Genomic DNA, 72089 nt, shown 5'->3' on the forward strand with positions numbered 1-72089 from the left:
CCATAATTTTTTCCTCAGAGTTGAGTGATTCCATAATGTATTCCCTGTGCTTGTTCTATAAATCTAACTGTTACTGGCCACCACAATTATTTTTCTTGATTTCTTTTAGTGTTTCTTAACCACTTAAGGACCGGACCATTATGCTGCTTAAGGACCAGAGGACTTTTTCCAATTTGGCACTGCGACGCTTTAACTGCTAATTGCGCGGTCATGCAATGCTGTACCCAAACAAAATTTGCGTCCTTTTCTTCCCACAAATAGAGCTTTCTTTTGATGGTATTTGATCACCTCTGCCATTTTTATTTTTTGCGCTATAAAGGAAAAAGACAGAAAATTTTGAAAAAAAAAAGATATTTTCTACTGTTTGTTGTAAAAAAAAATCCAATAAACTCAATTTTAGTCATACATTTAGGCCAAAATGTATTCGGCAAACCCCCCCCCCAAATGACCCCATTTTGGAAAGTAGACACCCCAAGGAAATTGCTGAGAGGCATGTTGAACCCATTGAATATTTATTTTTTTTGTCCGAAGTGATTGAATAATGACAAAAAAAAAAAATATTTACAAAAAGTTGTCATTAAATGATATATTGCTCACACAGGCCATGGGCCTATGTGGAATTGCGCCCCAAAATACATTCAGCTGCTTCTCCTGAGTACGGGGAAACCACATGCGTGGGACTTTTTGGGAGCCTAGCCGCGTACGGGGCCCCGAAAACCAATCACCGCCTTCAGGATTTCTAAGGGTGTAAATTTTTGATTTCACTCTTCACTGCCTATCACAGTTTCGGAGGCCATAAAATGCCCAGGTGGCACAAAACCCCCCCAAATGACTCCATTTTGGAAAGTACACACCCCAAGAGCTATTTGCTTAGAGGCATGGTGAGTATTTTGCAGCTCTCATTTGTTTCTGAAAATGAAGAAAGACAAGAAAAAACATTTTTTTTTCTTTTTTCAATTTTCAAAACTTTGTGACAAAAAGTGAGGTCTGCAAAATACTCACTATACCTCTCAGCAAATAGCTTGGGGTGTCTACTTTCCAAAATGGGGTCATTTGGGGGGGGGGGGTTGTGCCACCTGGGCATTCCATGGCCTCTGAAACTGTGATAGGCAGTGAAGAGTGAAATCAAAAATTTACGCCCTTAGAAAGCCTGAAGGCGGTGCTTGGTTTTCGGGGTCCCGTACGTGGCTAGGCTCCCAAAAAGTCTCACACATGTGGTATCCCATACTCAGGAGAAGCAACAGAATGTATTTTGGGGTGTAATTTCATATATTCCCATGGCATGTTTGAGCAATATATCATTTAGTGACAACTTTGTGCAAAAAAAAAAAATTTGTCTCTTTCCCGCAACTTGTGTCACAATATAAAATATTCCATGGACTCGACATGACTCTCAGCAAATAGCTTGGGGTGTCTACTTTCCAAAATGGGGTCATTTGGGGGGTTTTGAACTGTCCTGGCATTTTATGCACAACATTTAGAAGCTTATGTCACACATCACCCACTCCTCTAACCACTTGAAGACAAAGCCCTTTCTGACACTTTTTTTGTTTACATGAAAAAACTATTTTTTTTTGCAAGAAAATTACTTTGAACCCCCAAACATTATATATTTTTTTAAAGCAAATGCCCTACAGATTAAAATGGTGGGTGTTTCATATTTTTTTTTCACACAGTATTTGCGCAGCGATTTTTCAAACGCATTTTTTGGGGAAAAAACACACTTTTTTAAATTTTAATGCACTAAAGCACACTATATTGCCCAAATGTTTGATGAAATAAAAAAGATGATCTTAGGCCGAGTACATGGATACCAAACATGACATGCTTTAAAATTGCCCACAAACGTGCAGTGGTGACAAACTAAATACATTTTTAAAAGCCTTTAAAAGCCTTTACAGGTTACCACTTTAGATTTACAGAGGAGGTCTACTGCTAAAATTACTGCCCTCGATCTGACGTTCGCGGTGATACCTCACATGCATGGTGCAATTGCTGTTTACATTTGACGCCAGACCGACGCTTGCGTTCGCCTTTGCGCGAGAGCAGGGGGGGACAGGGGTGCTTTTTTTTTTCTTTATTATTTTTTTGCTTTTTTATCTTATTTTTAAACTGTTCCTTTCATTTTTTTTAATCATTTTTATTGTTATCTCAGGGAATGTAAATATCCCCTATGATAGCAATAGGTAGTGACAGGTACTCTTTTTTGAAAAAATTGGGGTCTATTAGACCCTAGATCTCTCCTCTGCCCTCAAAGCATCTGACCACACCAAGATCAGTGTGATAAAATGCTTTCCCAATTTCCCAATGGCGCTGTTTACATCCGGGGAAATCTAAGTCATGAAATGCTCATAGCTTCCGGTTTCTTAGGCCATAGAGATGTTTGGAGCCACTCTGGTCTCTGATCAGCTCTATGGTCAGCTGGCTGAATCACCGGCTGCATTCTCAGGTTCCCTGTTGAGACAGGAGAGCCAGAGAAAAACACGGAAGACGGTGGGGGGGGCATTCCCTCCCACTGCTTGTAAAAGCAGTCTAGAGGCTAATTAGCCGCTAGGATTGCTTTTACATGAAAGCCGACCGCTGGCTGAAAAGAATGATACCAAGATGATACCTAAACCTGCAGGCATCATTCTGGTATAACCACTCAAAGTCGTGAATGGCGTACCTGAAGACAAAAAAATGGTTAACAATAAAACACAGTAAACGGTAAAGTATAAAAAATTGCATACCTGAAAAGCAAACATGATAAAACATAATAACAATAAAACACTGCAGAATAGAATACAGTAAAAAAGAGCAGAACAATAGAGAGAGAATAGAGAGAGAGAGAACAATAAAACGACAACTAATTTTTTTTAATTTTATATATATATATATATATATATATATATATATATATATATATATATATATATATATATTTTTTTTTTTACACTTTTTTTGTAACTAACTTTTATAACTGTAACCGGTTCCAGGTTCGGGTCTCTCAAAATGCGATGGCATCTTGGGAGACCCTGTGAAAGTGTGCCTAGTCTGTGCAATGCTGTACCCTACGCTAATACTCAGCTAGTGAATGGTAGCGTTCAAAACATTCACCAATGCAAAGACCAGGATTGTCAGGACAGGAGGGACAATAATAGTGGGTGTCATGCCTATATCCGCGCTTGCTGCAGACACAACATCTTTTTTGGGGGGGTTCGTTGGGTAGGGGTACTCGGTAGGACATAAAGAAAATGCCTCTCATGCAGCCGACTGCATTTGGTTGGGGATGTGAATGGGGGAAGTACGGGCGCTGCAGAAGTGGTGGGTTCCAAATTAGGATTGGCGAATGCAGCAGGAAGGGCACTACGGGCACGACGGGCCTGTGTTTGTCTTCTTCTTGGTGGCAGCGGGACACTACTTGTGCTTGCCACCTCACCAGCTTGAACTGCACTTATGGGACTCGCCACATCACCAAGTGTTACTGCAGTGCTGGTTTGACTATGACCGGGGTGTACTAGGCCACTGGTGCTTGCCAGTTCACCAAAACACTACCAAAAAAACTGTTAGCGATCACAGGGATCAGGCCTGACTCTGCGAATGCTGCAGTTATGCGTTTAGTGTTTTGTAAGTGACAGTGATCGATCGATACTGCACTTGGGTGGGCTGGGCCGGGTGGAGGGGCGAAACGCAGGTGCTAGCAGGTATCTGGGCTGATCCCGCTAACACTGCGTTTTTGGGAACCCTAAACTGCTGGGGACACTAGTATAGATCTGATCGGATCAGATATTGATCCGTTCAGATACTATACCACTAAGGGAGGTGTACGGTGCGTGCGTGGGTGTTAGCGCTACTGGCGCTAACCTGATGCTGCTTGGGGCTGGTGCTTACCAGTTCACCAAAATGCTACCAAAAAACTGTTAGCGATCGCAGGGATCAGGCCTGACTCTGCAAACGCTGCAGTTATGCGTTTAGTGTTTTGTAAGTGACAGTGATCGATCGATACTGCACTTGAGTGGGCTGGGCTGGGCAGGGCGGAGGGGGCAAAACGCAGGTGCTAGCAGGTATCTGGGCTGATCCCGCTAACACTGCATTTTTGGGAACCCTAAACTGCTGGGGACGCTAGTATAGATCTGATCGGATCAGATATTGATCCGTTCAGATACTATACCACTAAGGGAGGTGTATGCTGCGTGCGTGGGTGTTAGCGGTACTGGCGCTAATCTGACGCTGCCTGGGGCAACGCATATCACCGCTGGGCGATCAGGGGGCTAAACCTTTATTCGGTAATAAACGGCGGGTTCCCTGACACTATAAAAAATAAACGAACTAACCAGAGTCACCCGTAACGGTTATACGGTGATCAATGATGAAAGGGTTAACTAGGAAGCAATCAAGGGGTTAAAACATTTATTAGATAGTATATGGGGGTCCCTGTCGCTATAAAACGCTGACGGCAAACCTAAATATTTACGTCCCTAACTAGCGTCACCAGTGACACTAATACAGCGATCAGAAAAATGATCGCTTAGTGACACTGGCGACAGGGTGTGATCAAGGGGTTAAAACTTTATTAAGGGGGATTAGGGGGGTACCCTAGACCTAAAGGGGGCTAATTCTAACTGCCCTAACACAGTAACTGTCACAAACTGACACCATGCAGTAATCAAAAAAAAAAAAAAAACTGCTTGGTGTCAGTGTGACGGGGGGGGGAGGGGTGATCGGGGGAGATCGGGGGGTAAAGGGGGGTGTAATGTGTGCCTGGCATGTTCTACTGTGTGTGTGTGTTTGGTGCACTCACATTACAGGAGAGATGACGTCACATCCCCTGCCTCTGTGTACTACACAGAGGCAGGGGAAGAATCTCATTGGCTGGGAGCGATCGTGAGGGGGGGGCCACGATTGGATGGCCTCCCCCTCATCTCTGATCGCTGCCAGACCAAAGGCGACCGCCGCTGGCACCGGAGGGGATCCGATCCCACCCGCGGGAAGGCAAGGATGTAAATGTATGCCCTTTTGCCTGCCGATGCCGCTCTGCCGACGTATATCGTCGTGCGGCGGTCGTCAAGTGGTTAAAGCCAGAAAGTTGCCATTTGAAATGCCTTTAATTTTTGGCCATGTCTGTGATCTGCTTTTTTCTACAACAATAAACTACTGAAGGAACGTCCTCAGGGACTGGTGATTCCATCATTTTTGCCAGGGGTTGTATGCACCACTGAGTCAGTGTAAAAAATGTGTAAAAGAACTATTGTTTGTGTAGCTGCGCTGGCCCTTTAAATCAAAAGGTGTATTGTTTAGACTAATGGTTTACCATCAAATATAATATACCATATATATAATATATGGTATAAAAAAAATAGTCCAAGTGGACAAATCCTCCGTGCTGAACAAATGGTGACTTCCAAAACAAACGTGCTGTGACTGACCACCACCATCCAGTCTATATGATTACCAAAAAGCAGTGATAAACAAGCCCATATGTAGCCATTCCTCAATCTTCTATGTGGGTAAATAGATATGTCTCCACCAAATCCCAGATCACTCTCTCAATCCTCCAGTTTTGTCTCAAAAGACAAAAATGGCCATCATTGCGCAAAATTCCATACTTTAGCTGTTTAAAAGGTCATATAAAAGATTTGCACTAACATGTATGTGTGCCTCAGACTGGCACTGAGTCTCTCCAGCTTTCCAGTATTAGCCAGTGATGGCTGTGTGCTACTAGGAGCCGGCGTATGGTTCAAGCCTCGTTTTTGATCCAGTACATTCATCAGGAGATTATTTTTCATTGCGGTACATTCAACAGTAAATCATGTCAGCGTCGCCCAACAAGCCTCTTTTTTGATGGGAAACTATTAGTCTAAACAATACACCTTTTGATTTAAAGGGCCAGCGCAGCTACACAAACAATAGGTTTTTTTACACCGGAAAACATCAGTGGCAAGCTGTGCATCAGGAACCGGTTTAGCAGGCACCGTGTCAGCAGGCTGGGCAATGGGCACGGTCCAGCAAGCTGGGTGACAGGTAGCAGTCCAGCAGGCCGGGTAACAGGCACCGGTCCAGCAGGCTGGGCAACGGGCACCAGCTTATCAAGCTGGGTAGCGGGCAGAGGCGCATTAAGCTGGGCAGCGGGCAGAGGCACATCTAGCTGGGCAGCGGGCAAAAGCACATCAAGCTGGGCAGCGGGTAGAGACACATCAAGCTGGGCAGCAAGCAGAGGCACATCAGGCTGGGCAGCAGGAAAGGAACCACTAGGTAGGGCATCAGGAACCGGACCACCAGGAACTGGATCATCAGGCTGGGTATCAGGCACTGGATCACTAAGCAGATCATCGGGCATCGGATCATCAAGCTGGACATCAGGCACCAGAACAACAGACTGGACAGCGGGCACCAGAACATCAGGCTGGACAGCAGGTAGAAGCACCGGAACAGCAGGCTGGACAGCAGGCACTGGAAAAACAGGCTGGATAGCGGACACTAGAACAACAGGATGAACAGTGGTCAGAGGCACCAGAATATCAGGCTGGACAGTGAGCACCGGAACGTCAGACTGGAAAGTGGGCACCAGATCATCAGGCTGGACAGCAGGCAGGGGCACCAGAACATCAGGCAGGAAAAAGGGCACCAGAACATCAGACTGGAAAGCGGGCACTGGACCATAAGACTGGAAAACAGGCATCAGACCATCAGACTGGTCAGCGGGCAGAGGCACTGGCACAACAGGCTGGACAGCGGGTCCTGGAACAGGCTGGACGGTGGGCACTGGCACATCAGGCTGGACAGTGGGCACTGGAAAATCAGGCTAGAAAGCAGGCGCCGGAACATTAGGGTGGAAGCGAGCACTGGAACATCAGAATGGAAAGCGGGCACCGGATCATCAGACTGGACAGCGGGCACTGGAACATCATGCTGGAAAGTGGGTGCCGGAACATCAGACTGGAAGGCGGGCACTAGATCATCAAACTGGACAGCGGGCACCAGAACATCAGGCTGGAAAGTGGGCACCAGAACAGCAAACTGGAAAGTGGGTACTGGAACATCAGACTGGAAAGCAGGCACTAGATCATCAGACTGGACAGCGGGCACCATATCAGACTGGAGAGCAGGCAGAGGCACTGGAACAGCTGGCTGGCCAGCGGGCTCCAGAACATCAGACTGGGCAGCAGGCACTGGAACATCAGAGTGGACAGCCGGTGCCGGAACGTCAGGCTGGACAGTGGGCACTGGAACAGCAGGCTGGACAGTGGGCAGAGGCACCGGAAAGGCCGGCTGGACAGCGGGCACCGGAACATCAGACTGGACAACAGGCACCAAATCATCAGGCTGGGCAGCAGGCACTGGAACAGCAGGCTGGACAGCTGGCACCGGAACATCAGACTGGGCAGCGGGCGCTGGGACATTGGCCTGGACAGCGGGCACGGGGACATCAAACTGGAGAGCAGGCACATCAGACTGGACAGCGGGCACCGGAACATCAGACTGGGCAATGGGCACTGGAACAGCAGGCTGGGCAGTGGGCACCAGAACATCAGACTGGGCAGCGGGCGCTGGGACATCAGACTGGACAGTGGGCATGGGAACATCAGACTGGACAGCGGGCAAGGGAACATCAGGCTGAACAGCGGGCACTGGCACAGCAGGCTGGAGTAGATCGGCTGGTGTGGAGGCAGGATTGGATAATGGCAGGATTGATTGGGTTGGGGAAAACAGTTTCTTTTTGAGTTTAGACATTGAATTGAAGCGAAGGGCAGAAGGATGGTAAAATAGAGGGAACAATTGTTGAGGGGAGATTTAGTGGAACTGTTGCAGGTGGCAGAGTAGAAGTAGAAGGGTTAAAGTCAGGGTAGGTGCAGCAGGTGGAAACAGGGTACTGGTACTTGGTAGCAGGGTATATTGGGGGCAAAATTTCTTCAATATGCATCTTGCAACAATCGAGCAAGTGCTCAGACTTAATTCCCAGGTGCAGCTGATCTGATTATGTGGCTTCAGTATTCTGTCAGAGATGCTATATACAGGCATTCAGCACAGGGTGATCAGTAGGCTGCACCCTAAAGGAATCAGGAACGGATGGGTAAGTGAAATAAATGTATTTATTAAGGAAAAAGACACGCTTAAACAACCAACACCTATAAACATGGCCAAACAAGTGAAAAAGGACAAGAACACGGCAACCCTATACACAACTGACTAAGTATATACAAATGCAAGGAACAAAACAGGGATAACAGGTAAAGGGGAACAGGAAACAGGTACCAGAGGACAGGTCTCAGGGTATGGATACGAGATACAGGGTCCAGAACAGACGATAGGTACAATATACAAAAGAGAGAACAAAGGTTCTCCCAAGAGAGCTAATTAGGACACTAAGATTGAATTAATGTTTTATTGTAGAAAAAACACACAACAACAATTAAATGAAACAGTGATAGATCTATAGTGTACCTCCTAGATTATTAAAAAAGACAACGTTGTCATATTAAAACTGGGGACAAAGCTGCGCATGCACCATACACTCACTCACACACACTATCATACACACAAGTTGATCATCAAAGATTTTATCCCCAAAGATGAATTAGACAGGAATACAGTCTTCTGGGTGGTTTGATAATTCCTTAACACTGAACAGCTTTGGTTTCTGATGGGTATAGATAATCAGATGGCGATATTCGGTGCTTGTGGTGTCTAGAGGTAGGCAATCAACACTTGGCTGCCCTGAAATCTTTTAAAGGGTAAACTAGCATATAGTCCAAAACATAATATAAGTATAAGTTCCTTTTATGTAGGTTTGTGACTGACCTGGTTTGTCAACTGATATACGGAGAATAGGGTTTGGATATTGATATACCCTGGGAACAGACTAGCACACTACTATTACTTCCAATAAAAAAATGCATACCGATCTCCATAGCAAAGCGAGAGGGGGGAGGGATGGGGAGGGAAAACAGGAGCAAGGCGTCACAGCTGATCAATGTGCTAGGTCAAACACACTCTCACCATATACTGTGCTCCGGCCACTTTCCTCTGCCTCTACCCATCCATTCAATTCCAATCTCAATCAGTAGATACCGGTATCTGGTTGCTGGGAATGTAGTTTTGCTGTGCTGGTCTTACGGTAGCAGTGTAATCACTGTGCAAACACATGCTGTAACAAGAGCGCTCCATCAAAGTTCCAAACACGCTAGGTATCCAGTCCCATTCAAACTCCGTCTTTCATATATATATATATATATATATATATATATATATATATATATATATATATATATATCCACTGTATCCAGTTTAGCTATATCTGACTGCAGGTCGTTCCTGGTGTACTTTTTCTAATATACTTCTCTCAGGCAGGTTATTCAGATAGCTGCAGTGTATTTAGTATATATATACAGACAGTCTCGTGTATATATATATATATATATATATATATATATATATATATATATATATATATATATATATATCCACTGCATACAGTTTAGCTATAGCTGACTGCAGGCTGTTCCTGGTGTACTTTTTCTAATATACTTCTGGCAGGCAGGTTATTCAGTTAGCTGCAGTGTATTTAATATATATATATATATATAGATATATATATAGAGATATATATCTCTATATATATATCTATATATAGATATATATATATAAAGATATATATATCTATATATATATATATATACAGACAGTCTTGTCTGTATATATATATATATATATATAAATGAATGATTTGTAAAGCACTGCAAATGCGAACTGAATCGCCTTAAGGTGCTAAATGCGTTTTGTGTTGAACAGCTTCTTAGAAGAGGAAGGTTTTGAGTTTTTTCCTGAAGGCCAGATGGTTTTCTTCCATGCGGATGTGAGTCGGAAGAGTGTTCCATAGCCAAGGTCCCTGGACTGCGAATCTGCGTTCTCCTCTTGCTTTGTAGCGGTATTTGGGAACGAGGAGAAGGTTTTGGTTGGATGATTGCGATTGGGTGTGTAGTGTTTTATTTTCTCTCGGAGGTATTGAGGGGCGTTACCTTGTATGCATTTGTGGGTGAGGCAGAGGGTCTTGAATGTAATCCAATTCTTTACCGTTAGCCAATGTAGGCTCCTCAGGGATGGGGAGATGGACTCCCAGGGTTTTTTTCCTGTTAGCAGTCTTGCCGCCGTGTTTTGAATGGCCTGTAGGCACGCAAGCTGATATTGGGGTAAACCTATGTAGAGTGAGTTTGCGTAGTCGAGACGGGAATTGATGATTGTTCCAACTACTGCTGCTTTGTCCTCTTCTGGGATAAAGGGAATGAGTCTGCATAGCAGGCGGAGGAGATGGTGAGATCCGCTAACTACTGATCCTATTTGTGCATCCATTGTAATTTCTGAGTCAAAGATAACTCCGAGACTCTTGGCTTTGGTGCTCGGAGAGATGATCTGTCCAAAGATGGTGGGAGGTGTCCATGGAGTCTTGGTTTTGGGATTTTGGTTAGCGTGTAGGAAGAGAAGTTCTGTTTTTGACCCGTTGAATTTGAGGGAACTAATGGTCATCCAGTCATCTATCAAACTGAGGCATTTCTCTAGTTGCTGATGGTGGTCTTTTTGTCCGGTGATGCGAAAGTAGATTTGGGTATCGTCAGCGTATGAGTGGAAGCAGAGGTCTGATTTTTTTGATGATTTTGAGGAGTGGGCGGATGTAGATGTTGAATAGCACTGGCGACAAGGGTGAACGCTGAGGGACTCCACAGGAGATTGTCAGAGGTGAATGCTCCAAGTTTCACTGTCTGAGAGCGATTCTCTAAGAAGGATGCAAACCATTTTAGACTAGAATCTGTGGCTCCTGCAACTTCTGTGAGGCGGACAAGTAGAGCATTGTGGTCCACTGTATCAAATGCTGCATTAAGGTCTAGCAGTACCAGGAGACATGATTCTCCGTCATCTGCTGCTTCGAGGGCATCATCCCATATTTTTAGAAGTGCCGTTTCTGTGCCATGGCCAGGGCGGAAGCCTGATTGTAGAGTGTCCAGAAGTTGATGTGTGTCCAGGTGGCGTTGTAGCTGTTGTACTACCGCTTTCTCCATAATCTTGGAGATGGTGTTAAGGCTTGTTATCGGTCTGCAGTGGTTAGAGTCCTTAGGGTCGAGATTGGGTTTCTTTAGCAGGGGTTTGGGGGTGCCTTGCTTGAGGGTGGTTGGCACAATCCCTTCATTGAATGACTGATTTATGAGGTGTGTTATAGTGGGAGCCAGGATGTCGGAGCATTCTTTCAGGAGTTACGTGGGAATGATGTAATTTGGTGATGTGCTGTCTCGAAGGCTTCTCATAATGTTTTTAGTTGTGTCAGTGGTGATCGGGGTCAAGAAGAAGTACGGCGGTTGTGTGATGTTCGTGTTGATGTCCTCTTTTTGCTTTGCTTGGGTAAGGTTGGTTGTTTTTTTCTGTTGGATTGACTCCCGGATGTTGTCGATTTTTTCGATGAAGAAATTTTATAACTCATTGCAGAATTCTTGAGTATCGTTTGCTGGGGGCTCTAAGCAGGTCGGGTTCATTGATTGGGCGACTATTTTGAAAAGTTCCCGAGGCCGGTTTAAGGCAGTTGAGATGGTATTCGAGAAATGTTCTTTTTTGGCTGTGAAGATTGCTTTGTGGTATTTCACAGTGAGTACTTTGTAGTTTGTATGGTGTTCCTTGGTAGGATTTCTTCTCCATGCTCTTTCAGCTCTTCTACGTTCCTGCTTGAGTAGGGTGAGAGTGCCATTAACCATCTTGAGTTTTTTTTGTGGATGAGTGTTCTGCGTTTTGGCGCTACTGAGTCTGCTGTTTGTAGTAATGCCTTGTTTAGGGAGTTGAGTGTTTGTTCCGTTGAGAGGTTTAAGTTTAGCGATTGTATTTTGTTTGATAATGTGGTTTTGAAGAGTTCAGAGTGCAGTCTCTTCTGAGATCTGTTCCAGTGTGTTGTTATTGCATGTTTCTGTTTTTGGAGGGTGGTGTTAAAGATGATTTTAAATTTGATAGCATGGTGGTCCGTCCATGGTAGTGGTGTGTTGTGGAATATGTTGATGTCCCTATTCTGTTCGAAGATGAGGTCTAGAGTGTGTCCTGAAACATGCGTGGGAGTATTTATCAGCTGTTGAAGACCTAGTTTTTCCAGTTGGTTGATGCAGGCGGTTGCAATAGGGGTGAGTAGAGGGTAGAGTTTGAAGTCTCCAAGTACCAGAAGGTTTTTGGTTTTCAGGGTGTGCATTGAAATGAGTTCAGTGAGTGGTGTAAGGAGATTGGTCTTTGGTCCTGGTGGTCTGTAGCATAGTAATATGTGAATGGTGTCTTGGGGTGTTGTTTGAAGATGCAGGGGCAGCGTCTCCATGAAAGGCACTGAGTTCTTTGAAGTTGGTTTGGTGAAGGCAAGGTATGATTTGAAGATCACTGCTAGGCCTCCTCCTTTTTTTCCTATTCTATGCTCGGTTAGGATGCTGTAGTTCTAAGGCACCAATTCAGTTAGGATGGTATTGCAGTCGGATGTTAGCCAACTTTCCGTAATGAAGAGGCAATCTATGTTGTTTTCAATGATGAAGTTGTGGATTTCCAGTCTGTGCTTGACTGCAGATCTGGTGTTGATCAGGGCGCATGCTAGTTGTTGTAGTTGAATTGGTGTCTCCCTGTATTTGATGGTTGCTTGTAGGTTGGTCCTTAGTAATTTTTCTTTTTTTAGTCTTTTTTGAGTGGCGGTTGGTAGAGTTGAACCGATGTTTCTTAGCCTATGGAGGGCGTCCGCTGTGTACTTGAAATTGCACATGGTGAGAGCAAAAAGTTGCTGAAGGAAAATGATGGAGGAGATAGAGGGCTACCTGGAGGGCTACCTACCACCCTCCCGTTGATCCAGAGGAAGGCGAAAAAAACCCTAGCTGAGCTGACCAATTGCTCCAGCAGAGGAAAAATTCCTTCCTGACACCCCGAGGGGCGATAGTATCCGAGGACCCTGGATCAACAACTAGGGTACCCTGGTGGCTTACCTGTACAGGATGGTCCGGGGGATGACGGTGGGGGGTGGGGGGGGGTGAGGGGTATGGGGGATCTGGCCGCTACTTACTGGTTGGAATGGTGATGCGGCTGGGTCTCGGAGGATCTAAGATGGGCGCTGGTCAGGTCCAAAGTCTCTGGTGGTAGCCTGTGCCCACGCAGTGAGGTCCAGTGTAGAGGAGGGGGTGTTCCAGGTGTAGGGGCACGGGGGCCCGCTGGACAGGAGTGGGTGCTGGGTGGCTGGAGCTAGGCCGCAGCCGTGGTCTGTCCCCTGAGTCTAACAGCTAGAGAGTGGGGTGATTGGACGGCGGCTGCGGTAGTACTGTTTGGAGGTGGGCCGGTGCAGGCCTGGGGGGGCCGGGTCCCGACACTAACCTGCTGGGGGGTTCCGGGATGAGCTTCGGGTGGAGGTAGTGGTTGCGGCCGCACTGGGTGGACCAAGATGGCCGACAGGCTAAGCCCGAGTCGCAGGCTGTCCTGATGCTCGACCTCGGAGGTGGCTAGGTCTTGTTGGTGGATAGTGGGGTAGGTCCCGGTACTACCTGCTGGGGGGGTCCGGGGATGAGCTCCGGGTGGTGGTGGTGGTAGCTGCTGAAGTGGGTGGACCAAGATGGCCGACGGGCTAGGCCCGAGCCGCGGTGGGTGTACTGTGGCGTTGGGTGTACTGGTGAGCTGGGCTAGGGGGGGTCAGCTGGGAGCGAGGTTCCGATGGGTCCTGCTAGGAAGTGTGGGAATGGTCTCCGGGTGGCCGGCGGAGTGTTGTGGCCTTGGGAGGGAGGACCAAGATGGCCGCCAGCTAGGCCCGAGCCGCGGGGTGCCCGGCTGCTCGGATCCCGGTGCGGCTACCGGTCTGTCCGAGGATGGTGATGGAGGAGGATGGATCCGGTAGGAGGTGGTGCGCGGGCCTGCCAGTCGCACTGCCGATCGGGCTGTGGGAAGAGAAGCGGCAGGTCAGCACTGGCCAGAGCTAGGCCGAAGCCGCGGAGTGTCCTGAAGGTGCAGGCCGAAGCCACGGAGTGTCCTGTGGGGAGGGCCTATGGAGCTGGCGGGCTGGAACGCGGCTTCCAGATGGCAGTGGCCGCTCGGTGCACAGGTGGGGGTCCCTGTGCAGTTCCGCTGGGGAGTCCGGGATGAGTCCTGGATGGCTGGGAGGCCGGATGGCTGGAGCTGCTAACACAGACGTCTGCTCTCTCTGACAGCTCAGTGGAGATATATATATAAAAAAACCCTATATATATATATATCTCCACTGCATACAGTTTAGCTATATCTGACTGCAGGCTGTTCCTGGTGTACTTTTTCTGATATACTTCAGACGGGGTACACAGTACCGTGCACCCCTAGTGCAGTAGCTACTACTTTTCTGGTGGTGTACACAATACAGTACCCACCCATAGTTGTTATTACACTTCTGTTGGTGTACACAGTACCGTGCACCCATAGTGCAGTTGCTACTACTTTTCTGGTGGTGTACACAGTACACAATACAAACAGTGCACCCATAGTTGCTATTAGACTTCTGGTGGTGTACACAATACCGTGCACCCCTAGTGTAGTTGCTACTACTTTTCTGGTGGTGTACACAATACAGTACACCCATAGTTGTTATTACACTTCTGTTGGTGTACACAGTACCGTGCACCCATAGTGCAGTTGCTACTACTTTTCTGGTGGTGTACACAGTACACAATACAGTGTAGTGTGGTGTTGCAAAATAAAATCCCCATCATGTCCGGAAGGCCACCAAGGAGAGGCAGACGCTCACAGGCCACTAAAAAAGGGCAAGCAGGCTCTGTGTCTACAGTCCACAGTTCTGGTCATGGATATGGTGCATCTTCTGCAGGTGGCTGTGGGGCATGTTTGTCCTTTTTTTCTGCTGCTGGGACAGGGGCAGAAAAATTGGACCTTTGGTGGTGGTGGTGCCACAGCACTGTAACACTGTAACCCCTCACAGATACTCTTGTTGGGCGCAGGAACGGGCCCTGCTGTGAAATATTAGATCAAAAATTGTTAAACAGGGACAGAAAAATCGGGCCTTAGGCAGTGGTGGTGGTGCCCTAAACCAAAAATATTGTTGGAAGCCAGTATCATCAAGATTGAGGAGGAATAGGATAGTCACTCAGCATAGGCAGTCTTCAAGGGATCCCACATCCATAGAAAAATCAATCAGTTACATCAGCATCAGGTGCTTGATAGCTGCTGCTGATCCAAGACTGATTGATTTTTATAAATGTGAGCCTGTCAACGGAGTCTTTGGACAGGCGCACTCTATGATCCGTTACAAACCCTCCAGCAGCACTGAAAGTGCGTTCAGAAAGAACGCTGGATGCAGGACAGGCCAGTGGCTGAATTGCATATTGAGCTAGTTCTGGCCAGTGGTCCATCCTCAAGACTCAGTAACCCAGTGGATGCTCTGTTGGAAAGGTCTCCAAGTCTGCTCTTGCCCCTAGATATTCCTGCACCATGTAATGCAGATGCTGGCGATGGTTGCTTTAACCGATCAGACCTTGGCTCTGAGGACTGAAAAATTGTCTAAAGGCATCGGTCAGCCGGCCGCCTTCTTCACTGCTCTTCCTCTGACTGAATGAAACCTCAGCAACACATTGTCCAGCACCGGGAAATTGTAACCTCACAGGGTCTGAAAATGCATTGCACAAACCTTTCTTCAAGGCCTCCTGAAGATGTTTCATCCTCTGCTCCCTCTGCGAAGGCAGGATGAGTTCTGCAACCTTACCCTTGTAACGTGGATCCAGAAGGATTGCCAGCCAGTAATGATCCCTCTCTTTGATACCACGAATCCGTGGGTCCTTACGCTGCATGGCCTCCATGATTCTGCAAAGCCTGCGAAAGGCATTTGATTCTGAGTCCTCTGGGTCACTAAGGATCACATGATCCATAACAACCTCCTCCCAGCCACGTACAACTCCTTGAGTTTCTGGGGACTGAATACCATCCCTTGAAGATTGCTGCTGAGTGTTATCCTCCACATCAATGCTGACACAATCTTCATCCTCCTCTTCTTCCTGTGTGTTTGGCAGACCTGCAGGAATAATATCTGGATAAAGGGGCCTTGAGAGCTAAAGAAGTCCTCCTCTTCCTCCCGCTGTCCTGCCTCAAGTGCCCTCTCCATTATTCCATGAAGCGTGTGCTCCAACAGGAAGACAAGAGGGACAGTATCATTGATGCATTGTTGCTACTCACCATCCTCGTGGCCTTATCAAATGGTGAGAGGACAGTGCATGCATCCTTGATCAGTAGCCACTGGCGTGGTGAAAAGAAGCCAAGCTCCCCTGACCCTGCCCTAGTGCCATACTCACACAGGTACCCATTGGTCCTCTGCTGCGTGTGCAGCCGCTGCAGCATTGCCAATGTTGAGTTCCACCTGGTGGACATGTCACAAATGAAGCGGATTGTGGGCAGGTTGCATTCCCTTTCAATGTCAGCCAGCAGAGCAATGGCATTGTATGACCGTTGGAAATGACCACAGAGTTTTCTGGCCTGCTTCAGGAGATCTTGTAAGCCTGGGTACCTGCTCAAAAACCGCTGCACCACCAAATTCAGGATGTGTGCCAAACATGGAACATGGGTCAAGTGTCCCTGTGGGAGGGCGTAGAGAAGGTTGGTGCCATTGTTGCATACAACCATTCCTGGCTAAAGCTGGCGTGGTGTCAACCACCTCTGAGCCTGCCCCTGCAAAGCTGACAGAATCTCTGCCCCAGTGTGGCTCCTGTCCCCTAAGCAGTGGTTTAACCTTAAACTACGTAGAGGGTTCTTTACTGTAAGAGTGGCAAGGATGTCCCTTCCACAGGCGGTGGTCTTGCCAACGGACTTGTTGCCTTATGAGTGTAGCACTAACTCTCAGTGGAGCTGCTGGTTTAAAGCGGGCTTGTTACCTTCACTCTCGATACCTCTGTTTCACCGGCACCGGGCCTAGGGTTCCGTTGAGTTTACCTCTGGACGATATAAGCACCAAACACTTGGCAGAAGGAAAGCTGCAGGGAAGCTCGAATACCTTTCCTTAGTATTCTCCAGAAAATTCTTAGTAATTGAACACTTGTAGTTGAATGCGCTCCCCTTGTGGGATTCAATCTTTGCCCGCCTGGATAGACCTCTCTCACTTGTCTAGCAGCCAGTACGTAGCACGAACAAAAGTCTCTGCCACAGACTTGTTTGGAATAAAACCCGTATGATCCTCTGCCACAGGATGTATTGGTTTGCGATGAATGTCAGACACAGTACTTGAACCTTTAAGCCAACCCGGCAGTACTGTGCGGTAAAACTACTTTAGGATACGAGTCACCAGGCCCCTCTCCAGACCAGCACTCTGCATGATCCTTCCATGACGGGTCCTCCCCTGGGATCTCCTCGGTTGTCCAGCTTCTTCACTCAGGATAGACAGCTCAGGACCGTTCCTCTGCTGCTGTGGTAGGCCCCAGACAGGCTTCTGGGCCCACCCACACGCCGCAGCAACGTGGGCCTCCGGACCAGAGGACCACGAGGTGGTACTCTTAACGCATACCTTTCGGCCAGGAGGGCCAGCAGGTGGCTGGAAACGAACCCCAGAACATGGCGTCTGTCCCATACATACCCTCTTCCAGAATGCAACTCGGAGGACCACCTCCACCGAGTTATCTCCGGGAAAGAGGAGCACTCATACGCTTCAACACGTTGCTTTTCCAACACTGGCCCATGGTGACAATGACACCCACCGGCACAGTGTGGAACTACACGCAACATCAGCCAAGCTGGAACAGAGGCAAATATAATTTCCTATAACAAGCGACCCATTAGATTTACCTATCAGCGGTAGTTAAAACTCTACCAGCGCTACATGAGTTTATGTGAAATCTCCATTAATAGCTGTAAAATATTGTAATTATGAATATATTTAATTTAACTTGTATCTATGTAGGGCGGAACATATTATCTTCACAGAAATCTCTGGTAGACCAGACAAGTCGATGCCTAGGCTTGTGTATACAAACAATGGGATCCAAACCTCATTGTTTTACACATACTCACATCAAAGTGTCCCATGCTAGGATATGCAATGAAGGGAGGCCAACCCGTAATCAATACTTAACTTCCCGGGAAAATTCAAGTTAATCTCATGCTCAGAATAGTCACAAGGATTTGCATTAAAGGGGGCTGACTTATGCAAAGTATAGGGATTGGAGATGTAGCCAGTCCTTAACCAGGAATAGGGAAGCTCACCAATCAGAGCCACGCTATGCCAACCAATGAGGCATCAGCATGTAATGATATACACAGACTAGATGGGAGGGAAATACACACTTTTATGGGAGAGTAACCATCAGAATGGAACCTTGGTGCAAAGGGTAATTATGGGAAAGGTCTGCATTTTACTTGTAACTAAATATTTTTGCAGATTAATGTTTTCAGGAATATACTCTGTATTCCTTCATGTAATTCTCTTATTTTAACCTAATATTTTCTACTTGGTGTAGACTATAGATAGATGGTTGTGTATTAGATAGACTTTCACTTACTCACCAATAAATGTTGTTATTGTGTTAAAGCTTTCACTCATGGTGGAACAACTCTCATTTAACCCAAATCATATCTGAGAGATATTAAATCTCAAATATAGTATACGGGAAACAGACTGCATGGGAGGTCATCATATGTTTGGTCAAGCATGTGGTGCCCAAGCGGCTGCTGTTCTGGGCATGCTTGATCCGCTTCAGACATAGGTTGCAAACAGCAACGGTGCGATCTGCTGCACACATGTCCAAAAAGGCCCACACCTAGGAACTTTTCAAAATCAGCGGGGAGTCAGCAGCACCCTGCACTTGCAGAGCTCTGCGGTGTGATGCAGTAGGGTGGCTGCCCTTAAGCTGCCCCCTAGAGGACATCCTGCATCGTTGGAGTTGTGCCTCCTCCACCTCCTCTATTCTATCAGGTACCCAAGTAGAGTCAGTGACCTCAACATCCCCTCCCTCCTCGTCACTGGCGCAAACTTGGCACTATGCTGCAGCTGGGGGAACATGACTGCCAGTTTCTTGTCCTTCTTGGGCACCCCCTCTCTCTAGGCTCACGTTACTTCCTTCCTCAACCTGGAAACCAACATCGGAGCCTTCAAATCGCTGCGCATCTTCCAGCAGCATGTACCCGACACTGTGGTCAAATAGTTCGGGGGACTCCTCTGTGCATGATGGTGGGGATATGGAAGGAGTGACTGTGGACAAGGAGCCGGTGGAATAGGCCACTTTGGCAGCTGCATAGGAAGGAAAACTACTCTGAGCCTGGGTGACAGAGGATGAGGAGGATGAGGACGGCTTTGTTATCCACTCCACCAACTCTTCTGCATGTTCTGGCTCAATAACACAGCCAGCAGCAGAAAAAAAGGACAAGTGTGCCCCATGGCCACCTGCAGAGGATGCACCATGTCCACGACCAGCACTGTCGACTGTAGACACTGAGCCTGTTTACCCTCTTTTAGTGGCCTGTGAGCATCTGCCTCTCCTTGTTGGCCTTCTGGACATGATGTATATTTTGTTTTGCAAAACTGCACTACACTGTATTGTGTACACCACCAGAAATGTAGTAGCAATTGCACTACGGCTGCACTGTATTGTGTATACAAAAAAGAGAGCACAGATGGGAATCCACCTATTCAAGATAGTAGCACTCACCGAATGAATTTCAGGAGGTGTGATCAAAAATTAGACTACTTTAAAACACTGAAAAAATAAAAAAACAAAAAGATCTCCTCACATCTGCATGAGTTAAACTACAATTGTTTATTTGCCTAAAAAAAGCAGAATGCATAGAAAAAACACCAATCCCTATGTCCCCCTATAATATTGGCCAGAGGGGAAAACCCCCAAAAAAGGGAGAAAAGAGGGGTTCTCCCCTATGGTCTATCCCCGCCCAACAACTAAAAACACACAAACTAAAAATAAATAATGTGAATAGAAAAGACCCCCTCACAAAAGAGGGGGGTAAGGGGACATGAATCACACAGTCTGCAGACCTAATCCCTCCCCTAATATAAAAACACCCCCTTTATATATACCCAAAAAACACATAGATCACCCATAGGACCAAGGTCATGAGTTCTGACGAAGTTCCGGCCCCTCGGAACGAAACATGTAAACTTTATGCTGGGACGAGCACCCCCGTCTCTCTACCTACCGTAGCTCAACCCTATTGACAATAAGGACCTAATGACCTCAGTTACGATGCACGAGCCTGAAGAAAAACTTCTGCCTGGATGACTATTTTACAACTACCTCCTGTCTGACTCCCTATCATTCCCCAAAGGATTTGGGAAGAGAGTATTGGCGATAGGACATTGTGAACATTGGCTATATAAAAACTCCCGCAGGAGAACTACAAATGCCCTTCCTCTATTTTCACTGTGCTAACAGAAGGGAAAACAAGGAAACAACCAACGGAAAAGGAACAGCTTTTTTGAACATCTGATCAATTGGATATACATATACAGATCAATCCCGACTTAATGTTTGAGCGATCTCTGTAGAACCACCGGATCTGTGAGTAACCCATACTAAGAGATTACCTGTATCTGTGAGGACTGTTCCATTCTTACTTAAATATTTACGAACATTGTTTCTTATCTTGTAATGCTCTGAGATTGCTGCACAGTGTTTTACTTAGTTCATTTTCAATGTGAAGAGAGCAGGAGCCAATATTACATATACAGATTTATATTGAAGTACCAAGGATTACTATCATTTTGGCTGGCAATTGGAGATGATTGGCCATACACTGACAAATTGATTCCAATCTAATCTTTAGATCCACTGGATCCGTGAGTAATCCATACTAAGAGATTACCTGCGGGCTGCAGGAACCCTGTTTGTGGTTACATTCAATGTACCTTGAGGACTGTTCCATTCTTAGTTAAATATTAAGAACATTGTTTCATATCTAGTAAAAGTCTGAGATTGCTGCACAGTGTTTTGCTTAGTTCGTTTTCAATGTGAGGAGAACAGGAGCCAATATTACATATACAGATGTATATTGAAATACCAAGGATTACTATCATTTTGGCTGGCAATTGGAGATGATTGGCCATACACTGACAGATGGACTTCAATCTAATCTTGAGAAAAGTTGTATAAATCAGTGACTGTCAAGCTACTATACAAGCTATATGTGTGTACTAAGGGTTAATCGTGAGAATTACCTGCAGGTTGTGGGAATAGTCTCAGATTTATAGAATAGGCAATTAGTACTACTGCTGAGAATTAAATAGCTTGTCATTGCATACAGCCCTTGGAGTATTTGAATATGCGTCCTCTTCTTTAACTACACACTACCCAGCAGTATAAGACTATTAGCAGGATGTATCATACATGCATTCAACTACTTGACTGACTGACGACAGGGAGTTTCTCGGGTGGACATCATCCAGTGTATCTTATGCTGTACCCCTTTCCAGTGTGGGACAGTGACATACAACCTGTTTTTCTGGGAACACACTGCCCCACATTAGGAATTATTAGCATGACCATGGTCATATGGGTGATCTATGTGCTTTTTAGGTATATATAAAGGGGGTGTTTTTATATTAGGGGAGGGATTAGGTCTGCAGACTGTGTGAATCATGTGTTCCCCCCCCCCCTTTTGTGAGGGGGTCTTTTTCATTCACATCATTTACGCAGTTTGTGTGTTTTTAGTTGTTGGGCAGGGATAGACCATAGGGGAGAACCCCCCCTTTTCTCCCTTTTTTGGGGGTTTTCCCCTCTGGCCAATATTATAGGGGGACATAGGGATTGGTGTTTTTCTATGTATTATGCTTTTTTAGGCAAATAAGCAATTGTAGTTTAACTCATGCAGGTGTGTGGAGATCTTTTTGTTTTTTTTCAGTGTTGATGCACTGTATTGTGTAATGTGTACACAACCAGAAAAATAGTAGCAACTGCACTATGGCTGCACTGTATTGTGTACTGTGTACACCACCAGAAAAGTAGTAGCAACTGCACTACGGCTGCACTGTATTATAATTACAATTTTTGATCTAATATTTCACAGCAGGGCCCATTCCTGCGCCCAACAAGAGTATCTGTGAGGGGTTACAGTGTTGTAGCACAAAATAATAAAAGGTCTGCAGTCACCAGTGATCCATCCCTATATACAAAAAAAGAGAGAGTCGCCCTGGGACTTTAATTGAGGTGGTCACAGTTAGCCACTGAGTAACAAGAGCAGAGCCGGTACAAGGGGTGGGCGAGAGGGACGGGTGCCCTGGGCGGAGTGTGAGAGGGGGCGGATTTCTTCCCCTCTCTCTGCTCGCTGACTCTGAGCATAATATGAGAGCCGTCCGACCGATCTGCTCCCTCCCCCTCATTGGCAGGGAGGAGAGCGACTTCAGGAGGGATTGAACCAGCAGGGGAGGGGCGGACAAGCCTCCCATTATCTTGGTAACTGTGAAGAAACCGACTGATTTCTCCCATCCGTAGGACAGGAGAATCAGTCTGTAACTTGTGAGACTGGTGGCTGCAGCTCTGTAAGAGTGTCTGACTGTGACACTTACACAGCCCAGCGAAGACATCACCTCCCCCCTCACTGACAGGAGATCAGGGAGGACTACAGCTCCTCCTCCTCACACCTCTGCTCCTCCAGTGACTTCCCGCCCCGCCCACACACTATCCCCGACGTGCAGATGTATCTGAAGAGAGGGGATGTGTGGGCGGGAAATATGAAAACAGCAGCTGCAGATTCCTCTGTGTGCCAAAGATGTCTGATCTTCCAGCCTGGACCTGGGTGAGTGTGCAATTGTGTACACTACAGTGCAATGTAATCACTGAACTGTCCTTATCTCCATCTGTCCCCCCCCCATGTTCTTTCAAGATATTCACTAACTTTCACTTTCAGTTAGACAATAGTTGGTACAAATTTCTTTCCAGTAACCACAGATCGCAGGAAAGAAATTTACATGATTCCCCTGTCAGCATAGTCAGTGCTGACAGCGGAATCCCTTCTGTTGAGCAATTGTATTGTCCTGACAAACAGTGATTATCACTAGCAAATATAGCAACTGCTAGTAATAATCATAAGAATATCCGGCAGGCTGATTGTACCAAATTTGATCGATCAACTTGGTACATTCAGCCTGCCCATTAATGGTTCAAATCTCAGCCAGTTCTCTCTGAAACAACCGAGATTTAACCACTTGCTTACCGGGCACTTTTATTTATTGTTAAAAAAAAATGGAAAAAGAAAGAATTAAAAAAAAAAAATGTTATTATATTTTGTTATAAAATTTTAAAACAGGTAATTTTTCTCCTTCATTGATGTACGCTGATGAGACAGCACTGATGGGCACTGATCAGTTACACTGATAGGCAGTACTGCTAGGTGGCATTGATAGGTGGCACTTGTGGGCATTGATAGGTGGCACTCATGGGCATAGGTAGCTGACAATGGCAGGTGGCACAGATGAGGCATAATTGCCTCTTCCTCTTCGGGACCAATGTTGCTTGCAGATGAGCCAGTGATCAGCTTTTTTTTCTCCTCGCGCTGTCAGCGTGAGGAGAAAAAAAAAAAACGATCACAGAGCTTTTGTTTTGGTCATGTGATCAGCTGTCATTGGCTGACAGCTGATCACATTGTAAGGGGTCGGGACTCCGTGACTCGGTGATCACAGCGCGCACAGGGCACATGCACTCCCAGAAATTCAGGTCCTCGCTGTGGCCGTCATTCAGCTATAGCGTGGATGTCAAGAGGTTAAACTATCTTAGTCTTAGCTCTTGGGCAGCCCATACATTGATCACTTTTTTCATTCAACTATTAGGTTGAATGAAAAAAAAAAGAATGTTCCAATTCCCCCATCTACACATTCCAGGTGGAAGGGGGAATCCTCCCACTGTTGACCAGTGGTGGAATCCATTGTGGTGGTGTATAGAGCCCAAAAAGATTAGAATTGTGTCAATGTCCCAATATTTATGGACCTGACTGTACATATAATTAAAAGGTGTGAGTGAACTCTGTTTCTATCGCATTAAACCTAATTGAATTTGTATTGTTTTAAGTATATCCTTGTTTTGAAATGACATTGATTCTTTCTTAAAATTGGGGGGGCGCAGTTTGCCATCTTTTGCCCTGGGCACCAAATGGCCTTGTCCCAGCACAGAACAAGAGTAATAGCAGTATAAATGTTTATTAAAAATAATGTACATACATGAATAATATAGCATATTAGCTTAGCCAATGGATTTGCACATAATGAAGAGAATAAATAAATACAGTGTTGTAGCACCACCACCACCACTGCCCAAGGCCCAATTTTTCTGCCCCTGTTTAACAGGGGCATGTAATTACAATTCTTGATATAATATTTCACAGCAGGGCTCGTTCCAGGGCCCACCAAGAGTAAGAGGGCTTACAGTGTTCTGGTACCACCAACACCTAAGGCCCAATTTTCCACAGAGTGTATAGTGCAGGCCGTATAGTATATACAGGCGATCCCCTATTTTCAAACATCCGACTTACAAATGACTCCTACTTACAAACGGAGGGAGACAATAGGAAGTGAGAGGAAATCTACCCCTAGAAAGGGAAATTCTCTCCTGTATTGCCCTGTACACACGATCGGACATTCCGACAACAAAATCCATGGATTTTTTTCCAACGGATGTTGGCTCAAACCTGTCTTGCATACACACGGTCACACAAATCTTGTCAGAAATTTCGAAGGTCCAGAACGCGGTGACGTACAACACGTACGATAGCACTAGAAAAGGGAAGTTCAATAGCCAGTGCGCCACCCTTTGGGCTCCTTCTGCTAATCTCGTGTTAGTAGAAGTTTGGTGAGAGATGATTCGTGCTTTTCAGACTCATGCTCTTCCGATCGTTACTGCTCTTCAGTTTGTGCTTGTGTGTTCGTATCTAGTTTTCAGTGCGTGTAGTGAGTTCGCATTTGTTTTTCAGTGCATATTTTATAGTACGCATTTGATTTTGCAGTGCGTTCTTGTTCTTGTCCACTCGTTTCTGATTTTCAGCTCACTCTTCTCAGGCCTTTCTGTTTTTCAGTGCGTTCTGTTAGTTTGTTATGACCAGCCGACCGTTTTGACGCCATGTTGCGGGTACATACTCGTTGTAGAGTTCGTGCTGTGTAGGGGCTTGTTGTTGGGGTTCTTAGTATTTTGACCCAAGTCCAGTCCATGAACAGAGCGGGGAGGAGTTTATGGACCAAGAATTGGTTGCTCCAGTGTGACCAATTCTCACACATGCCTTTGTTGCGGGAGATCCTGCCTGATTGCCTGATTTCAGGAATTATCTCCGGATGACAGACCACGTTTTTCACCGTCTGTTGTATTTGCTGTCCCCTTATATTACAAAGCAGGACACCTGCATGCCGCAAGCCATCACTCCCGAACAGAGGCTAGTCACCACGTTGGCAACAGGGAGAAGTCTGCAGGACATCAAGTTCTCAACAGGCATCTCCCCCCAGGCTCTGGGGATCATTATTCCAGAGACCTGTTCTGCCATCATTCAGGTCCTGCAGAAGAACTATATTAAGGTAAGAGTTCTCCTTTAAAATCACATTCTATGTATTTAATGTTTGCTAATGTATTGTATTTCTTTCCTCATTCCCTAATTGCCATGATTGTAATATGATGTGAATGTTCCCTTTGTCCTCATGCATGCTTGAATTTTTTTAAACTTCCTTTTTTGTCCTTCATGCATATTTGCCTTCACTAACCTCCCCAGCATGCTATCCTGGGCCCATACATACCTAGCCTAGTCACTTAACAATGGATTTTGTCAGCGCCATTGTAGTGCTTTACCCTGAACACCCCCTAAAATGTGTCCAAATGTAATTTGTGTCCTTAAATTCATGCAGAGTGCCTGAGGCTTTTTTTGGAACCATCCCTCCTCCAACCGCTAAGTCAACCGATACCAATCCTCTATCTGCTGACTTTGCCCAACCCATACACACTATACCTACCTATTTTGTGGTCATATTTATGGATGAATTCACCAAAGCATGTAGTCCAAGGGCCTGCCTAAATACTTTTAAATGGTACTGTTTAAAGTTTTGTTCTCTTATTATCTTGATAGGCAATTGCAGAATGTAAAAATGTGCTTCAATTTGGACAGTGTGTATTCATATTTTTGTTATAGTGACACTTCTTACCTGTCCAGTGGGCTGCCAATAGTGTAAGTAAGGAGGGGCTTGCCAGAGTTAAACACATTATTTATGCATTCAGCTCTCATAGAGGTGGAGAGGGTTACCTGTCCAAAACATCTCCCCCCTATAATTTTTACAATGGGCCATAAGAGAGGGTGAGGAATCTGATAAGTGTACTTTATATATTTGTCTTTAAATACTCCTTCAAATAAATGTTATACTGATGTTGGCCAAGAATGTTTGTGTTTAATCTGCTTGCAATGTTTATGTGCAAAATTACTAATTCATTTTTTTCTTGTTTGACTCCACAGTTTCCTTCAACGTCACAGGAATGGCAGACTGTGGCATCCCAGTTTGCCCAGCGGTGGGATTTTCCCAACCACGGAGGGGCAATAGATGGGAAACACGTTCACATCGTACCACCCCCCAACTCGGGGTCATACTATTATAATTACAAGGGGTTTAATAGTATGGTGTTGTTGGCGGTGGTGTTGGTGACTTACAAGTTTCTGTATGTGGACGTGGGGAAAAATGGCCAGATGTCGGATAGTGGAGTCATCACCCAGACGGAGTTTTACAGATGGCTCCAGAATGGCAGCTTGGGCTTGCCACCTCTGGAAGACAATGTGGTGGGACTCCCATTTGTCTTCATCGCGGATGAAGCTTTTGCGCTGGGGGACCATCTTCTGTGCTCATTCCCGATGAGGATCCTCACCCCGGACCAGAGGGTTTTTAATTACTGACTGGCCAGAGCCAGAAGAGTGGTTGAAAATGCCTTTGGAATAATGGCCAGCCGGTTCCGCTTATCTCTGACAGCGATCCATATGGCGGACTTTATACTGAATCATATTGCCCTTGCCTGCATTCTCCACAATTTCCTACGGAGAAAATGCTATAAACTATAAGGCCTCAGTTGGGACTGAGGCCGGTGTTCCAAATGCAACTACCTTGACCACATTTGAACCTGGCCATTCTGGCTTGCCCCCCCAAAGCGCATGCGAAGTTAGACAGAAGTATCCCCTGTACAAGTTTTTTTTTTTCTAATGTATGTAATGCATTAATGATAAAAATATTCATCATTTTCAGCACCATGAGTGAATTTTGGGAAGGCATGAAAATGACATGATTGTGGCAAATTATAAAGCACTGTGGGAGTTATTTACTAAAGGAAAATCCACTTTGCACTCCAAGTGCACTGCAAAAGTGTACTTGAAAGTGCACTTGTAGTGCAAAGTGAACTTGCCTTTAGGAAATAATCCCCATTGTCACTGTAAAAAACAACTTACTCCAAAAACTTCTATTGAGCAATGAAAGAAGAATCCACACATTGTTGAGTCTTAAAATTTTTATTCTGTGCACATTCACATGTGCGTTAGAAGGGTTTTTGAACAAACCAACATATTTTAGTAATAACATTTTTGGTATAGACAGTACAAATAGCCTTTTTTGTGTTAAATAGGCATGTTTAAAACCATAAAACAATACCCAACTCAGGAACTTTCAAAGTTCAACTTTGAAAAAATGAAGGCAAGATCAGACATTAGTATGTCCAAACTGTTTTGATCTTGCCTTCATCAGATAGGGTGATGTCACCCCTGTGAAAGCCAATTTTTGAAGATGCACACAAATTGAGAGTCAAAATGGGGATTTCCCTCCTGATCCCATGCCCAATGTCAACATGTGCTAGCTCCCATCATGGGGGATCAATGGACGTGTTTCGGGGGTGCAACCCCTTCCTCTCAGCTACTTTAGTAGCGAGGAAGGGGTTGCACCAACCAAACACGTACATTGATATCCCGTGATGGCAGATAGCACATGTTGACACACCATGTGCATCTTCAAAATTTGGCTTTCAAGATACTTAAAAAATTGGTGCAAATTATCAAAAAAAGGAAGACTTTAGTTGTTTTTTAGATTCTGCCTAAAACATCAATGATGTTTTTGAGTATTTTTTCAACATCATTGATGTCTTCCTTGATCATAAATCATGATTGCAGACCATTCCCGCGATGAGGATCTGTGCAGTTGCACTTGTGAAAGGAGTTTCTTCTTCCACAACATACACATCACCCTAAATTAAAAAAAACACACAATGTATTACAAATATGCAGGCATACATCTATTACTTGAAGCTGTGGTCACAATTTCGCCAACTTCCAAAACCTCTCCTGGTTGTTTCGGTGGTATTTCCCGTTCTTTAGGAGGTTGTGGGGCCCTGGTGTCCTCAGATGTCCAGAGTCTTTTCTCCCCTATGTAAATAATAAAAAGGTATATATTGCACACAGATATTTGAGTCCAGAAATAGGAATATGAAACATTGCTTGGAAGTGATGTACAATTTTCTTTTTGGGCAGAGTTCCAATCTGAAGACATTTTTTTCCCCTTTCTAAAGCTGGAATACTTACCTTTTTTTGTACAATTTTCACACATGGAGACAGCCCTAGTATCCACTGTGGCACCTGTGTGGGACACCCTAAAATGTTTGTTCTGGTGTCCCACACTAGTGCTCCTGCGTCCAGATGTGTAAACAGTTGCTGAGTGTCCTCTCCTTACACTGAATCAAGTTTACATTTCGTTCTATTTACAAACCCATCTAGACAACAATGTACTAAACTTATTATAATACAAATAGGCCTGAACAAATGTAGTTAAGCTGCATCTGCCAAAAACATTGTATTAGTGGGCGAACAAACAATGTTTACTATGAATGATTACGGTGCCCTCGAACCTGAAAGTTGCCATTTTAAACTGTACAACAGTAAAGAAAAGCACATGGAGCAGCATGCAAGTAATAAGAATAATAGAAACACACGAAAACAACTTACTTTTTTGAAGAACTCTCTTGATCCTTCTGTACTGATTGTGCTCCCTCAATTTCAGGTCTGACCAGCGTTTCCTCAGTTGATCCTTGGATCGCCGTACCCCAAAATTCCGGTGCAGACTCTTCACAACTTTAGAACAGTCTGACAGCAAAATTACATTTCAAAGGAAAAAAGTCATTTAGAACTACTCACGGCTATTAATGAATTGCCGGTCCGACAATACACATAAAAGTTCATTGATAAAAACGGCATGGGAATTCCCCACAGGGGAACCCCCAAACCAAAATTAAAAAAAAAATGATGTGGGGGTCCCCCTAAATTCCATACCAGGCCCTTCAGGTCTGGTATGGATATTAAGGGGAACCCCGGCCAAAATTAAAAAAAAAAATGGCGTGAGGTCCCCCTCAAAATCTATACCAGGTATGGATTTTAAGGGGAACCCCGCACCAAATTTTTTTTTAAAAATGGCGTGGGGTCCCCCCAAAAATCCATACCAGACCCTTATCCGAGCATGCAACCTGGCAGGCCACAGGAAAAGAGGGGGGGAGGAGAGAGCGCCCCCCCTCCTGAACAGTGTCTTCTTCCCTTTGTCTTCTGGGCCGCTCCGCATTCAGCATGATGGGAGGCTCCAGCTGTGTGACGCTTCTCCTCTTCTGACAGTTCTTAAATAATGGAGGGCGGGGCCACCCGGTGACCCCCCTCTGACGCATGGGGACTTGACGGGGACTTCCCTGTGGCATTCCCCGTGACATCAGAGGGGGCGGGGGGTGACCAGAAGATGCCGGATGAGAACACCGGAGGAAGAACTAGAAGAACCAGAAGAAGAAGAAGATGGAGGAAGAAACCAAAGGAAGATAGAAGATAGAAGATAGAAGATAGAAGAAAGAATATAGAAGATAGAAGAAGCATTTAAATAAAGGAAAGGGGTCCCCTTGTTAAAGGGGGCTTCCAGATTCTGATAAGCCCCCCTGCCCGCAGACCCCCACTGGGCAAGGGTTGTGGGGATGAGGCCCTTGTCCCCATCAACATGTGGGCAAGGTGTTTTGGGGGCTACCCCAAAGCACCCTCCCAATGTTGAGGACATGTGGCCTGGTACGGTTCAGTAGGCTCTCTCGTCCCCCCCTCTTTTCCTGCGGCCTGCCAGGTTGCGTGCTCAGATAAGGGTCTGGTATGGATTTTTGGGGGGACCCCATGCCATTTTTTTTTATTTTGGCGCAGGGTTCCCCTTAAAATCCATACCAGACCTGAAGGGTCTGGTATAGATGTTGAGGGGGACCCCACGCCATTTTTAAAAAAAAATTTGGCCAGGATTCCCCTTAATATCCATACCAGACCTGAAGGGCCTGGTATGGAATTTAGGGGGACCCTCGCGTCATTTTTTTTTTAAATTTTGGTTCGGGGTTCCCCTGTGGGAAATTCTCATGCCGTTTTTATCAATGAACTTTTATATGTATTGTTGGACCGGCAATTCAATAGCCGTGAGTAGTTTTAAATGACTTTTTTCCTTTAAAATGTCATTTTGCTGTCAGACTGTTCTAAACACGGGAAACATGCGCCCCTTTACAGGCATACTATAGACACCCCCAGGTACGCAATTTAAAGGAACATTACACTTTTATTGTTTCAGTTTAAGCATTATTAAAATCACTGCTCCCGAAAAAACAGTCGTTTTTAAAACTTTTTTTTGCATTGATCCATGTCCCCTGTGGCAGGACCCAGGTCCCCAAACACTTTTTATGACAATACCATGCATATAAGCCTTTAAAATTAGCACTTTTGATTTCTCCCATAGACTTCAGCGGCTTTCGAATTTGCCACTAACACCCCAAATTGTTCGCTGTTCGGAGAACTGGCGAACAGCCGATGTTCGAGTCGAACATGAGTTCGACTCGAACTTGAAGCTCATCCCTACTGCTGTTCCTGATCTCTTGTAATCCGGGACCGGATTGTGCTCACTATTATATGGACTCCTCAGGCTACCAATTTTGGGTGTAAAATAGTTGATGTGTGCCCTGGGGTACAAAGGCTTCGTCAATTTCACCAGTTTCTCCAGCGTTGCCTTCCTCTTTATTTTATTATGACCCATAATAAATGGCTATTTTGCATTCACAAATACTTCCCTATGTATTTTACCTCAAAAAGGACAGTTTGTTTGTGAGTAGGCAGGTACATTTCCAAAATACAATGTCAAATTAAAAGAGACACCAACACAAACCAACCTCCTTGAGGTTAAAAAAATACAAGATATTAATGGTGTTGTGGTAACTTGACACACAAAACGAAAAAAAATATTATGGAGAGGACTAGAAAAAAAAACAAGGAGATCTTAAAAAAAACAAACAAAAAACACTATAAACCAAAATTAAATACATCATTATGGAGATCTGACGAAAACCCAAAAAAAAAAAAAAAAGATACAGGAGATCACGAGAAATAATAAAGAAATAATTTTTACAGAACTCTGTGTGAATATGAGCAGCAAAACAACTTCATTATTCTAGCATTCTAAAGAAGAAGAGAATGTGCTAGTTTTACCAGACTGAGCGCTTCCATCTCGTAATTGATTCTGAGCATGCGTGGAACTTTGTGTGTCGGAATTGTTTACACACGATCGGAATTTACGAGAATGGATTTTGTTGTCGGAAAATTTGAGATCCAGGTCTCAAATTTTGTGTGTTGGAAATTCCGATGGAAAATGTCCGATGGAACCTACACACGGTCGGAATTTCCGACAAAAACTCCCAAAGGGCCGGGGGGGAGAGGGGGGTACCTATGCCGTTTTTCTCAATGATTTTCATCTACCGTATATACTCGAGTATAAGTCGTTCCGAGTATAAATCGAGGCCCCTAATTTACCACAAAAAACTGGGAAAAATTTATTGACCCGAGTATAAGACGAGGGTGAGAAATGCAGAGGGTCAACAATGCCCATCTGCAGCTGCCTGCCTCCCTGTGTCCTGTGCAGCCTACCTGTACCCTGTGCATGTGTCCTGTGTCCTGTACATGTGTGTCCTGTACATGTGTGTCCTGTACATGTGTGTCCTGTACATGTGTCCTGTGTCCCTGTGTTCCTGTGTCCCTGTGTGCATGTGTCCTGTACATGTCCTGTGTGCATGTGTCCTGTGTGAATGTGCAGCCTACCTGTGTCCTGTGCAGCCTCCCTGTGGCGATCTCCAGCCTCCCTGTGGCGATCTCCAGCCTCCCTGTGGCGATCTCCATCCTCAAACGGCAGCCGGCGTGTGATGATAGTGTTCGGCGGCCATTCCACAGTTTAAAAGCCGCGCCTCCTCCTCGTCTGTGATAGGCTGACCGCTGACTGCCTATCACGGACATTCTCTCATTCTCATACCACGGACGAGGATGAGAGAATGTCCGTGATAGGCTGTACACTGACAGCTGTTCAGCCTATCACAGACGAGCAGGAGGCGCGGCTTTTGAATGCTGGAATAGCCGCCGAACACTATCATCACACGCCGGCCGCCGTCTGCCTGCATGACACTCTGATCATGCAGACAGACGGCGGTGACTCGAGTATAAGTCGAAGGGGACACTTTCAGCCCAAAAAAAAGGGCTGAAAAATTTGACTTATACTCGAGTATATACGGTATATTGCCGGGGCCCGACATTACATTACAGCCACAATCAGTTTTAAATAACTTTTATTCCTTTAGAAATGTCATTTTGTGCAGTTCTAAACACAGGAAAAATTCGCCACTTTACAGGCATACTGTAGTCATCCCCCAGGCACGATATTTAAAGGAATATTTCACTTTTATTGTTTCACTTTAGGCATTATTAAAATCACTGCTCCCGAAAAAACGTCCGTTTGTAAAACTTTTTTTTGCATTGATACATGTCCCCTGGGGCAGGACCCGGGTCCCCAAACACTTTTTATGACAATAACTTGCATATTAGCCTTTATAATTTGCACTTTTGATTTTTCACGTTCGAGTCCCATAGACTTTAACGGTATTTGCACAAATTTTTTGTCTGTTCGCATGTTCTGCCGCAAACTGAACCAGGGGTGTTCGGCTCATCCCTATTGATGACACTTCTGTAGACAAAAGCCATCTTTTCACATAGATCTTTAAGACTTGCTGCTTCAAACCAACAAAAGAAAGGTATATCCTAAAATATTCATAAAAAGCCTCACATATTCTTTATTTAACTATAATATATGTACAACAATTTCTTTCTGTCTGCCCTCATTTGATAAGTACAGCACAGTACAGAACATGTATTTTAAGATTCTTTTAAGAACTACATAGCAACATTTAAAGCTCTGAGGGAAATTACATGAGTCACACAAAGAGCAATCGAGGTAACACATAGATTCTTTTTATTATTGCAATTAAAGTAATTATTGGGTACAATTGATGTTTACAGCATCACTTGAAAGTTTCCTTCCCTGACAGATGTGATGTTTTCTGTGGATATATATTAAAGTGAATGAATAATACCACATTCACAACTATCAATATATGGCAAAAATTATGAAAAACAGGAAATGATGGGAAAATTGCCTAGGGGTCATGCTGAAGAGGGAATGAACAGAAGTCACCAATCCAACCGTATAATGATGTATTTAAAGGAGATTCAGGTTTATATGCCAAACAAAACTTTGAAATATGGACTGTCTGTGTTTTCTCAAGCAATCAGATTCTCACTTATATTCTAACAACCCATCTTTAGGCCACTTTCACACTGATGTGCTGGCCGCATTGGCAGTAAATCGCCGTTAGTTTTAGCGGTGCTTTACCGTCGTTTTAGCGACACTTTTCGGCCGTTAGCGGGGCGCTTTTAACCCACCGCTAATGGGCGAAAAAGGGTTAAGAGTGTCCACAAAGCACCACTACCGAAGCACTTTGCAGGCTATTCGCCAGCGCTGGCCATTGATTTTAATGGCAGGGGCGTTTTGGGAGCTCTGTATTCACCACTCCTAAACCGCCCCAAAGATGCTGCTTGCAGGACTTTTTTCCTGTACTGCAAGCGCACAGCCCCAGTGTGAAAGCTCTCGGGCTTTAACACTGGGGCTGCAGAAGAGGCAGTTTACAGGGGCTTTTCAGGCGCTATTTTTAGCCCAAAAACGCCTGTAAAACTCCTCAGTGTGAAAGTGGCCTTATTGTTTATATGCAATAAAAACATTGTAATACCGACTATTTGCTAAAAAAAAAAAAGTTTGTGTCTTCCAAATCTCAGATTGTAAGCTTAGAATTAAGAAGGAACCTAAAGTGGAGATCAACCCAAAAGAGGAAGCTCTGCTTATCTGCTTCAGACATATCAGACCAGATTCCTTCATCCACACACTTGATATGGATGGGGGAATCATTCCGAATACACTGATCAGTGCTGCGGGCTATATATACCTTGTTCGGCAAAAACTCAACATGCTGGTTGTACAAAACAAAAATAATAATATTGCGCCAATCCCAAAAAAAATGTATGAAAAGCTGCCTACACAACAATTAGACAAATTGTAAATCAAAAATAAAAGAATACAGTGTGGCGCTAAAGTGAACTTGTTCCTCATTTGGGTCGGACCCACTAAAATATCAATCAGAGGGCCAAACTTACCCAGTGAGGTATTTAATCAAAATAGGATTTTTCCAAATCCTGTATTATTACAAAAGGAAAAAACAATAATAAATCAACCGAGTGTTCCCTATAGTCTGCCTTATCAGGTGTGTGTTAAATTGTATCCAATAATATCCAGCCAAACAAAGAGCTAATTGTGTTAACCTAAAGGAGATGACTGTGTGGGGATAAGTATATATGCTATTTAATCGTGAAGAAAAAATATATTAAATAAAATAATAAACGTTGTAAAAATTCCGTGAAACAACAACCAATGTGCTAAAATGTTGCTCAGCAGACATGTGTATCTGTTGGTAACAGGTGTCATACAAGGTAAGTATATTAGAATAATATGTGAAACAAGTAAAAATATAATGTTCATAAACACACTCAATGGAATTAAATGTGAGTCCCAATGCTGGACCTATGGAGGTACACCCAAATACTTGGCCGCTTGGGCTTCCTTTGGACAGCCAGGATGGTTCCCGTATATTCAGATGGTAGGCATGAAATTGTAGATATAGGTATGTAAAAAATACTCTTACCAAGAGTGGTGGACTCCCCGGCCAGCGGCTTCGGAGTCAGAGTAAGCTTGTGGTAAAACGAACGGCAATGAGTGGAATGCTGCTTCGTCCGTCAGTAGAAATACAGGAAGGTGAGGGTCTCCACAGGACTATCCCCCACACTGGGACGCTCTATTCACCGTACAGCTCCTCTGGTGGAAAAATCAAAGGAGAAACTCCACATAGCGTAAAACTGCTTTAAAAGGACTTTAATAAAAGCTTTGCAGTAAAAAAGATTACACTGGCTCATGGACCACACCAGAGACCAGGTATAAAGAAGGTATATTGGCCCATAGACAACAACAGAGGCCAAAGTGCCAAAACATATGAAATCAATTAAAAAAGCGCTTATTCGGTCGTGGCATAGCAGGCATATCCAACCCGACGCGTTTCGTCCGCTAGGACTTCAACTGGGGTGTATGCCTGCATGCCACATTTATGCCTATATACATGCTAAAACATAATTTGAAAAAAGCCGCACCTGCTTACACCATGTGAGACGCCACTTCCGGGTGCCGAGAGATGACGTCAATACAGTAATAACCTATCATGATGGGCAGGAGTGGAGATGTAGAACCCGGCCTCTAAGTGAATTCAATGCCCATTGGTCGGGAGAGCCCACGTCATTGCTCACGAGCCGGGTCAGTAACATCCACGCTAGCGCGCCCTCAACATCCGGGACCGCCCAACGCGACTCATTGAAGGTCACCTGACAGTCATGGACGGAGGGTCACGGGCTGGTTAGTGTCACGTGAAGCTGGCGGCCAATCAAGGCTTACGCAAGCAACGCGTGACATCAATACCGGAAGTAGACGATAATGTCCTAACGAGGTGGAGCGCATATACGGTGCACACCTCTATACAAGATGTATATCGGATACCTCTACCATTGTGAGAAGTGTATGGACCGCAAATGCGCTCCATCAATCTGTGTCTCAACAATAGCAGGGTTTATGGAGAAATGTGTATAATCGATAGGACTCTGCAGCCTCAAAGACAAACATTATACTTAATGGGGCTCTGCAGTCTCCAAAACAGAGCCTAATGTAATGGAATTAAATAAAAATAAAAATTTAAAAATTTAAAAATTTAGAAAAAATTACTCACTATAGATTAACTAAATTTTAAGGGAAAAAGAATATATAATACAAAAGTGTAAAAAAAAAAAAAAAAAAAGACTTAAGAAAAATGATGAAAAAGAAAGGAGTCTGTGGATTGAAATCATAATCAATACCCCTTACTAATGTTTAAAATTAATAAGTGGTAATATAGAAATCACATAAATGTCTACAATAGGGATCGTATAGTCAGGAATAGGCGAATCCCAACCATGGAAGTATGAGGCGTCTCACAGGGCACAAGCAGCGCTCACCTCCAGTGTTTATAATATACAGTTATTGATAATCACAATAGTTCCACAACCTGTACTAATTAAGTACAAAAACTGCTAACATACAATATCCAAATCCATATCATTTAATAGTTGGCGCATAAATATTAATCTCGAGACGTGTCTATATCAATTTAAAAAATTAAAAAATTATATAACCTAAGGAAACAAAGCTAAGGCGAGTAGGAAAACAAGTACTTAAGCTTGATTGATAAATGCGTTTATGTCCCAGTCAATGTTGAGACCAAATGGCGAATAACTCTTTAGTTGGTGGATCCAAAAAGTTTCTAGCTTGGACACACCCTTTTTGAGGGATTCGCCCCTCCAGTGTGGAATAAATTTGTCTATCACCTGGAACCGGGTCCCAGTTGGATTCCGATCGTGACACCTTAAAAAATGCTTCGGGACACTATGGTTTGTCAAGCCTTTTCTAATGTTAGCAATATGTTCATTCCCTCGTACTGAAAAAGTGCGTATGGTCCTACCAACATACTGTTTGTTACATGGACATGTGATCAAATAGACCACATAACGTGTTTCACATGTCAAGAAGTGTTTAATTTGATATTCTTTTCCAGTAGAGGTAGAAGTGAACGTCTCACTTTTCCTCCTTCCACATACGCTGTGTAGACAAACATTGCAACGTCGGCAGGGAAAAAACCCTTTCATATTTTGGAAGAAGGGGGGACGTACAGCTGGGGGGTCAATAATATTGGGAGCAATCTGATTCTTAATTGATAGGGCTCCCTTAAAGATGATCCCACTGCGCTCAGGAAGCACAGGACCCAATACAGGGTCATTTTTAAGGACCTTCCAATGTTGGGATATGATCTGTTTGATCTGCTTGTGTTGTATAGAAAAGCCTGTCAAAAAGGACCACTTATGTTTATTCTCTTGAGTCGGTTTGGGTTGCCCTACCAGCAGTGTCTCTCTGTCGATTGAAGAAATCTTTCTAATTTCTTCATCAATCAATATTGGGTCATAACCTTTATCGATAAATCTAGATCTTAAGATCTGTGCCTGATAGTGGTAATCAGAGAGATTACTGCAATTCCGCCTAATCCTAGTGAGTTGGCTGCGTGGTACCGATTTTAGCCAGGTCGCGTGATGGCAACTATCGACCGGAATGTAACCATTCCGGTCGGTAGGTTTGAAAAACGTTTTTGTTTCCAGATGGTCATCAACAGCCACTATCTCCAAATCGAGAAAATGGATGGTCGAAGTACTGATCTCATACTTCAACTCGATACCAACATCATTAGCATTCAGTGTGGTCAAGAAAGCATGTAAAGACTCAACACTACCTCTCTTTTTTTTTTTTTTTTTTTACACTTTTGTATTATATATTCTTTTTCCCTTAAAATTTAGTTAATCTATAGTGAGTAATTTTTTCTAAATTTTTAAATTTTTAAATTTTTATATTTTATACATATTTCTCCATAAACCCTGCTATTGTTGAGACACAGATTGATGGAGCGCATTTGCGGTCCATACACTTCTCACAATGGTAGAGGTATCCGATATACATCTTGTATAGAGGTGTGCACCGCATATGCGCTCCACCTCGTTAGGACATTATCGTCTATTTCCGGTATTGATGTCACGCGTTGCTTGCGTAAGCCTTGATTGGCCGCCAGCTTCACGTGACACTAACCAGCCCGTGACCCTCCGTCCATGACTGTCAGGTGACCTTCAATGAGTCGCGTTGGGCGGTCCCGGATGTTGAGGGCGCGCTAGCGTGGATGTTACTGACCCGGCTCGTGAGCAATGACGTGGGCTCTCCCGATCAATGGGCATTGAATTCACTTAGAGGCCGGGTTCTACATCTCCACTCCTGCCCATCATGATAGGTTATTACTGTATTGACGTCATCTCTCGGCACCCGGAAGTGGCGTCTCACATGGTGTAAGCAGGTGCGGCTTTTATCAAATTATGTTTTAGCATATATATAGGCATAAATGTGGCATGCAGGCATACACCCCAGTTGAAGTCCTAGCGGACGAAACGCGTCGGGTTGGATATGCCTGCTATGCCACGACCGAATAAGCGCTTTTTTAATTGATTTCATATGTTTTGGCACTTTGGCCTCTGTTGTTGTCTATGGGCCAATATACCTTCTTTATACCTGGTCTCTGGTGTGGTCCATGAGTCAGTGTAATCTTTTTTACTGCAAAGCTTTTATTAAAGTCCTTTTAAAGCAGTTTTACGCTATGTGGAGTTTCTCCTTTGATTTTTCCACCGGAGGAGCTGTACGGTGAATAGAGCGTTCCAGTGTGGGGGATAGTCCTGTGGAGACCCTCACCTTCCTGTATTTCTACTGACGGACGAAGCAGCATTCCACTCATTGCCGTTCGTTTTACCACAAGCTTACTCTGACTCCGAAGCCGCTGGCTGGGGAGTCCACCACTCTTGGTAAGAGTATTTTTTACATACCTATATCTACAATTTCATGCCTACCATCTGTATATACGGGAACCATCCTGGCTGTCCAAAGGAAGCCCAAGCGGCCAAGTATTTGGGTGTACCTCCATAGGTCCAGCATTGGGACTCACATTTGATTCCATTGAGTGTTTATGAACATTATATTTTTACTTGTTTCACATATTATTCTAATATACTTACCTTGTATGACACCTGTTACCAACAGATACACATGTCTGCTGAGCAACATTTTAGCACATTGGTTGTTGTTTCATGGAATTTTTACCATGTTTATTATTTTATTTAATATATTTTTTCTTCACGATTAAATAGCATATATACTTATCCCCACACAGTCATCTCCTTTAGGTTAACACAATTAGCTCTTTGTTTGGCTGGATATTATTGGATACAATTTAACACACACCTGATAAGGCAGACTATAGGGAACACTCGGTTGATTTATTATTGTTTTTTCCTTTTGTAATAATGCAGGATTTGGAAAAATCCTATTTTGATTAAATACCTCACTGGGTAAGTTTGGCCCTCTGATTGATATTTTAGTGGGTCCGACCCAAATGAGGAACAAGTTCACTTTAGCGCCACACTGTATTCTTTTATGCTGGTTGTACAGTCTCTGCTGAACCAGCCAAATTTTGATCCATGTATGTCCACCCTAAGGCCTTGGTCTGGTTTGTGGATGTGAACATTTTTAAGTCTCTGAAGCCCTAACTATTTGAGTAACAAATGAGGTTCTTTCATAGGTGGGATGCCGTGGTCCTGGACTTCAAGGCAGGTAGAGAGGTGTCTGGTGCACTAAACGGAAACAAATTTGTATAAAGGCTATAGGCACATAAAGGATATATGTGGGAGTCCAGGTGTGCCCAAATGCTTGATTCAGTGGCTGCCACTGCTGGAAAAGCTAGAAGGGGCTCTGCGTGTGGGTAAATAAAAAGAAAGAGCAGCTCCTTCTAAGTGTAGCGTAAAAGCACTGTCTTTATTAAACAACAAAATGGCAAGTCACAAAAGTAGCAAGTAAAAGCATTCATCTAGCTTAAAAAAATGCTGCAGTGTGTTGGTCTGGTCTTGCTGATCCTGCTGCAGTGGATTCCAAGTACAACCCTCAGCTCCCCTGGGGAGGCAGAAGTGTTGTTGGCACCAGATGCGGAAACAGTGGGTGTGGTACACGTTTGGCGCATGCATGCTCTTTCTTTAGGCCATGAGGGAAGTCATCTTGGAGGTGGTATTTAAGGGCAAGAGCCAAATGGTGGTCTACAATGCCCAGCATGCCATGTGTAGTACAAAAACAACAACAAATGCTAATGCACAGTACAACTGACTCCAGAAAGCAAGATAACCTTCCTCTATTTGAAAAAAAAACCTAAAATGAGCACATTTAAACATGACAGGCTTGGAAATATCAGTTTGTAAATGGATAGAAAACTGTCTAAAAGACCAAATTCATAGAGTAGTGGTTAATGATTCATACTCTGAATGGTCTACAGTTATCAGTAGTGTACCCCAAGGTTCAGTACTGGGACCCTTACTTTTTAATACCTTTATAAATGATATTGGGTCTGGGATTAAAAGTACAATTTCAGTCTTTGCAGATAACACCAAGCTATGCAGTGGAATAATATCCTTACAGGATGTCTCCAATTCACAAGCCGACAATGCACTGTCTAATTGGGCGACTATGTGGCAGATGAGGTTTAATGTTGATAAATGTAAAGTTATGCACTTGGGGGCTAAGAATATGCATGCATCATACATACTAGGGGGTGTACAACTGGGGGGATCCGTAGTGGAGAAAGATCTGGGGGTTTTGGCAGATCATAAGTTCAATAATAGCAAGCAATGCCAAGCTGCGGTTTCCAAAGTGAGCAAAGTCCTTTCCTGTATTAAAAGAGGTATGGACTCCAGAGAGATATAATTTTGCCCCTGTACAAATCATTAGTAAGACCTTATCTGGAATATGCAGTTCAGTTTTGGGCACCAGTTCACAAAAAGGATATCAGGGAACTGGAGAAAGTGCAGAGAAGGGCAACCAAACTGATAAGAGGCATGGAGGAGCTCAGCTTTGAGGAGAGATTAGAGGAACTGAATCTATTCCCTCTTGAGAAGAGGAGATTAAGGGGATATGATCAACATGTACAAATATATAAGGTGTTCATATAGTGAACTTGGTGTTGAGTTATTCACTTCATGGTCAACAGAGGGCAAGGGACACTCTTTACGCCTAGAGGAAAAGAGATTTCATCTCCAAATACGGAAAGGTTTCTACACAGTAATGCCTCGTACACATGATCGGACTTTCCGACAACAAAACCGTGGAACCGTTGGCTCAAACCTGTCTTGCATACACACAGTCACACACTAGACGTACTACGTGGTTTTTCAGCTCTTTTGCGCCACCCTTTGGGCTCCTTCTGCTAATTTAGTGTTAGTAGAAGATTGGTGAGTGTTGATTCGCGCTTTTAATTTCACACTTTTCAGTTCACACTTTTCAGTTAGTTTCTGAACGGCCGTTTGTCAACCAGACATGTTGCGGAATCGGAGGAGATAATGTGTTATTTATTATTGGCCTTGGAGTTATTGCTTTGACATTATTTTTTTGGTTGAATAATGATTTGATTTGGTAAATTTTCTATATTTTTGGATGCATAGAATGCACTTTTTGGTTAAGTTTTATTGGCAGATAGCATGTTTAATTTTATTTGTTTTATTTTTTTAATGCACAATAAAAAAATTGTGGAAAATAATACTTGGCTATGTGTTTTACTTCAAATGACAGTTTGGGTGTAGGCAGTTACATTTAAAAAAATACAATGTAAAATTGACAAGGAACACCAACATAGTTGTACCTTTTGATCTTAAAACCTAGGGGATAATGGTGTTGTGGTAACTTGCCCAAATAAAAAAAAAAAAAGCATAATAATATTATTCTTGATATCACTAGAAAAAAAAAGCCTTTGAAAATTTGTTTGCAATAACTTCATCAGTGTCACCAGCAAAGCAGCTTCATCATTATCCCATTAAAGAAGAAGAGAATTGTGAGCTGCATTTGGAGATTTCATTTTTTGCCACGTCACGAATGTTAATTCTCCATTACGAACGCTAGTTTACAAGACCGACCGCTTCTGGCTCGGCTTTGCTTCTGAGCATGCGTGCTTGTACTTTGGACTTTTGTCCAACGGACTTGTGTACACACGCTCGGAAAATCTGACAACAGTCATTTGTTGGCGGAAAATTTGAAGACATGCTAGCCAACATTTGTTGGCGGAAAGTCCAACAACAATTGTCCGATGGAGCATACACATGGTCGGATTTTCCGCCAACAGCCTGACATCCAACATTTCCCATCGGAAAGTCCGATCGTGTGTACGGGCCTTAAGAGCTGTGAAAATGTGAAATAGACTCCCTCCAGAGGTGGTTCTGGCCAGCTCAGTAGATTGCTTTTGCCTGGACTCTTTCCTAAGACCCCTTTCACAATGGGGCGGTTTGCAGGCGTTATTGCACTAAAAATACCGCCTGCAAACCGCCCCAAAACAGCCTCCGCTGTTTTTTCACTGTGAAAGCCCGAGGGCTTTCAAACTGAAGCGTTGCGCTGGCAGGAGAAGAAAAAATCTCCTGCAAGCTGCATCTTTGGAGCGGTGAATACACCGCTCCTGCCCATTGAAATCAATGGGACAGCGCGGCTATACCGCGGCTATAGCCGCACTATACGAGTGGTTTTAACCCTTTTTCGGCCGCCAGCGGGGGTTAAAACTGCACCGCTAGCGGCCGAATACCGCGGTAAAACAGCGCTAAAAATAGCGCTGTTTTACCGCAGACGCCCCCTACCGCCCCAGTGTGAAAGCAGCCTAAATGTACACTAACATTTATAGGTAAAGTTGATCCAGGGAAAACCTAATTGCCTCTCGGGGGATCAGGAAGGAATTTTTCCCGCTGATGTAGCAAATTGGATCATGGGTATATGGGATTGTATGATATTATTTTTTATTTATTTATTTTTATGGTTGGACTAGATTACTTTTGTCTTTTTTTCAACCTAACTATGTAATTATGTAACTACAATAAAAGCAATTGAGGGAACTTATACAATAACAATAAGGTAACATTACTAAATACAGCTATACTAGGGGTACATACAGGTTGATGTACAATTTCAAGATTCAAATTATATAGGGAAGACCATAAGGGTCCTGAACAAACAAACAAATAAATACATATTGTTGTCATTCTACATATAAAAGATAATAACTAAAAAATACAAAATACACATATAAGAAAATATATAAAAACATATAAAAAAAGATTTTCTATAAGGCATGGTGAGAAGAATAAAGGAGAGATAGGAATACAATTATGAGAAGAAAGCAAAAAGGTGACAGGTGGAATCATAATGTATATATCACCATTTTTCTTATGTGACCTGGGACACTATATATTTATTAATTTGTGCCGGACCCTTTTGGTCTTCCCTATATTATTTGAATCTTGAAATCGTACATTTTGCATGGGGAGGGTGCGGTCAAGATAGATACCACCTTCACTGCTAAAATTCTGGTTATCAGGTGATGGAAACTGGGAGGGGCCCATGTATGAGGGAAATGCACAGAAGACCATAAAACATCCGCCAGTTATGTAAATCAGTACTAAGTTTTTCATGTATTTCTTCTTTTGTTGGAAAAGTTTTATGCGCAATGTCAGCTCAAGAACAATATTTTATCATAGTCTGCCAAGTGCCTTCAAGCTGAATGAACATAGGTTGGTGCTCCAGGCTGCCACCCTCATTCGTGCTTCATTACTTAGGGGACAAGCATTCAGTCAGTGAAGATATAGATAGCAACCTACCTACTTGACCCTGCTTAATGACCAAGTATTGCGGCAAAGATGAATAAACTGAATTACATTCTCTCCAGATAATGCTAGATTTTTGTTTTTCACAAGCTATGTGAAAGAAATCTGTAGTGCAGTTCTGCATTGAGTTCTCTACTGCAAAGTAGAAGCTAGTCTTGATGCCCGATTACACCTGATTCACCTTGATTTATGGGGAATGCAGCAGGAGAAGAAAGATTCTGAGGCTAAAGATGCAGTGCTAGGAACTCAGATTCAGCAATCTCATTGTTAAAATTTTCAAGAGATACAGAAAGCCAATACGAGATTCAACCTGCTGGCAGCTGTCCAATACTGATATAGCAGTTTGAGTAGACTGACTTTTTAATGCAAATCCCCTCTCAGGAAAATAGGTTTTAATGACAACTTCTATTATTCTAGAGTGGATATCAGAATTCCATGAGTGTGTGTATATATATGAGGAGGAAAAACAAGGTTCATCATCCATAAAGCAGGACCAACAAAGTGCAAGTGTGAGCAGCGGAAGGAAAACCAATTTAGCCAAGCTCTGAAACATTGATAGAATAACAACTGAAGGATTCATTAACAGAGTCAGGAAACCTGAAAACAGTATATGACAGGCTTACAGAAGCACACAAGCTATTTAATGATAAATAAAGAGAGAAATGTAGCTTGCCAGCTAACTTTCTAATGAGCTCCATGGACTCGCTTCCTTGCCACACAGAGACCAGGTAAAGGGCAAAAAACTCAGGATGAAAATTTGGAAAATCCATATAGTAAAACACCTTCCAATTAGCAGAAGCACAGGTGCAGTATACAATGATTTTAAAAAAAATGATGACGATAAAAAAGGGGATGTATGGTATGCCTGATTATTTTCTACACGGGGCCAGCAACAATTTGAGCTCAGAGCTATGTAAAATAATTCTGCATGAATCCAGCTGTCACTAAGCCAGTTTCTGTGTAGACACATTAATAAAGGGCACTCATGAGCAGATGTTGGTGAAAAAGATAATTTAAACAGAAGATTAAATTACAAAGCTGGATATACACAAGTCTGTGTTATGTTAGTATGCAGATGTTTAAATATACTGTATATATGTATAAAGGATAAAGGGTCTAAGGACATGGACATACTGTAATTTACTAACATATATGCAAGTGCGTTCATGCAATTTGTGCCATATAGATGGTAATTCTTGTATGTGAGGAGTGCCTGGTGCAAAAGTTTATTTCATTTAACCACTTCAATACAGGGCATTTTCACCCCCTTCCTGCCCAGGCCAATTTTCAGTTTTCAGCGCTGTCGCATTTTGAATGACAATTGCGCAGTCATGCAACACTGCACCCATATAAAATGTCATCTTTTTTTCCCCACAAATAGAGCTTTCTTTTGGTGGTATTTGATCACCTCTGTGGTTTTTTTATTTTTTGTGCTATAAACAAAAGAGTGACAAGTTTGAAAAAAAAACACAATATTTTTGACTTTTTGCTGTAATAAATATCCCAATTAAAAAAAAAAAAAAAAAAGTTTCCTCAGTTTAGGCCAATATGTATTCTTCTACATATTTTTGGTAAAAGAAAATCACAATAAGCGTATATTGATTGGTTTGCGCAAAAGTTATAGTGTCTACAAAATAGGGGATAGTTTTATGGCATTTTTATTATTATTTTTATTTTTTTTACTAGTAATGGTGGCGATCTGCGATTTGTATCATGACTGCGACATTGAGGCAGACACATCAGGCAATTTTGACACTATTTTAGGACCATTCACATTTATACAACGATCAGTGCTATAAAAATGCACTGATTTACAAAAACACCCTCCTATGTGGAAAAATGGGAGAATGATCTTGGTTTTCACATGGACTCATCCAAATGGGATAAAGTCTGGGCCAATACCAAGATATCTTCTCATAATGTAGTAGCCTTAGAGGTGAACTATAAAGTACTTATGCGTTGGTATCTGGTCCCTGTTAGGATTGCGAAATATGTTTCACAATACTCTCCACTTTGCTTTTGCGCCTGTGGTGATCCAGGAACACATTTTCATATATTTTGGGATTGCCATATAGCAAAAAATTATTGGAAAGAAATATTCCTAATGCTCTTTAAATTATTCAAGAAAACTATCATCCCAGATCCAACAATTGCGCTTCTAAATTTAAAGCCTACCCAAATCTCCTATACACAATTTAAACTCCTTCTACAAATTACCACAGCTGCAAAGCAGACCATTGCCAATGCGTGAAAGTCCTCATCAATAACGCTTTCTGAAACTACGAATAGAATACATCAGGCCATGATCCTCTCGAAAACAGATGCCATATCCAACGATAACATACCTAAATTTGAGAAAATATGGAGTCCTTAGGTGACCCACTTTCTTTCTCCTAATTTTGACACTTCTTTACTAAGACCTTGGTAAGTATATAACTTTTTGAATGTTTTGAATAACTGCTAAATAGATTCTATGTATATATTGTTACTAAGGAATCCCCGGAAACCTCTACTAATCCAGACTTTTTTTTTTTTTCTTCTTATCTTTACTTTTCTTTTATTCTTTTCTTTTCTCCTTATTCTAACCTGTCTTCTCCTATTTATTTTTACATAACAAAATGGTAGCGAAACATTCACTTTTATAATGTTCAATTATAATACAATAATAGTTAGTAAGCTCTAATGTCCTATTATAAGTAACTGAATCTCGTAGTAATTATATTATTTCTTTATTACATATTACTCTAAAAGTTAAAAGTTTAACAACTTTTTCATTTTTTTTGCTCTATATAATTGTTAAAAGTGATTGTAACACCTTAGTCTTTCTAAAAACATATAGCCTACTTAAGTCTTTAATTGCTTGTAACTACAAGAAATACTAAGATTTGATATATAAATTCAACTAATGCTATCATTTAATGTAATCAATATTTTGTTAATTGTACCAATGTTTATATTTTCAAAATCAATAAACAAATTTGACAAGAAAAATGCACTGATTACTGTATAAATGTCACTGTCATGGAAGGGGTTAACACTAAGGGGCGATCAAGGGGTTAAATGTGTTACCTAGGGAGTGATTCTAACTGTGGGGGGAATGGGCTTAGAAGGGGAGGAGACTGATCAGTGTTCCTCTGTACTGGGAACACACGATCGGTCTCCTCTCCCCTGACAGGATGTGGATCTGTGTGTTTACACACACAGATCCACGGTCCTGCTCTGTTATCAGGCAATCGCGGGTGCCTGGCTGACATTGCGGCCGCCGGGCATGCCCCCCGACTCCCAAGTGACACGGCGGGCGCGCGTGCCCCCTAGAAGGCTGGGAAGCCCATGATGTCATATGACGCCCGCCCAGGATGAGAGATCCCTCCTGCGGATGTCATATTACTATGGGCGGGTAGGAAAGTGGTTAAAGTGTTACTAAACCCAGGACCCTGACTTCACTACAGGCATACCCCACTTTTAAGTAAACAATGGGGTTTATTTACTAAAGCTGGAAAGTACAAAATCAGGCTCACTTCTGCATAGAAACCAATGAGCTTCAAACCCCAGCTTGTTCAATTAAGCTTTGGTAATAAAACCAGGAAGCTCGTTGGTTTCTATGCAGAAGTGAGCCTGGTTTTGCACTTTCCAGCTTTAGTAAATAAACCCCATTGTGTACTTAAAAGTGGGGTATGCCTGTATATCTGATCTCTCATAGTACACTGAACATGGCAATGCAATTATTTTTGTAAATATAAACTGCTAAATACCTTTTCTCATCAGCAGTTACAGCAGTCTTGTGACTTCTATCAGTGTCCACATGCACTCTCCCAAGAAAAAAAAAAAAACTCTCCAGCAATATACACCACTGGGAATGTGTAGAGTGACCTCGAGGCTCTGTTCTGTCAGGAGATGGTTTGGGGACTGTGGAAGAAGGGGAGGATCAGAGAAAACAGGATCAAACAGCTTTTTTACATAATGCAGAGGATTAACCCCTTAGGTTCCACAGTAAGTATAACAAGCATGCTTTACTGCATATACAAACTGATTTTACTGTTGTGGGTTTAGTAACAATTTAAAGTTCTTTTTGAAATGTTTAATGGTTAAAAACATTAAATACAGCCTTTCAGGGGGAAAATTCTACCCCTTTTTCAGGGCTAGAATAGAATACTGTCAACAAAATCATGAAGGGATACAACACTGTTGGGCTGATTTACTAAGAAGAATGCGTTGCACCAGTTCATACCTCAATTGGTGCGCTGGGAAAGTCATTAACCGAACGTGCAAACCGACGTGCTTTGAAGCGCAAAACGATAATAAATATGTAAACTGCAACTTTACATGTGCTTACAGGTGCTAGGGTAACTGCGGTTTTCTCACTGATAATAGCGCACACCCAATATAATTGGTCAATTTCATCTCATTGGATGTGTCTTGTTAGGCAATTAGTAGGTGTTGTTAGTTAATTACCCCTTTTATCCTCGTACACACGATCGGATTTTCCGCAGACAAAACCTCAGACTTTTGTCTGAAGGGCGTCGGCCAGGAACTTGTCTTGCATACAAACGACAAGGAATTGTCGGCCAACAAACACGAACGTAGTGATGTACTACGTGGTTTTTTCAGTTCTTTAAAGCCTCCCTTTGGGCTGCTCCCTCCGTCCTGGCAGCACTGAATCTGCACAGGAGAAGCATACCATACCATACGCCTAACAAATTTTTATTATCACTTTGGAGGCTGTTTATAGAGCGGTGCACTTATGCTCCAGGATTATGTGAGTACCCCATTGTGGGGAGTGTTATTCTTTTAATACATTTACCCAACAATATTACACCATAAAGTTTCTCTCTTGTTTATACCCGTGGAGCTGCATTGAATCAAGCTGTAACGTCTGATATCAGCATTGAGCCCGGAGGTGGCTCTAAAGCGTGATTTGACTCAGGGTAGCAGCTGGGGTGAGCATATTAGCCTAAGGGGGCCACTGGAGTGCACTGGAGCATGGTTTGCAGCACCAAGGATTTATGAGCATGTCGGATAACACCACATATGGACACTATTTACACGCACAGATTTGATATTGTTTTATGCAATTTTTTTCACCTATCACTTTGTATTTATATAATGGGACATTTATGATGGCTATCATGGAGCACTAAGCACTTTTTGCATTTGTTTATGCGCTTTATATTTGCATTATTTAATATTTAATATTTTGTATATGCACATTGCACTTTATATGCTAGATTTATATGAATTCACTCTTGTTTATATTATTTTATTTTCACGTTTAATACAAGATTTGCAATTGTATTATTTATTGGCAATTCATTGGCAAATCTTCACAGTATAAGTGCCCATTTACACATCTCATATTCTAGAATTATTGAGTTCATCCTAGCACAGCGCATATTCTCCATCAGTAGTAGTTTGCACGGTATATGAAACGTGATCTGCACTTGCAGCTGGATATTGGCATACATTTGGCACAGGACCATTGGGGCTCGCAAGATTCTCTTCAGTTGGTGTTTTCTATTAAACAAGGTCTAAATGGGCCATTGACATGCATCACAGTTGAACTTAGGAATGTGTCTTTGCAAAGTTAAAGTAAATGAAATCCCTTCTTATTTTTGCTTGGGGATAGAGTGCAGAGGGATTAGAAGTCTTGTCAGTTTTTGGGGATGTCTGCACCCCTGATAGGATGAAGACACCTCCCAAATTTTTCCACTTTCTCCTTCAAATGTATTCACTTCCTGTCACATAGCCAAACAGGAAGTGAGGATAAAACCCTACCAATGTCTTTCCTTGGGGACACACAGGTGAATCTAAATATCTTCCCCATTAGGTAAATTGAACTCTAGCTCTGTACACCCCAAATTATTCTTGGACTTTGGGGTTTATTTACTAAAGGCAAATCCACATTGCACTACAAGTGCACTTGGAAGTGCAGTTGCTGGAGATCCGAGGGGGGCATGCAAGGAAAATAAAAAAATTGCATCTTTGCTTCTACATGATTGGATGATAAAATCACCAGTGCTTTCCCTCAGATTTACAGCGAGTACACTTGTGTTGCAGAGTGGATTTGCCTAATAAACTCCAAAATACCTAATACTTTTGGGTGTACACAACAAAGTGCTAGAGTACAATTTGCCTAATGGGGACACTAGTTAGATTGACCTGTGTGTCCCCAAGAAAAGACATTGGTAGGGTTTTACCTTCACTTCCTGTTTGACTGTGACAGGAAGTCAAGCTAATTTTCAGAAAAGGGACACAAAGCCCAACCTAAAAAAAGACAAGCAGGGGTTCTAACACTCACTTGTTTTCCCTCAAATGCCCACAATTAGAATATGATTGTCTTGAGCTAGATTTTCACAGTGCTCTAAATCAGTGCTTCTCAACCCTGTCCTCAAGTACCCCCAACAGGCCATGTTTGCAGGTTTACCTTCATCTTGCACAGGTACTTTAAATCACAGTCAATGACTTGGTATTTTGGACCGCTATTTTAGCTAAGATAAATTCCCAAAACATGTCCTGTCAGGGGTACTTGAGGACTGAAGCTGAGAACCACTGCGCTAAAATGGAAAATTACTTACCTCTCTGTAATTTTCCTTTCCTGGTGCCTAACCATGGCAGCATATGCACAATCCATGTATATGCTACCATGAAGGCACTTTGAAAGTAGATTTTAGACAAGTCCCCCCTTTTTTTGTTTTGCCATGCCAATCAGCCTTGTTAAGCTGCAGCTGGGAATTCTGTTGCATGAAAATTAACAAAACACATAAAACATAAAAAATTGCTACAAATTTTATTGGTTAACAAAACAGGACTTGGAAAAGAGCAAGGAAAGCAAAAAACACATGTATGTTAATTTGAGACACTAACAGAATATGGTTTTGAGGTCTGACCATTTTGCAGAGGAAATTAACAGAAGCTAAAAGGACTGCACCCACAAATGGACATCTATTAAGGATTTAACCACTTCCTTACCGGGCCAATTCTGACATTTCTCTCCTACATGTAAATCATCATTTTTTTTGCTAGAAAATTACATAGAACCCCCAAACATTATATATGTTTTTTAGCAAAGACCCTAGAGAATACAATGGCAGTTGTTGCAACTTTTTATCTGACACAGTATTTGCGCAGGAATTTTTCGAACGCGTTTTTTTGGGGAAAAAAACAGTTTTGTGTTTAAAAAAAAAACAAAACAGTAAAGTTAGCCCAATGTTTTTGCATTTTGTGAAAGATGAAGTTACGCCAAGTAAATAGATACCTAACATGTCACGCTTCAAAATTGCACACGCTCGTGGAATGGCGCCAATGTTTGGTACTTAAAAATCCCCATAGGCGACGCTTGAAATTTTTTTACTGGTTACATGTTTTGAGTTACAGAGGAGGTCTAGGGACAAAATGATTGCTCTCGCTCCAACCTTCACGGTGATACCTCACATGTATGGTTTGAACACCGTTTTCATATGTGGGCGGGACTTACGTATGCGTTCGCTTCTGCGTGCGAGCACACAGGGACAGCGGCGCTTTAAAAAAAAAAAAATTTTATTGTTAATTATATTTTATTTTTTTTATTTTGACACTTTTTTGAAAAAAAAAAATTTGATCACTTTTATTCCTATTGCAAGGAATGTAAACATCTCTTGTAATAGCAATATGACATGTCAGGTGCTCTTAATAGTGAGATATGGGGTCAATAAGACCCCATATCTCACCACTAGGCTGGGAAGCCTGAAATAAAAAATAAAAATAAAACGATTGCTGCTTCCTAGCCGAAGCGGCGACTTTTTTTGAATGGAGAGGCCGGGCGTGACATCATAACATCGCGCCCGGCCTCCGACGATCATAGAGACTCCGGCAACCATCTGGTCCGCCGGAAATCTCTATGATCTACATCCGGCGCCAGCGGATCCACTCTCCGCCTCACCGATCGTAATGGTGAGTCGGAACAAGCACCGGAGGGCGGCGGGAGGGGGGGCGTCCCCTCTCGCCTCCCATAGGAACGATCAAGCGGCAGAACGGCCGCTATGATCATTCCTATGGTGTAGAGATTAGTCGAAACCGACAATATCTGAATGATGTCTGTAACTACAGGCATCATTCAGATATACCCGCCCAAAGCCCAGGACATCATATGACGGTGGGCGGGCGGGAAGTGGTTTTTAAATATTAATTAGTCACAACATCTTGAGGAAGATTTTGCAAAATAATGCAGCAAAGACAATTAAATCAAAGTGAAACAACCTACAAATGACACACATTGACAACATCAAAAATATTTCAGAGGAAAATATTCCCCCACCCAAAAAAATACAATAAACCAAAGTAAAAAAAGCTTGTTCTAAAACACATCTGTTTTGCAAAGACATAACAAACTAAATACAAAGAGAAAATACATGTGTTACAAACTCTATAAGGGCACCCAAATGTACTTTCTTGCCAGACATACACGCACAATCTTGCCTCTTTTCAGGGCAAGGTAAAGAGAGTACAGACAGAACTTCAAAGTGAGTACACCTGTTAAGGATGTCCTTAAATTACTAACCCAAAAAGCTCTGAGCATGCCCATAAACATCCAAGTGCTGTTCACACACAAAAAGCTGAAAAAAAGTCCCTGTGCATGCCCAGACCAACCCAAGTGCATTTCACACACCAAAAGGTACAGGAAAAAATCAAAGTCCCTGAACATGGCCAGACCAACCCAAATGCATTTCACACCCCAAAAGGTACAGGAAAAAATCAAAGCCCCTCAGCATGCCCAGACCAACCCAAATGCAGCTAGCACAAAATAAGCCACCCCCCTGTCCAAAATTAAGCACATCATCCACCATGCTACAAAATTACAGATGGGACAAACACCTCCCCCCCCGGTCCAGGGGGCCAAACAAAGAGCCTAACATGGGCAAAAGTTATACAACAAATACCATTGTAGTCTATGGGAACTGACTTGTTAATTTTGCTAGTACCCACTCGGCTGGCTTATCTTCTAATTATTGGCCTTAAAATGGGTATGTGGGGCAAGGTCCCACCCGAAGGGACATATATCAATGTCACCAATTTAGACAACCCCAAAAACAAAACAAGGAAAAGTGCCTTTAAAAATTCAAAATTGCTTAAAAGCTAGTAACTTGGGGGTGGGGGCTTACTCTGCCTGTAAAGTGGTGCATCTGTAGCACCCCCACGTGAAAAATCCCACCCCAAACTTAAAAAAGATTGTGCTCCTCCCACACACTAACAAACCCCTAGCCAAACACACAGCAATCCAGCCCATGAAAGGGGGTGGATGCTTGGGGACAGGAGGGGCTCGGGCACCCCAAAAGTCAACTACCTTGTTCCCATATTCAGGGGGACAAGGGACTCTTCCACACAACCTTAGGCTGGGATTGTGGGGGCTGCAAACTAGTGGGTACAAGGTGCTTTGTGGTTGGTATTGGGCTGAGCCCAACATGCCCCAAAGGCAGCCAGCTATATTGAATGCATGTGGCCTTGTATGGTTCAGGAGGGGGTTGGGCGATCGCTCTTCTCGCCCCTTTCCGAGCTGACCCTGTTGTATCCTCAGAAAAAGGATGTGGTTTGGATTAGTGAAGGCAGCTCACAGCCTTTTGAGAATGGAGTGGAGTGTGGAGTGTCACGGAACCTCCCACACTCCGCTTGAGTGTTTCCGTCAGTATACGAATTTCTCCCAGTCTGGACTCAGATATCCGATATTCCAACCGCTCATAAGCACAAAACAAGGCGACACTTGTTTCACTGCTAACATGGATTATATATTTATTAGAACCAGAATACAGTCTTATATACAGTAGAAGATGAGGTTGCCCCCTCCTGCTCATATTACTCTAACAATACACCTGTAACCTAATTAACATGAGCTAGTTATCTAACATGACCTTTTGCCCAGACTTGTGGTCACCGAGCTTCACACAGTACATTATACATTATCATAAGTACAACCACAGGACATTTTCACAATAGCAGGAGCTAATTACAATTAACAATACAAACAGTGTTCTCCCCCCTCCTCAGCCTAGTCATCAACAACTATAGTAGGAGTAGACTGTTCATCTCCTAGCCAGTCCTGGGGGCTAATGTGATCAGCTCACTCAATTAACATGTTGAGTTCAGAATCAAACAAACCAATAATAGTCTTTACATATATATCCTGGGAGATATTGGGGATAAATATTACTGTCCCATTTTAAGCAATCCAAGATATATTTTTTCACTCACCCTGTGCCAGGATAGCACAGGGTGACTTAGACATAAGAGGTGTATGGGGAGCTGAAACAAGGGCATCCCCTACTTTCCAAGGGATTCTAAGTTCCACGGGCCCTCCCGTCACATGGAGTTCCCCTTTAAAGGCAAAAGTTAGCCCATGGAAATCCAAGGGGTTAGAGGGGTGGCGGGGGGGGGGGGGGAGACAAGAGCATTGGAGAATGGAGTGTGGAGTTCCCCTTTTAAAGCAAAAACTAGCCCAAAGAAATCATATGCATTAGAAGGGGGACAAGAGCATTGGAGAATGGAGTGTGGAGTTCCCCTTTAAAAGCAAAAGCTAGCCCAAGGAAATCATATGCATTAGAGGGGGAAGGTTAAAATATCTTTTAGGAGGAGCTAGAGGAGCGAGAGTCTTTTTACATAATTTTAACAAGGTGCATGTCACATGTTGGCAACGTAACATGCTAACATGACCTGTGTGAAAATCTCCGTAAAAAAAATACATAAAGGTGAACGAGCCAAAAAAAAAATTTAAGTTTAGAGATGCGCCCATTAAACCCACGCAATTGCATTTCCGTTGCTTGACATTTACTAAGATTTTGGCCGTGCAGTGAACAAACGCATTTGAAAGAGCGCAAGAGCCGCTTGCGCATGCGCAGAGCTTAAATTGATCTCACGCAGTTCTAAACGTACTTGCGGGCACAGCAGGCTTTCTCTGAAAAAGTTACTTTCTCATTCTATTTTGGGCATGTTTGTTACTTGGGCAGCTAAACTTTCTCACATCACCCCATAATATTGGCACCTCCATCTTCTGTTAATATTGAATTGAAGATGCCGTGTACCATGTCCATAGTGGCACACAGATTGCATTTTCCCATGCACCAAGATCGCTATAGTAAATGGGGGATTCGCGCTCTGTTCCCAGCGCACCATTTTGTAAATATGAAAATGTGCGTTGCGCTTCACTGTGCGCCTCTACTGATGGTGCACGGCTTTTGTAAATCAGCCCATGTGTTTAGACTTGGTGAGGACTATTGTCTCCTAACAGTACTAAAAGCAGCCTGCTGAGTGTCCACCCATATTAAATTTTCACCATGGATCTGTTTCTTTGAAGTGAAATGTACCTTATGGCAGTGGTCATCAACCCTGACCTCAGGGCCCACTAACAGGCCAGGTTTGCAAGATAACTGAAATACATCACAGGTGATATCATTTGCTGCTCAGTGATTGCAGTATTCTAGTCTGCATCTCCCCAAGGTAATACATAAAACCTGGCCTGTTAGTGGCCCTGAGGACAGGGTTGATGACCACTGCCTTATGGTATATCCAGCAGAGCACATTTTCACTTCTGTCAGTCCACTGCTATCATACACACATCAGACATAGATGTTTATTGAAGTTAGTCAACTAACTCTACGATGTAGGTGAATATTCAACTAACTCCAAGATGTAGATGAATATTCACAAACTGGTGAGCCAGATTTACTAACAAGGGTACTCGCTATAGAATTTAGTCCTCGGTGTCTGAAAATATATCAGCTAAGCAGGAGTGTGCCTAAGATAAAAATTCAATTTTTTTGTACTGTTTTAAGGTTATCTAAGTGATGTTAGCACTTGCCGACTGCAATATGTATATATACCTTGTGGCTTGCAAATGGTTTACTGGGGTTATCAGCCATAACCCAGTGTAACGAGCTCCTGCTCGCTCGGTTCCACTCTCCCGACACTCCTCTGTGGCTATTGAATCAGATTGCAACGTCTGATGGTTCGGTCATCCAATGCTCCGGGATTCGAACTACAGCTATGTGCCGATCGAATCCAGTTGTGATAGCTCAGAACAAACAACAGGCAGGCTGTATGTAAGTTCAAACAGGAATCTCTTTTATTGAAAGGCATACAGGCTCTTTTATGCAGTAAAAGAGGAGGTGTATACCTCCTGCTCATATTACTCTGAACATACACCTGTGACCAGAAACCTAATTAACATGGGCTAATTAACTAATCCCTTTAGACAGCCTAGATGACTCAGACATGACCTTTAGGCCAGACTGGCCGTCTTGTAGCTCAGAAAACACAATCAACATTATCACAAATCAACACAATAGCAGAGTTAATTAACACAAACAACAATGGGGATCTAATGACTCTTAGATCCCATACTAGACTTATTTACAATAAACACATTCTAGCAGGCAATAGACAGGTGGCTGGAATTGACACCAGCATCTCCTAACAGTATTTGTCCCAGCATTATGAATCAGTCTTATCAGCAGGGGGGGTGCTGGAGGAATCCCCCCTCCCTCTACAGGGACACACATCCCAAATGACCACAGCAAAGAGTCCACAACAGAATGAGACAACATACAATATATACATATATACACGATTGAGTCTGATTAGTACAGATCAGACTGGGTTTCTAATTCACCGTACAGAGTATCGTTCCCTTAAAATCCAGGGCCCATAATCTTTTGGCAAGAGGCTCACATTCAGTCCCCTCCAATAGCCTCTGTCCCGGGTGAGTCTGTCACACCCAGGTATTTGTTTTTCTCAGCTGGTGGTTGGCTTTCTCATGAAAGTGGTCCGAAGGGCTAATTAACCGCTGGATTGCTTTCAAAAGCAGCGGGAGGGGTCGGCCCCCCTGTCGGTGTTTCTCAGGCTTACCTGAGACACTGGTGCGCCCGAGAAACTATTGATCAATTCGCACGGCTGGCTATAGAGTTGACCAGAGATCAGATCGTCACCTCTATGCTCTTGGAGGACTGGAGCATTGTCACAACGTCACTTCTGGTCTAGAGCAGAAGTAAACAATTTTTTTTCTTTATCTTTTGGTTTTAAATGTAGAGGAGAGACCCCAGATCACTCCATACAGAGTACCTGTCATCCCTTATTTCTAATACAAGAGATATAATTTAAAAAATTAAAGGGACAGTGTAAAAATAAAAAATAAAATAAATCTGAAATTTTTTTTTTAAAGCAACAATATCACACTATGTGAGCACCTTTTATTGCATGCCTCGTATTACGAAGTGATCACTGCTGGGAAACTGGATTATTGAGGGCTGCATTTACGGTATTGTCTGCCTTTCCTATGGTGCCATTACACCCGGAGACAGGGGAGTATATTTAATGATCTGGAGCACTGATCTTGTAGATCTTGTAAAGAAGCGCAGATTGATCACTGTTAGTAAGGGGGTCACATGAACTCTGGTAAGTGCAGCATGAGGTTTGACTGGTGACACCTACCCTGTCTTGCTCGCTACTACTAATCATCACGGCATGTGGGACTTCTCATCCTAACGTATCTCCTTGAAAACTCTTGGGACTATATATATATATATATATATTATGTTTCCTGGAATCACATTTATATATTACATGTTCATTGCATGTTTTGTTATTTGTTTTTAGAGCTGCACTGTTTGTATTAAATTGAAGAATGTTTGCATTAAAATGGAGGATTGTTAAACATGCTATTAAAATTTTTTGCTAACAATGCATTTAAGGGAAAAAGAATCCAACATTGTGAAGATGATTTTCCAAAGGAGTAGAGTTTGTTCACTAAAAAGATGATTGCTTATTCAAAAAGAACATCTTATTCACTACTATTATTTGCTATCATCTTTTCAGTCCTATATAGTTGGATTGAAGCCAGTATTCAGTACCTAATCCAAGTAAATGTTGCAGTTGCGAAATGAATACCCCTAAATAAGGCTACTTTCACACTGAGATGCTTTACAGGCGCTACAGCTCTAAAAATAGTGCCTGTAAAGAGCCTCACCTGTCACTCCAGTGGGAAAGCCCGAGGGCTTTCCCACTGGAGTGGTGCGCTTGCAGGATGGTCAAAAAAGTCCTGCAAGCCGCATCTTTGCAGCGCTGTAGGAGCAGTGTATACACCGCTCCTAAAGCACCCCTGCCCAATGAAAACAATGAGGCAGCGCTGCCAAACTGCCGGCAAAGCGCTGCTGCAGCGGCGCTTTGCCGGCGATTTTAACCCTTTTTCGGCTGCTAGCGGGGGTTAAATCCACCCCGCTAGCGGCCAAATACTGCCGCTAAAATGACGGTAGAGCACCACTTTACCGCCAGTGCCTGCCCGCCCCAGTGTGAAAGTAGCTTAAATCTCAGTGGTTTTTTATGGGCAGTATTTTTTCCTGTGACTAGGCTTCTTTTTCATATGGGAAGGAGGGGAGGGGGGCAGTGGAAGAAACCATAGGAAACAATGGAAATTCAATGTCCAAATGCTGCAGACAGCGTTTGGAGCATCATTTGCGAAGGTTTAGAACTCCAGTCCCAAAAACCTAAGTTGGGCCACTGTATGATCAAGATTTAGGAATAAAAAAACACAGCAAATAACAAAATGGTTAACTTCCCGGAATTTGTGCATGATATAAGGAAATAAAACACGTGCTATTTATTAGCATTTTACTTTTAATATACAGTATGGCTGGTTAACACATTTTTAAAGATATTTTTGTAAACATAAACCTCATATTTTCATTACATGAAGAAGCTATGGTAAACCTCGTCTCCTGTGCAGTTACTGAGAGTGGTGACAGCTGTTAAAGCACCCCCCGCCAGCAGTGTTTACTTCTTCCTCAGGAGACCAAAGACACACATCAAGCAGCAGCACTACAATTGACAGGCTCTGGGCCATGTGAGGACACAGCTTGTTTCACTCCATCCTCCTCTGATACTAGTGCGCTTAGGGATCTGAAAGCCGCTATCACCCCAAAAAGCTTAATAGGCGCTCCTATAGTGTCTCCTAATTGTGATTGAAATTAGTAGAGAGATACCTATATGCCTTTTACTGAACCTTCATATACAAGAGATACAATACTAACAGGTGTATCCAATGGTGAAAAAATACATAAAAATTCTTGAATTCCATACAGATATACAAATGTTGTATATCAAGATAGTATCTCAGTATCTTTCTTCTAAAGTAGTACAAGAAGCACTGCTAGACAATTTAAAAACAGAGAGAAAGCCACCATTGATTTTTTGTGATTTATTATATTTTCGGTGTTTTAAAATACTGGGGACTAAAAAAAAAATATATATGTGTGTAGCCTTTCTGTTTGGGGGGGTAATGAGAAATGGTCTTTCCCAAACAGGATATTGAACTAAACCTCTAGGTAAATATGTAATGGAACAGCTTTGGCACCCTGCTTGGGTGCTTCCTTCCGCCAAACAGTGCCTCCTGCCCTCCAAACCGTTCTGAGCAGACCGAGAGCTAACACCAGCCCTTTTTACCCCAAGCATCGTACGCAGACAAGATGTTGGGATAGAACCAAAGGAATGACTGTTTATTGAAACTCAGACACATTCTTTATACCCCACAGGAGGACATTCCTCTCTTGAGGATAGTAGCATGACAATGCAATTTTCAAACACCAATCCAACAGCTAACAACTAGGGATAGGCCGAACGTCACCCAGTTCGGTATGCACCAGAACATGCGAACAGGCAAAAAATTGGTGCAAACATGGGAACCCTATTAAAGTTTATGGGACACGAACATGAAAAATCAAAAGTGCAAATTTTAAAGGCTTTTATGCAAGTTATTGCCATAAAAAGTGTATGGGGACCCGGGTACTGCATGTATCAATGCAAAAAAAGTTTTTAAAACAACCGTTTTTTTCAGGAGCAGTGATTTTATTCATGCTTAAAGTGAAACAATGAAATTAAATATTCCTTTAAATATCGTGCCTGGGGGGTCCTCTTGGTCTGCCTGTAAAGTGGCGAAACTGTGTGATGTATAGAACAGTGCCACAGCAAAATTACATTTCTAAAGGAAAAAATTTCATTTAAACTTGCTCACGGCTGTAATGTATTGCCAACTCCTGGCAATATAGATGAAAAATCAAGAAACAAATTGGCGTGGGCTCCCCCCCAGTCCATACCAGGCCCTTCAGGTCTGGCATAGGTTTTAAGGGGAACTCTACGGCAAAAATTTTCAAAAAATCGGTGTGGGGTCCCCCCCCCAAATCCATACCAGACCCTTATCCGAGCAAGCAGCCTGGCAGGCCAGGAAAGGGGGGGGAAAGTGAGCGCCCCCCTGAACCATACCTGGCCGCTTGTTCTCAACATGGGGAGGGTGCTTTGGGGTCCCCCCAAAGCACCTTATCCCCATGTTGATGGGGACAAGGGCCTCGTCCCCACAACCCTGGCCCGGTGGTTGTGGGGATCTGCGGGTGGGGGGCTTATCAGAATCTGGAAGCCCCCTTTAACATGGGGGCCCCCAGATCCTGCCCCCCCTATGTGAATAGGTAGGGGTACATTGTACCCCTACCCATTCACCAAAAAAATTGGCAAAAAGTAAAAAACACAATAGACAGTTTTTAACAATTCCTTTATTTAAAAAAAAAAGGGTCCTGCGATGTACATCCATCGTCAATCACGCCACCTGATGGACCCGAAAAATAGAAAAAAAAAAACCTGAAAAAACTCCACCTCCATGGGAGGCCTCCTGGCGACTCCTTGTCAAGGTTGGGCTCAGCCCTCCCTTCTCCGAGCTCAGGCTGCTCAGCTGTCGGTTAATTGCCAGCACTGATCATTCCTCAGTGACTTACCTGGTGATCATATCCTGCTCGTTAACAAGCCCTGCTGGCTAGTTAAGCTGCGTGGATTAGATCTCCTGTGCCTTCGCCTTGGTCAACATATCTAGAGACTCTCTGCTGTGTTCCTGTTGAAGACTTGTCTGGCTGACGTCTCCTCTGGTTCCTGATCCTATCTGCTGCTCTGACTATGCTGATCTCTGGCTTCCTGATTTCCTGGCTTGTTCTGACTACCTGATATGGTTTTCAAACCCTGGCTACGTTTTGACTTTGTTTACTATTTGTACCATTTTTACCACTATATTAAATGGTGTGATTTTTACTGCATTTTCTGTCTCCATCTGATTCATGGTTCCTGACAGTAGGCGAAGGCCATAAATTCAGAAGATGCAAGCAATCCACTTGCTGGTAATATTTTTTCCAGGTTGGATGGGAAGGATCACCGCATGGATCTGATTGCAATAGTGTTACGAATGCTTCTTATTCGCACTGCTTACCTGGACCCTCCCACTGTGGCTGCTCTGGTATAACCTGTGTCGCAGGCTGTCCCTGCTGCTGCTCCAGTCTCTGTGCAGGCACCTGCCTCGAATATTACCTCTATAAGAGGTATGTCTGGTTCCGCTGTGCTTCCCCAGCGGTTTGGGGGACGATCCAGTTCAATGCAGAGGGTTTCTCAACCAGATTGAGATATACTTTGAGATGCTGCCCCAGGCGTTTCCCACAGACAGAAGCAAAGTAGGCTTTGTGATATCTTTGCTTTCTGAGAGAGCCTTGGCCTGGGCAAACCCTCTATGGGAGATGAAAAAGCCTGTCTTCCTGGGTTACCGAGAGTTTGTGGCTTCCTTTAAAAGGGTATTTGACATTCCCGCATGCTCCACTTCTGCTGCCAAGAGCCTCATGTCCATCAAACAGAGTACAAAAACGGTTGCTGATTACGCCATTGAATTCCATATTCTGGCAGCAGAGGATGCTTGGAACAATGAGGCCCTCGTGGCTGCTTTTTCTCATGGTCTCTCGGATAACATCAAAGATGACATAGCAGCCCGAGACATTACCACTGAGCTGGAGAAGTTGATTATGTTTGCCATTCTCTTTGACTCCAGACTCCAAGAGAAACCTTCCTTTAAGGAGCACTTGCGGAAGCCTCCTGTACGTTTGTCTCCGAGCTTTGTTGTCCCTCCCTTGCCTCCCTCACCTCCCATACCTCCTGGTATTGAGTCTGTCAGTGAGGTAGAACCCATGCAGTTGGGCTTCACACATCTCTCTGCGGATGAGAGAGCCTTTAGGAGGAGGGAGAGATTGTGCCTGTATTGTTGCCAGGCAAGTCACTTTTTGAAGTCTTGTCCTACCCTTCCAGGGAAACGCTTGCACCTGAGGTCCTGTAGGGGACCAACCTTAGGTGGCGTTGTTATGTCCCCAGTTATCCAGAAGGATAAGCCCATGGTTCTGGTTACCCTTCCTTGGTCTGAGTCGTTCATCGAGATACAAGTTCTATTTGACTCTGGGGCTGCAGGCCTGTTCATTGATGGTGTCTTTTGTGTCTAAGCACTCGATTCCGCTGCAGCTTTGTGCCATTCCACTTGCTATTGAGGCTATTGATGGGAGACCTCTACAGCCTGCACATGTGACTCATGAGACTGCTCCGTTGACCATGGCCATAGGGGCTCTTCACCATGAGACATTCCAATTCCAAGTAATTTCCTCTCCTCATTTTTCCGGTGGTTTTTGGTTATCCTAGGTTACAGAGGCACAAACCCTATTTTGATTGGCTTCGTGCTGAGGTTCTTTCCTGGTCACCTCAGTGCAGTAAGACATGTTTATAGAAAGTGGCTAAAGTCTTGTGCACCTCTTCACCCTCCTCCCTGCCAGAGGAGTACTGCGATTTTAGCAATGTCTTTGACAAAGTTCAAGCCGGCAGTTTGCTCCACACCAGTCATATAATTGCGCAATCGACCTTCAACCTGGTGCAATACCCCCTCATGGCCGGGTTTACCCTTTGTCTGTCTCGGAGGACAAAGCCATGGAGGAGTATGTTGCAGACGCATTTTCTCGAGGATTCATCTGCAAATCCCCATCTCCTGCTGGTGCTGGCTTTTTCTTTGTGAAGAAGAGTGGTGAACTGAGACCTTGTATTGATTATAGGGGTTTCACTTGTTTCACGATTAAGAATGCTTATTCAATTCCGTTGATTACGGAGCTATTTGACCGCCTCAAGGGAGCAACGAATTCATGAAGCTTGATTTCAGAGGGACATACAATCTCGTGAGGATCAAGGACGGCGACTAATGGAAAACTGTGTTTAATACCAGAACAGGTCATTAGTACCTTGTAATGCTGTTTGGCCTTTGCAACGCTCCAGCAGTTTTTCAGGAATTTATCAACGATGTCCTCCGAGATTTGTTGCAGTTATGTGTGGTGGTATATCTCGACGATATCCTCATATTTTCCAATTCCCTAGAGAGCCACCACACAGATGTCTGTTGTGTGCTTCAGAGGCTGAGAGAAAATATCCTGTATTGTAAATTGGAGAAGTGCGTGTTCCATCGTGAACGGGTTTCCCAATTCCTGGGTTATGCCATTTCTACTGCTGGTTTTTCGATGGAAAAAGAGAAACTTTCTGCAGTCCTACAGTGGCCCCGACCCATGAGTTTGCATCCACTGCAATGTTTTCTTGGCTTTGCAAATTATTATTGGAAGTTTATTTGTAACTTCTTGTCTCTGGTCAAACCCCTGACTGATATGACCAGGAAGGAAGGTAACCCACAGAATTGGTCTCTGGATTCCATTAATGCCTTTGAGAGTCTCAAAGCTGCCTTTGATTTTGCTCCTGTGTTGGCACATCCTGATAATACATTACCCTTTATCCTTGAGGTTGATGCATCTGAGACTGGAGTTGGAGCCCTTCTCTCTCAACATCCTACCTCTGAGAGCGCTATGCATTCTTGTGGCAACTTTTCTAAAAAATTGTCACCTGAGGAGTGCAATTATGAGATTGGGGACAGAGAGTTGTTAGTGATCATTTTAGCCCTTTAAGAATGAAGGCATCTCTTAGAAGGTACCACTGTGCCGATTCTCATTCTGACTGACCATAAGAATCTCATATTCTTGTCTGAGGCTAAACCTCTCTCTCCCAGAAGGGCGTAATGGACTCCTTTCTTGTCAAGCTTCAATTATATAGTCTCATTCTTATCATTCTCATATAGTCACATTCTTCTCATTCCCGGTACTAAGAATGTAAGGGCTGATGCATTGTCACAGCAGTTTTCCTTCGCTTTCAAGATGCAGTCGGTTCCTGTGATACCTCGCGATCGTATTCTGGCTACAGTTCGTACCAGTCTCACTTCACCTTTGGGTGACAGAATTCTTGCCGCTCAGATTCATTCTCCTCCTCAAAAACCTTGTGACCGCTGTTTTGTTCCTAAGAGTCTTCGCACCGCTGTGCTTCAGACTTACCATTTTCCCAAGGCTGCTGGCCACCCTGGGAGGAATCAACATTTGGGCTATTTCACAACAATTCTGGTGGCCTAGTCTACGTGCTGATGTAGCCATCTTCATAGCTGCCTGTTCTGTGTGTGCTATGAGTAAGACACCACGACACCTTCCAGTGCGCCTCCTACAACTCATACCCAATGGAGAGAGGCCTTGGATCCACCTGTCTATGAATTTTATTGCGAAGTTACCCAACTGCCAGAGCAACACAGTTATTCCAATGGTGGTTGACCAGTTCTTGAAAATGTCACATTGCATTCCACTTAAGAAGTTGCCTACAGCCAAAGAACATTAGTGAAAAGAGACCATCTGTAAGTCATGTACTGGAATCCTATGCCCCATCCCAAAATGCAGAGAAAGAGAAAAAAGGGGGTGCCGCTAGGGATTTTGTGGGCAAGGAAAAATACCAGATACAGAGTAGAAAAAAGTATAGTAAATTACAAATTTATTGAGTACAAAATTATATATACACAAAAAAATTACATAAATGTCGCAAAGAATGGCTTAAAAACACAAAAAGATATTCATATGGAAGTTATAATAAACACAGCTGAATTCTAGACCATATGATGATCTCACGGTTTGGAGGTCAAAACAGTGTCGATGGACACCAATGATCCCAACATGTTTCGGAATATATATACTTGGATATTTAATAACTTCTTCAGGGGATGGTTTAGAACGGGCTGTAGTCTCTATTTAAACAATAACAAAGTATCAAAACAAATATACAGTGAATATAGATAATATACGGTCAATGGATACAGGCATGGCAATGAAAACAGGGCAGGCATGAAAATCTGTGAATACTCACATAATAATGAATATCTTGAGTAAACAATGCTACACAAATGGGTTCACAGATCCAGCATCTCCAAGGCATCCCATCTGACAAATAGTAAACGTAGTCAAAACATAGCCAGGGTTTGGTAACCAAATAGTGTAGTCAGAACAAGCCAGGAAATCAGGGAGCCAAATATCAGCGTAGCCAGAACAACAGACAGGATCAGGAACCAGAAGGGACGTCAGCCAGGCAAGTCTTCAAGAGGAACACAGCAGAGAGTCTCTAGATATGTTGACCCAGGTGAACGCACAGGAGATCTAATCCACGCAGCTTAAATAGCCAGCAGGGCTATGTTAAAGAGCAGGATATGATCACCGGGTAAGTCACCGAGGAATGATCAGTGCTGGCAATTAACCGACTGCTGAGCAGCCTGAGCTTGGAGAAGGGATGGCTGAGCCCAGCCCTGACAGCACCCCCTCCTCAATGGCCCCTCCCTATCAGAGGACCACCAGGTTTGAGGGGAAAACATCTAATGGAAAGCACAGAGGAGGACAGGGGAATGTCGTCTGAGGATGAGACCCAAGAGCTCTCCTCCGGACCGTACCCTTTCCAATGAACCAGGTACTGTATGCGCCCACGGAACCTACGAGAGTCAATGATGGATTGTACTTCATACTCCTCATGGTTCTCAACCTGTACTGGGTGAGGATGTGGCACCGAGGTGGTGAAGCGGTTGCACACCAAAGGTTTTAATAAGGAGACATGAAATATATTAGTGAGATGCATATTAGAAGGAAGGTCTAAAGTGTAAGCCACTGGGTTAATCCTGCGGGGAATACGGAAAGCCCCAATAAACCATGATGCCAATTTCAGTGAGGAAACACGGAGTCGGAGGTTGCGAGATGACAGCCAGACCCTCTCCTCAACCTGGTAGGAAGGCGCAAGTAGGTGTCTGCGGTCAGCATGGAGACTGTACCTATCATAGGCAAGTCACAAAGACTCTTGGACCTGTACCCAACTAAGACCACGGAGATGCTACTCTAACACAGGAATGCTCTGAGAAACAAATGAGTCAGGCAACATGGATGGTTGGAAACCATAATGCGCCATAAACCGGGACAATCGGCAAACGGAATGTACGGCACTATTGTGAGTGAACTCCACCCAAGGTAAGAGATCTGACCAGTTGTTATGATGGTCAGAAATATAGCAACGTAGAAATTGCTCCAATGACTGGTTGGCTCGTTCTGTGGCCCCATTAGACTGCGGGTGATATGCCGAAGAGAAGGAAAGCTAAATTCCCAACTGTGCACAAAAGGCTCGGCAAAACCTGGATACAAACTGGCTACCTCTGTCCGAGACGATAACCTTGGGTAGCCCATGTAATCGAAAGATCTCCCGAGCAAAAATGGATGCCAGTTCTTTAGATGTAGAGAAAAAAAAAGAAGAAAAAGGGGGTGCCCCTAGGGATTTTGTGGGCAAGGAAAAATACCAGATACAGAGTAGAAAAAAGTATAGTAAAGTACAAATTTATTGAGTACAAAATTATACTGTATACACAAAAAAATGACATAACTGTTGCATAGAATAGCTTAAAAGCACAAAAAGATATTCATATGGAAGTCATAATAGACACAGCTGAATTCTAGACCATATGATGATCTCACTTGACGTCAGAAGGGGCAGAGTCACTCGGTTACATCACCAGGTGTCCCCGCCCTTGCCTATATAACAGCTGTCACAGGCACAGCACTTGGCGGGAGGCCTCCCATGGAGGCAGAGCTTTTTTTCCCCCCTATTTTTCAGGTCCATCGGGCGGCATGATTAAAGAAAGATGGACATCGCTGGACACTTTTTTTTTTTTAATAAAGTGTTTAACCCTTCCCTGCCAGTGTCATTTAATATAGCAAGGCATTTTTATAGCACTGATCACTGTATAAATGACAATGGTCCCAAAATAGTGTCAAAAGTGTCCGATGTGTCCGCCATAATGTCGCATTCATGATAAAAATCACAGATCGCCGCCATCACTAATAAAAAAAATGTATAATAAAAATGCCATAAATCTATCTCCTATTTTGTAGACGCTATAACTTTTGTGCAAACCAATCAATATATGCTTATTGTGATTTTTTTACCAAAAATATGTAGAAGAATACATATCAGTCTAAACTGAGAAAGACATTTTTTTAAATATATTTTTTGGGGATGTTTATTATAGCAAAAAGTAAAAAATATTGCTTTTTTTCAAAATTGTCACTCTTTTTTGTTTATAGAGCAAAAAATAAAAACCGCAGAGGTGATCAAATACCACCAAAAGAAAGCTCTATTTGTGGGAAAAAAAGGACATCAATTTTGTTTGGGTGCCAAGTCACATGACCGCGCAGTGGTCAGTTAAAGTGACGCAGTGCCGTATCGCAAAAAGTGCTCTGGTCAGGAAGGGGGTCATTTTTTCCGGGCTGAAGTGGTTAACTGACAATTGTGCAGTGGTGCGATGCTGTATCCAAATAAAGTTGATGTCTTTTTTTCGCACAAATAGAGCTTTCTTTTGGTGGTATTTGATCACCTCTGTGGTTTTTATTTTTTATGCTATAAACAAAAGAAGACTGACATTTTTGAAAAAAAAAAACCTATATTTTTTTCTTTCTGCTATAATACATATCCAAAAAAAAAATGTAAAAAAACAAATTTCTTCATCAGTTTAGACCAATATGTATTCTGCTACATATTTTTGGTAAAAAAATCCCAATAAGCGTATATTGATTGGTTTGCGCAAAAGTTATAGCGTCTACAACTATGGGATAAATTTATAGACTTTACATTTTTTTTTACTGGTAATGACAGCGATCAAGGATTTTTAGCAGGACTGCGGACAAATCTGACCCTAAGTGACACTTTTTGGGGACCAGTGACACCCATACAGTGATCAGTGCTAAAAAAATGCACTGAACACTGTATAAATGACACTGGCAGGGAAGGGGTTAACTAAAGTTAACTACTGGCGCGATCAAAGGGTTCGATGTGTTCCCTCAGTGTGTTTCTAACTGTGTGGGGGAAGTACTGACAGGAAGAACACAGAGATCGCTGTTCCTGATTACTAGGAATAGACGATCTCCATGTTCTCCCCTGTCAGAATGGGGATCTGCCTAGTTTACATAGGCAGATCTCTGTTCTGCCTCTCTGTGAAGCGATCAAGGGTGGCCGGCGGACATCGGGTCCGCCGGACACACGCATCGGCCCATTCTCCGGCTGCGCGCGCGCGCCCACACTATCTATTGCATGAAGCAATGTACAGGTACATTGTTTCACGCAATAGAGCCGTCCTGCCGCAGTATATATGTGGTGGGTGGTCTTTAACTGGTTAATGAACAGACGATGGCAGGAGACCCAAAGCACCAGCTTGCTTGAGCTAATTATTTTAACATCTGCTCTGAGTCTCACAGTCTGAAGCAGTCATTGCTGGTTTGGGCATAGAGGCCCCCTATATGTATATGGGTCCTCCAGTTCCCAGAGTCTGTGTGTTTTACAGAAACATGGACTTGAATCTGAAGCAAGACCACTCCGAGGGTCATCCAGGCACACACCTCCCAAAGAGTAGTGTTCTCTTAAAATCCACGGCCCATAGTCAGTAGGTAAGAGGCTTGCCCCTAGTCCCCTTCAAAAGCCTCTGTCCCAGTTTGGTCTGTCACAAAACAAGAGAACCAGAATCTTTGCTAAGTGGAGGAGTGGGTTTGACAATAAGGACAGCAATGCCTCAACCCAGGACAGGGCCTCTGTGAGCAGAGGAGTTTATCTTCCTAGGAAATCAACCAGTAATCTAATCAAAGTACTTGGGAGCGGAGGAGCTACTGCAAACAGCAGCTAACATTAACAATAAGCATATATATGTACACAGTATAGAAATAACACAAGCTTTATATATGAAGAGACTAATAACAGTACGTACATCCAATGTACAAACAGGTATTATCAGCAAAGGAGGAGGAACATAGGAGTACTGGTAGAATTGTGTATATATACCCGGGTATAAGTAGTTATTACTAGAGATACCTCCAAATGAATGTTACAGCAAAGTCCCATTGCAGAGTCCTCTGAGGATGATTCAGTGTCTTTGTGTTGGAGATCTGAAAACAAGATCTGCTGTGATGAGGAGATTCCCCAGCTGTTACCCAACCAGTCTGAAATGCAGTCCTAGTTATCTGGTAATAATTGTCTCTTCTGATCTGGTATTAGTAGCATGGACAAGACACACGGGTAAGACCTTATTTCTTCCCACATGAGAGAGGACGGTGCGTGCCCCCCGCCCCTCCCCCCTTCTTTTTGTTGTGCGACATATTAGATGTTATCTTCCTTATGTGAATAAATCTTGCAGATGCTTTTTTGTGTATTTATGATACAATATATCTTATGATGTATTTATATGTCATATTTATTTTTGTAGAATTAATTGACTTACTGTAACTGTAATGGGTGTTGATCCTGATGAAGAGAGTCTACTGCGAAACACGCCGATCAGAGATGCCAAATACAGTGCCAAGAAAAAGTGTTTAAACGACTTGGAATTAATATTTTTTTTGCAGTAATTTGCCAAAAAATGTGAACTGATCCTCATCTAAGTCCCAACAACAGACAAACATAATGCACTTAACGCAGATGCACACACAATTTTAATTTCGTGTGTCTTTATTGAATATGTATTTATATGTCATATTTATTTTTTTAGTATGAATTGACTTACTGTAACTGTAATGGGTGTTGATCCTGAGGAAGAGAGTCTATTGCAAAATACGTCGATCAGAGATGCCATATACAGTGGCAAGAAATAGTGTTTAAACCACTTGGAATTAATATTTTTTTTGCAGTAATTTGCCAAAAAGTGTGAACTGATCCTCATCTAAGTGCCAAAAACAGACAAACACAATGCACTTACGCCGATAACACACACAAAATGATAATTTCCTGTGTCTTTATTAAACATACCCATTGAGCATTCACAGTGTTGGAGGAAAATGTAGGTGAACCATTGGCGTTAATAGCAGGTCGAACCTTCTTTGACAGCAATGACTTCAAGCAAGCACTTTGGATAACTCTGGATCAGGCCTGCACAATGGTTAGGAGGATTTTTGGACCATTCCTTTTTACAAAACTGCTTCATTTGTAGGATATCTGGTGTGAACGGCTCTCTTGAGGTCATTCCACAACATCTCTATGGGGTTAAGGTTTGGGCTCTGACTGGGTCACTCCAAAAGGCACATTTTCTTTTTCTGAAACCAGTCTGTGTTTGATTTACTTTAATATTTAAAGTCATTGTCCTGCAGCATCATCCAGTTTCTACTAAGCTTCAGCTGCTGGACAGCCACCCTAACAATATCCTGTAGGATATTTTGGTAAACGTCGGAATTCATTTTCCCCTCCATGATGGCAAGTGGTCCAGGTCCTAAGGCAGCAACGCAAATCATGATGTTTCCTCCACCACACTTCACCACTGGGCAGGGCTGGACTGGGACAAAAATTTGGCCCTGGACTTCCTCATGACTGGCCCACTTTAATTTTGAGTGTCCCCAACAGCGCCCCCCTTACATCACAGTGTCCCCAACAGCGTCCCCCTTACATCAGAGTGTCCCCAACAGCATCCCCCTTACATCAGAGTGTCCCCAACAGCACCCTCCTTACATCAGAGTGTCCCCAACAGCATCCCCCTTACATCAGAGTGTCCCCAACAGCGTCCCCTTTACATCAGAGTGTCCCCAACAGCGTCCCCCTTACATCAGAGTGTCCCCAACAGCGTCCCCCTTACATCAGAGTGTCCCCAACAGCGTCCCCCTTACATCAGAGTGTCCCCAACAGCGCCCCCCCTACATCAGAGTGTCCCCAACAGCGCCCTCCTTACATCAGAGTGTCCCCAACAGCGCCCCCCTTACATCAGAGTATCCCCAACAGCGCCCCCCTTACATCAGAGTGTCCCCAACAACATCCCCCTTACATCAGAGTGTCCCCAACAGCATCCCCCTTACATCAGAGTGTCCCCAACAGCATCCCCCTTACATCAGAGTGTCCCCAACAGCGTTCCCCTTACATCAGAGTGTCCCCAACAGCGCCCTCCTTACATCAGAGTGTCCCCAACAGCGCCCTCCTTACATCAGAGTGTCCCCAACAGCATCCCCCTTACATCAGAGTGTCCCCAACAGCGTCCCCCTTACATCAGAGTGTCCCCAAACAGCGTCCCCCTTACATCAGAGTGTCCCCAACAGCGTCCCCCTTACATCAGAGTGTCCCCAACAGCGTCTACCTTACATCAGGGTGTCCCCAACAGCGTCCCCCTTACATCAGAGTGTCCCCAACAGCGTCCCCCTTACATAAGAGTGTCCCCAACAGCGTCCCCCTTACATCAGAGTGTCCCCAACAGCATCCCCCTTACATCAGAGTGTCCCCAACAGCGTCCCCCTTACATCAGAGTGTCCCCAACAGCGTCCCCCTTACATCAGAGTGTCCCCAACAGCGTCCCCCTTACATCAGAGTGTCCCCAACAGCGTCCCCCTTACATCAGAGTGTCCCCAACAGCGTCCCCCTTACATCAGGGTGTCCCCAACAGCGTCCCCCTTACATCAGAGTGTCCCCAACAGCGTCCCCCTTACATCAGAGTGTCCCCAACAGCGTCCCCCTTACATCAGAGTGTCCCCAACAGCGTCCCCCTTACATCAGAGTGTCCCCAACAGCGTCCCCCTTACATCATCAGAGTGTCCCCAACAGCGTCCCCCTTACATCAGAGTGTCCCCAACAGCATCCATCTTACATCAGAGTGTCCCCAACAGCGTCCCCCTTACATCAGAGTGTCCCCAACAGCATCCCCCTTACATCAGAGTGTCCCCAACAGTGTCCCCCTTACATCAGAGTGTCCCCAACAGCGTCCCCCTTACATCAGAGTGTCCCCAAACAGCGTCCCCCTTACATCAGAGTGTCCCCAACAGCGTCCCCCTTACATCAGAGTGTCCCCAACAGCGTCTACCTTACATCAGGGTGTCCCCAACAGCGTCCCCCTTACATCAGAGTGTCCCCAACAGCGTCCCCCTTACATAAGAGTGTCCCCAACAGCGTCCCCCTTACATCAGAGTGTCCCCAACAGCATCCCCCTTACATCAGAGTGTCCCCAACAGCGTCCCCCTTACATCAGAGTGTCCCCAACAGCGTCCCCCTTACATCAGAGTGTCCCCAACAGCGTCCCCCTTACATCAGAGTGTCCCCAACAGCGTCCCCCTTACATCAGAGTGTCCCCAACAGCGTCCCCCTTACATCAGGGTGTCCCCAACAGCGTCCCCCTTACATCAGAGTGTCCC

Source organism: Aquarana catesbeiana, linkage group LG05 (genome assembly GCF_042186555.1).
Source record: "Aquarana catesbeiana isolate 2022-GZ linkage group LG05, ASM4218655v1, whole genome shotgun sequence".
NCBI lineage: Eukaryota > Metazoa > Chordata > Amphibia > Anura > Ranidae > Aquarana > Aquarana catesbeiana.